Below are 72,089 nucleotides of genomic sequence, written 5' to 3'. Positions count from 1 at the left end.
ATTCCGATGCCTCACGTCAGGTTTACTGTATCCCTCAGACCTTCTTATTGACGATGAAACACAGCAATTGCATCGGAATGAAGCACAAAACGCACAATGCCAACTTAAATACAAGTAAACTGACTCTTCTTACGGTCCATGTTTTGAACCATTCCTGTGACACTAGTTATAGATTCCGATGCTTCACTTCAGGTTTACTGTATCCCTCTGACATTCTTATTGACGATGAAACACAGAAATTGCATAGGAATTAAATACAAAGGGCACAATGCAGACTTAAGTACAAGCAAACTGACTCTTCTTACTGTGTATGTTTTGAACCATTCCTGTGACACTAGTTATAGTTTCCGATGCTTCACTTCAGGTTTACTCTATCCCTCTGACCTTCTTCTTGACTATGACACACAGAAATTGCACCGGAATTAAATACAAAAGGCGCAATGCCGACTTAAGTACTAGAAAACTGACTCTTGTTACTTTCTATGCTTTTAACCATTCCTGTGTCACTAGTTATCGATTCCGATGCTTTACTTCAGGTTTACTCTATCCCTCTGACCTTCTTATTGACGATGAAACACAGAAATTGCAACGGAATTAAATACAAAAGGCACAATGCCGACTTAAGTACAAGAAAACTGATGCTTCTTACTGTCTATGTTTTGAACCATTCTTGTGACACTAGTTATAGATTCCGATGCTTCACTTCAGTTTTGCTGTATCACTCTGACCGTCTTATTGACGATGAAACACAGAAATTGCATCGGAATTAAATACAAAAGGCACAATGCCGACTTAATTATAAGAAAACTGACTCTTCTTACTGTCTATGCTTTGAACCATTCCTGTGACACTAGCTATAGATTCCGATGCTTCACTTCAGGTTTACTGTATCCCTCTGACCTTCTTATTGACGATGAAACACAGAATTTGCATCGGAATTAAATACGAAAGGCACAATGCAGACTTAAGTACAAGAAGACTGACTCTGCTTACTGTCTATGCTTTGAACCATTCCTGTGACACTAGTTATAGATTCCGATGCTTCACTTCAGGTTTACTGAATCCCTCTGACCTTCGTATTGACGATGAAACACACAAATTGCATCGGAATTAAATACAAAAGGCATAATGCCGACTTAAGTACAAGAAAATTAACTCTTCTTACTGTCTATGCTTTGAACCATTCCTTTGACACTAGTTATAGATTCCGATGCCTCACGTCAGGTTTACTGTATCCCTCAGACCTTCTTATTGACGTTGAAACACAGAAATTGCATCGGAATGTAGCACAAAACGCACAATGCCAACTTAAATACAAGTAAACTGACTCTTCTTACGGTCCATGTTTTGAACCATTCCTGTGACACTAGTTATAGATTCCGATGCTTCACTACAGGTTTACTGTATCCCTCTGACCTTCTTATATACGATGAAACACAGAAATTGCATCGGAATTGTATACAAAACGCACAATGCCAACTTAAGTACAAGAAAACTGACTCTTCTTACTGTCTATGTTTTGAACCACTACTGTGACACTAGTTAGAGATTCCGATGCTTCACTTCGGGTTTACTGTATCCCTCTGAACTTCTTATTGACGACGACACACAGAAATTGCATCGGAATTAAATACAAAAGTCGCAATGCCGACTTAAGTACAAGAAATCTGACTCTTGTTACTCTCTATGTTTTTAACCATTCCTGTGTCACTAGTTATAGATTCCGATGCTTCACTTCTGGTTTACTGTATCCCTCTGACATTCTTTTTGACGATGAAACACCGAAATTACAACGGAATTAAATACAAAAGCCACAATGCCAACTTAAGTACAAGTAAACTGACTCTTCTTACGGTCCATGTTTTGAACCATTCCTGTGACACTAGTTATAGATTCCGATGCTTCACTACAGGTTTACCGTATCCCTCTGACCTTCTTATTGACGATGAAACACAGAAATTGCATCGGAATTGTATACAAAAGGCACAATGCCGAATTAAGTACAAGTAAACTAACTCTACTTACTGTCTATGTTTTGAACTATTGCTGTGCCACTAGTTATGGATTCCGATGCTTCACTTCTGGTTTACTGTTTCCCTCTGAACATCCTATTGACGATGAAAAACAGAAAATGCATCGGAATTAAATACAAAAGGCACAATGCCGACTTAAGTACAAGAAAACTGACTCTTCTTACTGTCTATGTTTTGAACCATTCGTGTGACACTAGTTATAGATTCCGATGCATCACTTCAGGTTAACTGTATCCGTCTGACCTTCTTATTGACGATGAAACACAGAAATTTCATCGGCATTAAATACAAAAGGCACAATGCCGACTTAAGTACAAGAAAACTGACTCTTCTTACTGTCTATGTTATGAATAATTACTGTGACACTAGTTAGAGATTCCGATGCTTCTCTTCAGGTTTACTGTATCCCTCTGACCTTCTTATTGACGATGAAACACAGAAATTGCATCGGAATTAAATACAAAAGGCACAATGCCGACTTAAGTACAATTAAACCGACTCTTCTTACTGTCTATGTTTTGAACCATTCCTGTGACACTAGTAATAGATTCCGATGCTTCACTTCGGGTTAACTGTATCTCTCTGACATTCTTATTGGCGATGACACACAGAACTTGCATCGGAATTAAATACAAAAGGCGCAATGCCGACTTAAGTACAAGAAAACTGACTCTTGTTACTCTCTATGTTTTTAACCATTCCTGTGACACTAGTTATGGATTCCGAAGCTTCACTTCAGGTTCACTGTATCCCTCTGACCTTTCGTATTGACGATGAAACACAGAAATTGCATCGGAATTGAATTCTAAAAGGCACAATGCCGACTTAAGTACAAGAAAACTGACGCTTCTTACTGTTTATGTTTTGAACCTCTCCTGTGACACTAGTTATAGATTCCGATGCTTCACTTCAGGTTTACTGTATTCCTGTGACCTTCTTATTGACGATGAAACAGAAAAATTGCATCGGAATTAAATACAAAATGCACAATGCCGACTTAAGTACAAGAAAACTAACTCTTCTTACTGTCTATGTTTTGAACCATTCCTGTGACACTAGTTATAGGTTCCGATGCTTCACTTCGGGTTTACTGTATCCCTCTGACCTCCTTATTGACGATGAAACACAGAAATTGCATCGGAATTAAATACAAAAGGCACAATGCCGATTCAAGTACAAGAAATACTGGCTCTTCTTACTGTCTATGTTTTGAACCTTTCCTGTGAGACCGGTTTTAGATTCCGATGCTTCACTTCAGGTTTACTGTATCGGTTTGCCCTTCTTATTGACGATGGAACACAGAAAGTGCATCGGAATTAAACAGAAAAGTCACAACGCCGAATAAAGTACAAGAAAACTTGATCTTCTTACTGTCTATGTTTTGAACCATTCCTGTGACACTGGTTATAGATTCCTATGCTTCACTTCAGGTTTGCTGTATCCCTCTGACCGTCTTATTGACAATGAAACACAGAAATTGCATCGGAATTAAAAACAAAAGGCACAATGCCGACTCAAGTACAAGAAGACAGTCTCTTCTTACTGTCTATGTTTTGAACCTTTCCTGTGAGACCGTTTTTAGATTCCGATGCTTCACTTCAGGTTTACTGTATCCCTTGGACCTTCTTATTGACGACGAAACACAGAATTTGCACCGGAATAAAACACAAACCGCACAATGCCAACTTAAGTACAAGTAAAGTGACTCTTCTTACAGTCCATGTTTTGAACCATTCCTGTGACACTAGTTATAGGTTCCGATGCTTCACTACAGGTTTACTGTATCCCTCTGACCTTCTTATTGACGATGAAACACAGAAATTGCATAGGAATTAAATACAAAAGGCACAATGCAGACTTAAGTACAAGTAAACTGACTCTTCTTACTGTGTATGTTTTGAACCATTCCTGTGACACTAGTTATAGTTTCCGATGCTTCACTTCAGGTTTACTCTATCCCTCTGACCTTCTTCTTGACGATGACACACAGAAATTGCACCGGAATTAAATACAAAAGGCGCAATGCCGACTTAAGTACTAGAAAACTGACTCTTGTTACTCTCTATGTTTTTAACCATTCCTGTGTCACAAGTTATCGATTCCGATGCTTTACTTCAGGTTTACTCTATCCCTCTGACCTTCTTATTGACGATGAAACACAGAAATTGCAACGGAATTAAATACAAAAGGCACAATGCCAACTTAAGTACAAGAAAACTGACTCTTCTTACTGTCTATGCTTTGAACCATTCCTGTGACACTAGTTATAGATTCCGATGCTTCACTTCAGGTTTACTGTATCCCTCTGACCTTCTTATTAACGATGAAACACAGAATTTACATCGGAATTAAATACGAAAGGCACAATGCAGACTTAAGTACAAGAAGACTGACTCTGCTTACTGTCTATGCTTTGAACCATTCCTGTGACACTAGTTATAGATTCCGATGCTTCACTTCAGGTTTACTGAATCCCTCTGACCTTCGTATTGACGATGAAACACACAAATTGCATCGGAATTAAATACAAAAGGCATAATGCCGACTTAAATACAAGAAAATTAACTCTTCTTACTGTCTATGCTTTGAACCATTCCTTTGACACTAGTTATAGATTCCGATGCCTCACGTCAGGTTTACTGTATCCCTCAGACCTTCTTATTGACGATGAAACACAGCAATTGCATCGGAATGAAGCACAAAACGCACAATGCCAACTTAAATACAAGTAAACTGACTCTTCTTACGGTCCATGTTTTGAACCATTCCTGTGACACTAGTTATAGATTCCGATGCTTCACTACAGGTTTACTGTATCCCTCTGACCTTCTTATTGACGATGAAACACAGAAATTGCATCGGAATTGTATACAAAACGCACAATGCCAACTTAAGTACAAGAAAACTGACTCTTCTTACTGTCTATGTTTTGAACCACTACTGTAACACTAGTTAGAGATTCCGATGCTTCACTTCGGGTTTACTGTATCCCTCTGACCTTCTTATTGACGATGACACACAGAAATTGCATCGGAATTAAATACAAAAGGCACAATGCCGACTTAAGTACAAGAAAACTGACTCTTCTTACTGTCTATGTTGTGAATAATTACTGTGACACTAGTTAGAGATTCCGATGCTTCACTTCAGGTTTACTGTATCGGTTGCCCCTTCTTATTGACGATGGAACACAGAAAGTGCATCGGAATTAAATAGAAAAGTCACAACGCCGACTAAAGTACAAGAAAACTTGATCTTCTTACTGTCTATGTTTTGAACCATTGCTGTGACACTAGTTATAGATTCCTATGCTTCACTTCAGGTTTGCTGTATCCCTCTGACCGTCTTATTGACAATGAAACACAGAAATTGCATCGGAATTAAAAACAAAAGGCACAATGCCGACTCAAGTACAAGAAGACAGTCTCTTCTTACTGTCTATGTTTTGAACCTTTCCTGTGAGACCGTTCTTAGATTCCGATGCTTCACTTCAGGTTTACTGTATCCCTTGGACCTTCTTATTGACGACGAAACACAGAATTTGCACCGGAATAAAACACAAACCGCACAATGCCAACTTAAGTGCAAGTAAAGTGACTCTTCTTACTGTCTACGTTTGAACCATTCCTGTGAGACTAGTTATAGATTCCGATGCTTCACTTCATGTTTACTGTATCCCTCTGACCGTCTTATTGACGATGACACACAGAAATTGCATCGAAATTAAATACAAAAGGCACAATGCCGACTTAAGTACAAGAAAAGTGACTCTTCTTACTGTGTGTGATTTGAAACATTCCTGTGACACTAGTTATAGATTCCGATGCTTCACATCAGGTTTACTGTATCCCTGTGACCTTCTTATTGACGATGAAACACAGAAATTGCATCGGAATTAATTACAAAAGGCCTAATGCCGCCTCAAGTACAAGAAGACTGGTTCTCCTTTCTGTCTATGTTTTGAACCATTCCTGTGACACTAGTTATAGATTCCTATGCTTCACTTCAGGTTTACTATATCCCTCTGACCTTCTTATTGACGATGAAACACATAAATTGCATCGGAATTAAACACAAAAGGCACAATGCCGACTCAAGTACAAGAAGACTGGCTCTTCTTACTGTCTATGTTTTGAACCTTTCCTGTGAGACCGGTTTTAGATTCCTATGCTTCACTTCAGGTTTACTGTATCCTTTGCCCTTCTTATTGACGACGAAACACAGAAATTGAATCGGAATTAAATAGAAAAGGCACAATGCCGACTTAAGAACAAGAAAACTGATTCTTCTTACTGTCTATGTTTTGAACCATTGCTGTGACACTAGTTATAGATTCCTATGCTTCACTTCAGGTTTGCTGTATCCCTCTGACCGTCTTATTGACGATGAAACACAGAAATTGCATCGGAATTCAAAACAAAATGCACAATGCCGACTCAAGTACAAGAAGACAGTCTCTTCTTATTGTCTATGTTTTGAACCTTTCCTGTGAGACCGTTTTTAGATTCCGATGCTTCATTTCAGGTTTACTGTATCCCTCTGACCCTCTTATTGACGATGAAACATAGAAATTGCATCGCATTTAAATACAAAAGGCACAATGCCCACTTAAGTACAAGTAAACTGACTCTTCTTACTGTCTATGTTTTGAACCATTCCTGTGACACTAGTTATAGATTCCGATGCTTCACTTCAGGTTTACTATATCCCTCTGACCTTCTTATTGACGATGAAACACATAAATTGCATCGGAATTAAACACAAAAGGCACAATGCCGACTCAAGTACAAGAAGACTGGCTCTTCTTACTGTCTATGTTTTGAACCTTTCCTGTGAGACCGGTATTAGATTCCGATGCTTCACTTCAGGTTTACTGTATCCCTCTCACCTTCTTATTGACGATGAAACACATAAATTGCATCGGAATTAAATACAAAAACCACAATGCCGACTTAATTATAAGAAAACTGACTCCTCTTACTGTCTATGCTTTGAATCATTCCTGTGACACTAGTTATAGATTCCGATGCTTCACTTCAGGTTTACTGTATCCCTCTGACCTTCTTATTGATGATGAAACACAGAAACTGCATCGGAATTAAATACAAAAGGCACAATAACGACTCAAGTACAAGAAGACTGGCTCTTCTTACTGTCTATGTTTTGAACCTTTCCTGTGAGACCAGATTTAGATTCCGTTGCTTGACTTCTGGTTTACTGTATCCCTTGGACCTTCTTATTGACGATGGAACACGTAAATTGCATAGGAATTAAATACAAAAGGCACTATGCCGACTTAAGTACAAGAAAACTTACTCTTCTTACTGTCTCTGTTTTGAACCACTCCTGTGACACGAGTTATAGATTCCGATGCTTCACTTCAGGTTTACTGTATCCCTCCAACATTCTTATTGACGATGGAACACAGAAATTGCATCGGAATTAAATAGAAGAGGCACAATGCCGACTTAAGTACAAGAAAACTGACTCTTCTTACTGTCTATGGTTTTAACCATTCCTGTGACACTAGTTATAGATTCCGATGCTTCACTTCAGGTTTGCTGTATCCCTCTGACCTTCGTATTGACGATGAAACACAGAAATTGCATCGGAATTAATTACAAAAGGCACAATGCCAACTTGAGTACAAGAAAACTGTCTCTTCTTACTGTCTACGTTTTGAACCATTCCTGTGACATTAGTTATAGATTCCGATGCTTCACTTCAGGTTTACTGTATCCCTCTGACCTTCTTATTGACGATGAAACACAGAAATTGCATCGGAATTAAATACAAAAGGCACAATGCCGACTTAAGTACAAGAAAACTAACTCCTCTTACTGTCTATCTTTGGACCATTGGTGTGACACTAGTTATAGGTTCCGATGCTTCACTTCAGGTTTACTGTATCCCTCTGGCCTTCTTATTGACGATGAAACACAGAAATTGCGTCGGAATTCAATACAAAAGGCACAATGCCGACTCAAGTACAAGAAGACTGGCACTTCTTACTCTCTATGTTTTGAACCTTTCCTGTGACACTAGTTATAGATTCCGAAGCTTCACTTCAGGTTTACTGTATCCCTCTGACCTTCTTATTGACGATGAAACACAGAAATTGCATCGGAATTAAATACAAAAGGCATAATGCCGACTCAAGTACCAGAAGACTGGTTCTCCTTTCTGTCTATGCTTTGAACCATTCCTGTGATACCGGTTTTAGATTCCGATGCTTCACTTCAGGTTTACTGTATCCCTTGGCCCTTCTTATTGACGAGGAAACACAGAAAGTGCATCGGAATTAAATAGAAAAGGCACAATGCCGACTTAAGTACAAGAAAACTGACTCTTCTTACTGTCTATGTTTTGAACCATTCCTTTGACACTAGTTATAGATTCCGATGCTTCACTTCAGGTTTGCTGTATCCCTCTGACCGTCTTACTGACGATGAAACACAGAAATTGCATCGGAATTAAAAACAAAAGGCACAATGCCGATTCAAGTACAAGAGGACTGGCTCCTTTTACTGTCTATGTTTTGAACCTTTCCTGGTAGACCGGTTTTAGATTCCGATGCTTCACTTCAGGTATACTGTATCCCTTGGACCTTCTTATTGACGACGAAACACAGAAATTGCATCGGAATTAAATAGAAAAGGCACAATGCAGACTTAAGCAGACGGAAACTGTCTCTTCTTACTGCCCATGTTTTGAACCATTGCTGTGACACTAGTTATATATTCCGATGCTTCACTTCAGGTTTACTGTATCCCTCTGACCTTCCTATTGACGATGAAACACAGAAATTGCATAGGAATTAAAAACAAAAGGCACAATGCCGACTCTACTACAAGAAGACTGGCTCTTCTTACTGTCTATATTTTGAACCTTTCCTGTCAGACCGGTATTAGATTCCCATGCTTCGCTTCAGGTTTACTGTATCCCTAGGACCTTCTTATTGACGACGAATCACAGAAATTTCATCGGAATTAAGTAGAAAAGGTACAATGCCTACTTAAGTACAAGAAAACTGACTCTTCTTACTGTCTATGATTGAACCATTCCTGTGACACTAGTTATAGATTCCGATGCTTCACTTCATGTTTACTGTATTCCTCTGACCGTCTTATTGACGATGAAACACAGAAACTGCACCGAAATTAAATACAAAAGGCACAATGCCGACTCAAGTACTTGAAGACTGGCTCTTCTTACTGTCTATGTTTTGAACCTTTCCTGTGAGACCGGTTTTAGATTCCGATGCTTCACTTCAGGTTTACTGTATCCTTTGGACCTTCTTATTGACGACGACACACAGATTTTGCATCGGAATTAAATAGAAAAGGCACAATGCCGACATAAGTACAAGAAAACTGACTCTTCTTACTGTCTATGTTTTGAACCATTGTTGTGACACTAGTTATAGATTCCGATGCTTCGCTTCAGGTTTACTGTATCCCTCTCACCTTCTTATTGACGATGAAACACAGAACTTGCATCGGAATTAAATACAAAAAGCACAATACCGACTTAATTATAAGAAAACTGACTCTTCTTACTGTCTATGCTTTGAACCATTCCTATGACACTAGTTATAGATTCCGATGCTTCACTTCAGGTTTACTGTATCCCTCTGACCTTCTTATTGACGATGAAACACAGAAATTGCATCGGAATTAAATACAAAAGGCACAATAACGACTCAAGTACAAGAAGACTGGCTCTTCTTACTGTCTATGTTTTGAACCTTTCCTGTGAGACCAGGTTTAGATTCCGTTGCTTGACTTCAGGTTTACTGTATCCCTCTGACCTTCTTATTGACGATGGAACACGTAAATTGCATAGGAGTTAAATACAAAAGGCTCTATGCCGACTTAAGTACAAGCAAACTTACTCTTCTTACTGTCTATGTTTTGAACCATTCCCGTGACACGAGTTATAGATTCCGATGCTTCACTTCAGGTTTACTGTATCCCTCCAACCTTCTTATTGACGATGGAACACAGAAATTGCATCGGAATTAAATAGAAGAGGCACAATGCCGACTTAAGTACAAGAAAACTGACTCTTCTTACTGTCTATGGTTTTAACCATTCCTGTGCCACTAGTCATAGATTCCGATGCTTCACTTCAGGTTTACTGTATCCCTCTGACCTTCGTATTGACGATGAAACACAGAAATTGCATCGGAATTAATTACAAAAGGCACAATGCCGACTTGAGTACAAGAAAACTGTCTCTTCTTACTGTCTATCTTTTGAACCATTCCTGTGACATTAGTTATCGATTCCGATGCTTCACTTCAGGTTTACTGTATCCCTCTGACCTTCTTATTGACGATGAAACACAGAAATTGCATCGGAATTAAATACAAGCGGCACAATGCCGACTTAAGTACAAGAAAACTAACTCTTCTTACTGTCTATGATTTGGACCATTGGTGTGACACTAGTTATAGATTCCGATGCTTCACTTCAGGTTTACTGTATCCCTCTGACCTTCTTATTGACGATGAAACACAGAAATTGCATCGGAATTAAATACAAAAGGCCCAATGCCGACTCAAGTACAAGAAGACTGGCACTTCTAACTCTCTATGTTTTGAACCTTTCCTGTGAGACCGGTTTTAGATGCCGATGCTTCACTTCAGGTTTACTGTATCCCTTGGCTCTTCTTATTGACGACGAAACACAGAAATTGCATCGGAATTATATAGAAAAGGCACAATGCCGACTTAAGTACAAAAATCTGACTCTTCTTATTGTCTATGTTTTGATCCATTCTTGTGACACTAGTTATAGATTCCGATGTTTCACTTCAGGTTTGCTGTATCACTCAGACCGTCTTATTGACGACGAAACACAGAAATTGCATCGGAATTTAATACAAAAGGCACAATGCCGGCTTAAGTACAAGAAAATTAACTCTTCTTACTGTGTATGATTTGAACCATTCCTGTGACACTAGTAATAGATTCCGATGCCTCACGTCAGGTTTACTGTATCCCTCTGACCTTCTTATTGACGATGAAAAACAGAATTTGCACCGGAATGAAACACAAAACGCACAATGCCAACTTAAGTACAAGTAATGTGACTCTTCTTATTGTCCATGTTTTGAACCACTCTTCTGACACTAGTTATTGATTCCGATGCTTCACTTCATGTTTACTGTATCCCTCTGACATTCTTAATAACGATGAAACACAGAAATAGCATCGGAATTAAATACAAAAGGCACAATGCCGACTTAAGTACAAGTAAACTGACTCTTCTTACTGTCTACGTTTTGAACCATTCCTGTGAGACTAGTTATAGATTCCGATGCTTCACTACAGGTTTACTGTATCCCTCTGACCGTCTTATTGGCGATGAAACACAGAAATTGCATCGGAATTAAATACAAAATGCACAATGCCGACTTGAGTACAAGAAAACCGACTCTTCTTACAGTCTGTGATTTGAAACATTCCTGTGACACTAGTTATAGATTGCGATGCTTCACTTCAGGTTTACTGTATCCCTCTGACCGTCTTATTGACGATGAAACACAGAAACTGCACCGGAATTAAATACAAAAGGCACAATGCCGACTCTAGTACAAGAAGACTGGCTCTTCTTACTGTCTATATTTTGAACCTTTCCTGTCAGACCGGTTTTAGATTCCCATACTTCGCTTCAGGTTTACTGTATCCCTTGGACCATCTTATTGACGACGAAACACAGAAATAGCATCGGAATTAAATAGAAAAGGCACAATGCCTACTTAAGTACAAGAAAACTGAATCTTCTTACTGTCTATGTTTGAACCATTCCTGTGACACTAGTTATAGATTGCGATGCTTCACTTCCGGTTTACTGTATCCCTCTGACCGTCTTATTGACGATGAAACACAGAAACTGCACCGGAATTAAATACAAAAGGCACAATGCCGACTCAAGTACAAGTAGACTGGCTCTTCTTACTGTCTATGATTTGAACCCTTCCTGTGAGACCGGTTTTAGATTCCGATGCTTCACTTCAGGTTTACTGTATCCTTTGGACCTTCTTATTGACGACGAAACACAGATTTTTCATCGGAATTAAATAGAAATGGCACCATGCCGACTTAAGTACAAGAAAACTGACTCTTCTTACTGTCTATTTTTTGAACAATTCCTGTGATACTAGTTACAGATTCCGATGCTTCACTTCAGGTTTACTGTATCCATCTCACCTTCTTATTGACGATGAAACACAGAAATTGCATCGGAATTAAATACAAAAAGCACAATGCCGACTTAAATATAAGAAAACTGACTCTTCTTACTGTCTATGCTTTGAACCATTCCTGTGACACTAGTTATAGATTCCGATGCTTCACTTCAGGTTTACTGTATCTCTCTGACCTTCTTATTGATGAAACACAGAAATTGCATCGAAGTTAAATACAAAAGGCACAATAACGACTCAAGTACAAGAAGACTGGCTCTTCTTACTGTCTATGTTTTGAACCTTTCCTGTGAGTCCAGGTTTAGATTCCGATGCTTGACTTCAGGTTTACTGTATCCCTTGGTCCTTCTTATTGACGATGGAACACGTAAATTACATCGGAATTAAATACAAAAGGCACTATGCCGACTTAAGTACAAGAAAACTTACTCTTCTTACTGTCTATGTTTTGAACCATTCCTGTGACACTAGTTATAGATCCCGATGCTTCACTTCAGGTTTACTGTATCCCTCCAACCTTCTTATTGACGATGGAACACAGAAATTGCATCGGAATTAAATAGAAGAGGCACAATGCCGACTTAAGTACAAGAAAACTGACTCTTCTTACTGTCTATGGTTTTAACCATTCCTGTGACACTAGTTATAGATTTCGATGCTTCACTTCAGGTTTACTGTATCCCTCTGACCTTCTTATTGACGATGAAACACAGAAATCTCATCGGAATTAATTACAAAAGGCACAATGCCGACTTGAGTACAAGAAAACTGTCTCTTCTTACTGTCTATGTTTTGGACCATTGGTGTGACACTAGTTATAGATTCCAATGCTTCACTTCACGTTTACTGTATCCCTCTGACCTTCTTATTGACGATGAAACACAGAAATTGCATCGGAATTAAATTCAAAAGGCACAATGCCGACTCAAGTACAAGAAGACTGGCACTTCTTACTCTCTATGTTTTGAACCTTTCCTGTGAGACCGGTTTTAGATTCCGATGCTTCACTTCAGGTTTACTGTATCCTTTAGCCCTTCTTATTGACGACGAAAAACAGAAATTGCATCGGAATTATATAGCAAAGGCACAATGCCGACTTAAGTACAAGAAATCTGACTCTTCTTATTGTCCATGTTTTGATCCATTTTGTGACACTAATTATAGATTCCGATGCTTCACTTCAGGTTTGCTGTATCACTCTGACCGTCTTATTGACGATGAAACACAGAAATAGCATCGGAATTAAATACAAAGGGCACAATGCCGACTTAAATACAAGAAAATTAACTCTTCTTACTGTCTATGATTTGAACCATTCCTGTGACACTAGTTATAGATTCCGATGCTTCACTTCAGGTTTACTGTATCCCTCTGACGAAGACACACAGAAATTGCATCGGAATTAAATACAAAAGGCACAATGCCGACTGAAGTTGAATTAAACTGACTCTTCTTACTGTCTATGTTTGAACCATTCCTGTGACACTAGTTATAGATTCCGATGCTTCACTTCAGGTTTACTGTATCCTTTGGACCTTCTTATTGACGACGAAACACAGATTTTGCATCGGAATTAAATAGAAAAGGCACAATGCAGACTTAAGTACAAGAAAACTGACTCTTCTTACTGTCTATGTTTTGAACCATTCCTGTGACACTAGTTATAGATTCCGATACTTCACTTCAGGTTTACTGTATCCCTCTCACCTTCTTAATGACGATGAAACACAGAAATTGCATCGGAATTAAATACAAAAAGCACAATGCCGACTTAATTATAAGAAAACTGACTCTTCTTACTGTCTATGCTTTGAACCATTCCTGTGACACTAGTTATAGATTCCGATGCTTCACTTCAGGTTTACTGTATCCCTCTGACCTTATTAGTGACGATGAAACACAGAAATTGCATCGGAATTAATTACAAAAGGCACAATGCCGACTTGAGTACAAGAAAACTGTCTCTTCTTACTGTGTATGTTTTGAACCATTCCTGTGACATTAGTTATAGATTCCGATGCTTCCTTCAGGTTTACTGTATCCCTCTGACCTTCTTATTGACGATGAAACACAGAAATTGCATCGGAATTAAATACATAAGGCACAATGACGACTTAAGTACAAGAAAACTAACTCTTTTTACTGTCTATGTTTTGGACCATTGGTGTGACACTAGTTATAGATTCCGATGCTTCACTTCAGGTTTACTGTATCCCTCTGACTTTCTTATTGACGATGAAACACAGAAATTGCATCGGAATTAATTGCAAAAGGCACAATGCTGACTCAAGTACAAGAAGACTGGCAGTTCTTACTCTCTACGTTTGGAACCTTTCCTGAGACCGGTTTTAGATTCCGATGCTTCACTTCAGGTTTACTGTATCCCTTGGCCCTTCTTATTGACGACGAAACACAGTAATTGCAATGGAATTATATAGAAAAGGCACAATACCGACTTAAGTACAAGAAATCTGACTCTTCTGATTGTCTATGTTTTGATCCATTCTTGTGACACTAGTTATAGATTCCGATGCTTCACTTCAGGTTTGCTGTATCACTCAGACCGTCTTATTGACGATGAAACACAGAAATTGCAACGGAATTAAATACAAAAGGCACAATACCGACATAAGTACAAGAAAATTAACTCTTCTTACTGTTTATGATTTAAACCATTCCTGTGACACTAGTTATAGATTCCGATGCCTCACGTCAGGTTTACTGTATCCCTCTAACCTTCTTATTGACGATGAAACACAGAAATTGCATCGGAATGAAACACAAAACGCACAATGCCAACTTAAGTACAAGTAAACTGACTCTTCTTACTGACCATGTTTTGAACCATTCCTGTGACACTAGTTATAGATTCCGATGCTTCACTACAGGTTTACTGTATCCCTCAGACCTTCTTATTGACGACGAAACACAGAAATTGCATCGGAATTATATAGAAAAGGCACAATGCCGACTTAAGTAAAAGAAAACTGACACTTCTTACTGTCTATGTTTGAACTATTTTGTGGCACCAGTTATAGATTCCGATGCCTCACGTCAGGTTTACTGTATCCCTCTGCCCTTCTTATTGACGATGAAACACAGAATTTGCATCGGAATTATATACAAAAGGCACAATGGCGAATTAGGTACAAGAAGACTGGCTCTTCTTACTGTCCATGTTTTGAACCTTTCCTGTGAGACCGGTTTTAGATTCCGATGCTTCACTTCAGGTTTACTGTATCCCTCTCACCTTCTTATTGACGATGAAACACATAAATTGTATCGGAATTAAATACAAAAAGCACAATACCGACTTAATTATAAGAAAACTGACTCTTCTTACTGTCTATGCTTTGAACCATTGTTGTGACACTAGTTATAGATTCTGATGCTTCGCTTCAGGTTTACTGTATCCCTCTCACCTTCTTATTGACGATGAAACACAGAACTTGCATCGGAATTAAATACAAAAAGCACAATACCGACTTAATTATAAGAAAACTGACTCTTCTTACTGTCTATGCTTTGAACCATTCCTATGACACTAGTTATAGATTCCGATGCTTCACTTCAGGTTTACTGTATCCCTCTGACCTTCTTATTGACGATGAAACACAGAAATTGCATCGGAATTAAATACAAAAGGCACAATAACGACTCAAGTACAAGAAGACTGGCTCTTCTTACTGTCTATGTTTTGAACCTTTCCTGTGAGACCAGGTTTAGATTCCGTTGCTTGACTTCAGGTTTACTGTATCCCTCTGACCTTCTTATTGACGATGGAACACGTAAATTGCATAGGAGTTAAATACAAAAGGCTCTATGCCGACTTAAGTACAAGCAAACTTACTCTTCTTACTGTCTATGTTTTGAACCATTCCTGTGACACGAGTTATAGATTCCGATGCTTCACTTCAGGTTTACTGTATCCCTCCAACCTTCTTATTGACGATGGAACACAGAAATTGCATCGGAATTAAATAGAAGAGGCACAATGCCGACTTAAGTACAAGAAAACTGACTCTTCTTACTGTCTATGGTTTTAACCATTCCTGTGCCACTAGTCATAGATTCCGATGCTTCACTTCAGGTTTACTGTATCCCTCTGACCTTCGTATTGACGATGAAACACAGAAATTGCATCGGAATTAATTACAAAAGGCACAATGCCGACTTGAGTACAAGAAAACTGTCTCTTCTTACTGTCTATCTTTTGAACCATTCCTGTGACATTAGTTATCGATTCCGATGCTTCACTTCAGGTTTACTGTATCCCTCTGACCTTCTTATTGACGATGAAACACAGAAATTGCATCGGAATTAAATACAAGCGGCACAATGCCGACTTAAGTACAAGAAAACTAACTCTTCTTACTGTCTATGATTTGGACCATTGGTGTGACACTAGTTATAGATTCCGATGCTTCACTTCAGGTTTACTGTATCCCTCTGACCTTCTTATTGACGATGAAACACAGAAATTGCATCGGAATTAAATACAAAAGGCCCAATGCCGACTCAAGTACAAGAAGACTGGCACTTCTAACTCTCTATGTTTTGAACCTTTCCTGTGAGACCGGTTTTAGATGCCGATGCTTCACTTCAGGTTTACTGTATCCCTTGGCTCTTCTTATTGACGACGAAACACAGAAATTGCATCGGAATTATATAGAAAAGGCACAATGCCGACTTAAGTACAAAAATCTGACTCTTCTTATTGTCTATGTTTTGATCCATTCTTGTGACACTAGTTATAGATTCCGATGTTTCACTTCAGGTTTGCTGTATCACTCAGACCGTCTTATTGACGACGAAACACAGAAATTGCATCGGAATTTAATACAAAAGGCACAATGCCGGCTTAAGTACAAGAAAATTAACTCTTCTTACTGTGTATGATTTGAACCATTCCTGTGACACTAGTTATAGATTCCGATGCCTCACGTCAGGTTTACTGTATCCCTCTGACCTTCTTATTGACGATGAAAAACAGAATTTGCACCGGAATGAAACACAAAACGCACAATGCCAACTTAAGTACAAGTAATGTGACTCTTCTTATTGTCCATGTTTTGAACCACTCTTCTGACACTAGTTATTGATTCCGATGCTTCACTTCATGTTTACTGTATCCCTCTGACATTCTTATTAACGATGAAACACAGAAATAGCATCGGAATTAAATACAAAAGGCACAATGCCGACTTAAGTACAAGTAAACTGACTCCTCTTACTGTTTCGTTTTGAACCATTCCTGTGAGACTAGTTATAGATTCCGATGCTTCACTTCAGGTTTACTGTATCCCTCTGACCGTCTTATTGACGATGACACACAGAAATTGCACCGGAATTAAATACGAAAAGCGCAATGCCGACATAAGTACAAGAAAACTGACTCTTGTTACTCTCTATGATTTTAACCATTCCTGTGTCACTAGTTATAGATTCCGATGCTTCACTTCAGATTTACTGTATCTCTCTGACCTTCTTATTGACGATGAAACACAGAAATTGCAACGGTATTAAATACAAAGGGCACAGTGCCAACTTAAGTACAAGAAAACTTACTCTTCTTACTCTCTAAGTTTTGTACCATCCCTGTGACACGTGTTATGGATTCCGATGCTTCACTTCAGATTTACTGTATCCCTCTGACCTTCTTATTAACGATGAAGTACAGAAATTGCATCGGAATAAAATACAAAAGGCACAATGCCGACTTAAGTACAAGTAAACTGACTCTTCTTACTGTCTACGTTTTGAACCATTCCTGTGAGACTAGTTATAGATTCCGATGCTTCACTACAGGTTTACTGTATCCCTCTGACCGTCTTATTGGCGATGAAACACAGAAATTGCATCGGAATTAAATACAAAATGCACAATGCCGACTTGAGTACAAGAAAACCGACTCTTCTTACAGTCTGTGATTTGAAACATTCCTGTGACACTAGTTATAGATTGCGATGCTTCACTTCAGGTTTACTGTATCCCTCTGACCGTCTTATTGACGATGAAACACAGAAACTGCACCGGAATTAAATACAAAAGGCACAATGCCGACTCTAGTACAAGAAGACTGGCTCTTCTTACTGTCTATATTTTGAACCTTTCCTGTCAGACCGGTTTTAGATTCCCATACTTCGCTTCAGGTTTACTGTATCCCTTGGACCATCTTATTGACGACGAAACACAGAAATAGCATCGGAATTAAATAGAAAAGGCACAATGCCTACTTAAGTACAAGAAAACTGAATCTTCTTACTGTCTATGTTTGAACCATTCCTGTGACACTAGTTATAGATTGCGATGCTTCACTTCCGGTTTACTGTATCCCTCTGACCGTTTTATTGACGATGAAACACAGAAACTGCACCGGAATTAAATACAAAAGGCACAATGCCGACTCAAGTACAAGAAGACTGGCTCTTCTTACTGTCTATGATTTGAACCCTTCCTGTGAGACCGGTTTTAGATTCCGATGCTTCACTTCAGGTTTACTGTATCCTTTGGACCTTCTTATTGACGACGAAACACAGATTTTTCATCGGAATTAAATAGAAATGGCACCATGCCGACTTAAGTACAAGAAAACTGACTCTTCTTACTGTCTATTTTTTGAACAATTCCTGTGATACTAGTTACAGATTCCGATGCTTCACTTCAGGTTTACTGTATCCATCTCACCTTCTTATTGACGATGAAACACAGAAATTGCATCGGAATTAAATACAAAAAGCACAATGCCGACTTAAAAATAAGAAAACTGACTCTTCTTACTGTCTATGCTTTGAACCATTCCTGTGACACTAGTTATAGATTCCGATGCTTCACTTCAGGTTTACTGTATCTCTCTGACCTTCTTATTGATGAAACACAGAAATTGCATCGAAATTAAATACAACAGGCACAATAACGACTCAAGTACAAGAAGACTGGCTCTTCTTACTGTCTATGTTTTGAACCTTTCCTGTGAGTCCAGGTTTAGATTCCGATGCTTGACTTCAGGTTTACTGTATCCCTTGGTCCTTCTTATTGACGATGGAACACGTAAATTACATCGGAATTAAATACAAAAGGCACTATGCCGACTTAAGTACAAGAAAACTTACTCTTCTTACTGTCTATGTTTTGAACCATTCCTGTGACACTAGTTATAGATCCCGATGCTTCACTTCAGGTTTACTGTATCCCTCCAACCTTCTTATTGACGATGGAACACAGAAATTGCATCGGAATTAAATAGAAGAGGCACAATGCCGACTTAAGTACAAGAAAACTGACTCTTCTTACTGTCTATGGTTTTAACCATTCCTGTGACACTAGTTATAGATTTCGATGCTTCACTTCAGGTTTACTGTATCCCTCTGACCTTCTTATTGACGATGAAACACAGAAATCTCTTCGGAATTAATTACAAAAGGCACAATGCCGACTTGAGTACAAGAAAACTGTCTCTTCTTACTGTCTATGTTTTGGACCATTGGTGTGACACTAGTTATAGATTCCAATGCTTCACTTCACGTTTACTGTATCCCTCTGACCTTCTTATTGACGATGAAACACAGAAATTGCATCGGAATTAAATACAAAAGGCACAATGCCGACTCAAGTACAAGAAGACTGGCACTTCTTACTCTCTATGTTTTGAACCTTTCCTGTGAGACCGGTTTTAGATTCCGATGCTTCACTTCAGGTTTACTGTATCCCTTAGCCCTTCTTATTGACGACGAAAAACAGAAATTGCATCGGAATTATATAGCAAAGGCACAATGCCGACTTAAGTACAAGAAATCTGACTCTTCTTATTGTCCATGTTTTGATCCATTTTGTGACACTAATTATAGATTCCGATGCTTCACTTCAGGTTTGCTGTATCACTCTGACCGTCTTATTGACGATGAAACACAGAAATAGCATCGGAATTAAATACAAAGGGCACAATGCCGACTTAAGTACAAGAAAATTAACTCTTCTTACTGTCTATGATTTGAACCATTCCTGTGACACTAGTTATAGATTCCGATGCTTCACTTCAGGTTTACTGTATCCCTCTGACGAAGACACACAGAAATTGCATCGGAATTAAATACAAAAGGCACAATGCCGACTGAAGTTGAATTAAACTGACTCTTCTTACTGTCTATGTTTGAACCATTCCTGTGACACTAGTTATAGATTCCGATGCTTCACTTCAGGTTTACTGTATCCTTTGGACCTTCTTATTGACGACGAAACACAGATTTTGCATCGGAATTAAATAGAAAAGGCACAATGCAGACTTAAGTACAAGAAAACTAACTCTTCTTACTGTCTATGCTTTGAACCATTCCTGTGACACTAGTTATAGATTCCGATACTTCACTTCAGGTTTACTGTATCCCTCTCACCTTCTTAATGACGATGAAACACAGAAATTGCATCGGAATTAAATACAAAAAGCACAATGCCGACTTAATTATAAGAAAACTGACTCTTCTTACTGTCTATGCTTTGAACCATTCCTGTGACACTAGTTATAGATTCCGATGCTTCACTTCAGGTTTACTGTATCCCTCTGACCTTATTAGTGACGATGAAACACAGAAATTGCATCGGAATGAAACACAAAACGCACAATGCCAACTTAAGTACAAGTAAACTGACTCTTCTTACTGACCATGTTTTGAACCATTCCTGTGACACTAGTTATAGATTCCGATGCTTCACTACAGGTTTACTGTATCCCTCAGACCTTCTTATTGACGACGAAACACAGAAATTGCATCGGAATTATATAGAAAAGGCACAATGCCGACTTAAGTAAAAGAAAACTGACACTTCTTACTGTCTATGTTTGAACTATTCTGTGGCACCAGTTATAGATTCCGATGCCTCACGTCAGGTTTACTGTATCCCTCTGCCCTTCTTATTGACGATGAAACACAGAATTTGCATCGGAATTATATACAAAAGGCACAATGGCGAATTAAGTACAAGAAGACTGGCTCTTCTTACTGTCCATGTTTTGAACCTTTCCTGTGAGACCGGATTTAGATTCCGATGCTTCACTTCAGGTTTACTGTATCCCTCTCACCTTCTTATTGACGATGAAACACATAAATTGTATCGGAATTAAATACAAAAACCACAATGCCGACTTAATTATAAGAAAACTGACTCTTCATACTGTCTATGTTTTGAACCATTCCTGTGACACTAGTTATAGATTCCTATACTTCACTTCAGGTTTACTGTATCCCTTGGCCCTTCTTATTGACGAGGAAACACAGAAAGTGCATCGGAATTAAATAGAAAAGGCACAATGCCGACTTAAGTACAATAAACTGACTCTTCTTACTGTCTATGTTTTGAACCATTCCTGTGACACTAGTTATAGATTCCGATGCTTCACTTCAGGTTTGCTGTATCCCTCTGACCGTCTTATTGACGGTGAAACACAGAAATTGCATCGGAATTAAAAACAAAAGGCACAATGCCGACTCAAGTACAAGAAGACTGGCTCTTCCTACTGTCTATGTTTTGAACCTTTCCTCTGAGTCCAGGTTTAGATTCCGATGCTTCACTTCAGGTTTACTGTATCCCTCTGACCTTCTTATTGACGATGAAACAGAGAAATCTCATCGGAATTAATTACAAAAGGCACAATGCCGACTTGAGTACAAGAAAACTGTCTCTTCTTACTGTCTATGTTTTGAACCATTCCTGTGACATTAGTTATAGATTCCGATGCTTCACTTCAGGTTTACTGTATCCCTCTGACCTTCTTATTGACGATGAAACACAGAAATTGCATCGGAATTGAATACAAAAGGCACAATGCCGACTTAAGTACAAGAAAACTAACTCTTCTTACTGTCTATGTTTTGGACCATTGGTGTGACACTAGATATAGATTCCAATGCTTCACTTCAGGTTTACTGTATCCCTTTGACCTTCTTATTGACGATGAAACACAGAAATTGCATCGGAATTAAATACAAAAGGCACAATGCCGACTCAAGTACAAGAAGACTGGCACTTCTTACTCTCTATGTTTTGAACCTTTCCTGTGAGACCGGTTTTAGATTCCGATGCTTCACTTCAGGTTTACTGTATACCTTGGCCCTTCTTATTGACGACGAAACACAGAAATTGCATTGGAATTATATAGCAAAGGCACATTGCCGACTTAAGTACAAGAAATCTGACTCTTCTTATTGTCTATGTTTTGACCCATTTTGTGACACTAATTATAAATTCCGATGCTTCACTGCAGGTTTGCTGTATCACTCTGACCGTCTTAACGACGATGAAACACAGAAATTGCATCGGAATTAAATACAAAGGGCACAATGCCGACTTAAGTACAAGAAAATTAACTCTTCTTACTGTCTATGATTTGAACCATTCCTGTGACACTAGTTATAGATTCCGATGCTTCACTTCAGGTTTACTGTATCCCTCTGACGTTCTTATTGACGATGAAACACAGAAATTTCATCGGCATTAAATACAAAATGGCACAATGCCGACTTAAGTACAAGAAAACTGACTCTTCTTACTGTCTATGTTTGAAAAATTACTGTGACACTAGTTATAGATTCCGATGCTTCACTTCAGGTTTACTGTATCCCTCTGACCTTCTTAATGACGAAGAAACACAGAAATTGCATCGGAATTAAATACAAAAGGCACAATGCCGACTGAAGTTCAATTAAACTGACTCTTCTTACTGTCTATGTTTGAACCATTCCTGTAACACTAGTTATAGATTCCGATGCTTCACTTCAGGTTTACTGTATCCCTCTGACCTTCATATTGACGATGACACACAGAAATTGCACCGGAATTAAATACAAAAAGCGCAATGCCGACATAAGAACAAGAAAACTGACTATTGTTACTCTCTACGTTTTTAACCATTCCTGTGTCACTAGTTATAGATTTCCAGCTTCACTTCAGATTTACTGTTTCCCTCTGACCTTCTTATTGACGATGAAACACAGAAATTGCAACGGAATTAAATACAAAGGGCACAATGCCAACTTTTGTACAAGACAACTGACTCTTCTTACTCTCTAAGTTTTGAACCATTCCTGTGACACTAGTTATGGATTCCGATGCTTCACTTCAGGTTTACTGTATCCCTCTGACCTTTCGTATTGACGATGAAACACAGAAATTGCATCGCAATTGAATACAAAAGGCACAATGCCGACTTAAGTACAAGAAAACTGACGCTTCTTAGTGTTTATGTTTTGAACCACTCCTGTGACACTAGTTATAGATTCCGATGCTTCACTTCAGGTTTACTGTATCCCTTGGCCCTTCTTATTGACGAGGAAACACAGAAAGTGCATCGGAATTAAATAGTAAATGCACAATGCCGACTAAAGTACAAGAAAACTGACTCTTCTTACTGTCTATGATTTGAACCATTCCTGTGACACTAGTTATAGATTCCGATGCTTCACTTCCGGTTTGCTGTATCCCTCTGACCGTCTTATTGACGATGAAACACAGAAACTGCACCGGAATTAAATACAAAAGGAACAATGCCGACTCAAGTACAAGAAGCCTTTCTCTTCTTACTGTCTATGATTTGAACCGTTCAGTTGAGACCGGTTTTAGATTCCGATGCTTCACTTCAGGTTTACTGTATCCTTTGGACCTTCTTATTGACGACGAAACACAGATTTTGCATCGGAATTAAATAGAAAAGGCACAATGCCGACTTAAGTACAAGAAAACTGACTCTTCTTACTGTCTATGTTTTGAATCATTCCTGTGACACTAGTTATAGATTCCGATACTTCACTTCAGGTTTACTGTATCCCTCTCACCTTCTTAATGACGATGAAACACAGAAGTTGCATCGGATTTAAATACAAAAAGCACAATGCCGACTTAATTATAAGAAAACTGACTCTTCTTACTGTCTACGCTTTGAACCATTCCTGTGACACTAGTTATAGATTCCGATGCTTCACTTCAGGTTTACTGTATCCCTCTGACCTTATTAGTGACGATGAAACACAGAAATTGCATCGGAATTAATTACAAAAGGCACAATGCCGACTTGAGAACAAGAAAACTGTGTCTTCTTACTGTCTATGTTTTGAACCATTCCTGTGACATTAGTTATAGATTCCGATGCTTCCTTCAGGTTTACTGTATCCCTCTGACCTTCTTATTGACGATGAAACACAGAAATTGCATCGGAATTAAATACAAAAGGCACAATGCCGACTTAAGTACAAGAAAACTAACTCTTTTTACTGTCTATGTTTTGGACCATTGGTGTGACACTACTTATAGATTCCGATGCTTCACTTCAGGTTTACTGTATCCCTCCGACCTTCTTATTGACGATGAAACACAGAAATTGCATTGGAATTAATTGCAAAAGGCACAATGCCGACTCAAGTACAAGAAGACTGGCACTTCTTACTCTCTATGTTTGGAACCTTTCCTGTGAGACCGGTTTTAGATTCCGATGCTTCACTTCAGGTTTACTGTATCCCTTGGCCCTTCTTATTGACGACGATACACAGAAATTGCATCGGAATTATATAGAAAACGCACAATGCCGACTTAAGTACAAGAAATCTGACTCTTCTTATTGTCTATGTTTTGAACCATTCCTGTGACACTAGTTATAGATTCCTATACTTCACTTCAGGTTTACTGTATCCCTTGGCCCTTCTTATTGACGAGGAAACACAGAAAGTGCATCGGAATTAAATAGAAAAGGCACAATGCCGACTTAAGTACAATAAACTGACTCTTCTTACTGTCTATGTTTTGAACCATTCCTGTGACACTAGTTATAGATTCCGATGCTTCACTTCAGGTTTGCTGTATCCCTCTGACCGTCTTATTGACGATGAAACACAGAAATTGCATCGGAATTAAAAACAAAAGGCACAATGCCGACTCAAGTACAAGAAGACTGGCTCTTCCTACTGTCTATGTTTTGAACCTTTCCTCTGAGTCCAGGTTTAGATTCCGATGCTTGACTTCAGGTTTACTGTATCCCTTGGTCCTTCTTATTGACGATGGAACACGTAAATTGCATCGGAATTAAATACAAAAGGCACTATGCCGACTTAAGTACAAGAAAACTTACTCTTCTTACTGTCTATGTTTGAACTATTCCTGTGACACTAGTTATAGATTGCGATGCTTCACTTCAGGTTTACTGTATCCCTCCAACCTTCTTATTGACGATGGAACACAGAAATTGCATCGGAATAAAGTACAAGAAAAACTGACTCTTCTTACTGTCTATGGTTTTAACCATTCCTGTGACACTAGTTATAGATTTCGATGCTTCACTTCAGGTTTACTGTATCCCTCTGACCTTCTTATTGACGATGAAACAGAGAAATCTCATCGGAATTAATTACAAAAGGCACAATGCCGACTTGAGTACAAGAAAACTGTCTCTTCTTACTGTCTATGTTTTGAACCATTCCTGTGACATTAGTTATAGATTCCGATGCTTCACTTCAGGTTTACTGTATCCCTCTGACGTTCTTATTGACGATGAAACACAGAAATTGCATCGGAATTGAATACAAAAGGCACAATGCCGACTTAAGTACAAGAAAACTAACTCTTCTTACTGTCTATGTTTTGGACCATTGGTGTGACACTAGGTATAGATTCCAATGCTTCACTTCAGGTTTACTGTATCCCTTTGACCTTCTTATTGACGATGAAACACAGAAATTGCATCGGAATTAAATACAAAAGGCACAATGCCGACTCAAGTACAAGAAGACTGGCACTTCTTACTCTCTATGTTTTGAACCTTTCCTGTGAGACCGGTTTTAGATTCCGATGCTTCTCTTCAGGTTTACTGTATACCTTGGCCCTTCTTATTGACGACGAAACACAGAAATTGCATTGGAATTATATAGCAAAGGCACAATGCCGACTTAAGTACAAGAAATCTGACTCTTCTTATTGTCTATGTTTTGATCCATTTTGTGACACTAATTATAGATTCCGATGCTTCACTTCAGGTTTGCTGTATCCCTCTGACCGTCTTATTGACGATGAAACACAGAAATTGCATCGGAATTAAAAACAAAAGGCACAATGCCGACTCAAGTACAAGAAGACTGGCTCTTCCTACTGTCTATGTTTTGAACCTTTCCTCTGAGTCCAGGTTTAGATTCCGATGCTTGACTTCAGGTTTACTGTATCCCTTGGTCCTTCTTATTGACGATGGAACACGTAAATTGCATCGGAATTAAATACAAAAGGCACTATGCCGACTTAAGTACAAGAAAACTTACTCTTCTTACTGTCTATGTTTGAACCATTCATGTGACACTAGTTATAGATTGCGATGCTTCTCTTCAGGTTTACTGTATCCCTCCAACCTTCTTATTGACGATGGAACACAGAAATTGCATCGGAATAAAGTACAAGAAAAACTGACTCTTCTTACTGTCTATGGTTTTAACCATTCCTGTGACACTAGTTATAGATTTCGATGCTTCACTTCAGGTTTACTGTATCCCTCTGACCTTCTTATTGACGATGAAACAGAGAAATCTCATCGGAATTAATTACAAAAGGCACAATGCCGACTTGAGTACAAGAAAACTGTCTCTTCTTACTGTCTATGTTTTGAACCATTCCTGTGACATTAGTTATAGATTCCTATGCTTCACTTCAGGTTTACTGTATCCCTCTGACCTTCTTATTGACGATGAAACACAGAAATTGCATCGGAATTGAATACAAAAGGCACAATGCCGACTTAAGTACAAGAAAACTAACTCTTCTTACTGTCTATGTTTTGGACCATTGGTGTGACACTAGATATAGATTCCAATGCTTCACTTCAGGTTTACTGTATCCCTTTGACCTTCTTATTGACGATGAAACACAGAAATTGCATCGGAATTAAATACAAAAGGCACAATGCCGACTCAAGTACAAGAAGACTGGCACTTCTTACTCTCTATGTTTTGAACCTTTCCTGTGAGACCGGTTTTAGATTCCGATGCTTCACTTCAGGTTTACTGTATACCTTGGCCCTTCTTATTGACGACGAAGCACAGAAATTGCATTGGAATTATATAGCAAAGGCACAATGCCGACTTAAGTACAAGAAATCTGACTCTTCTTATTGTCTATGTTTTGATCCATTTTGTGACACTAATTATAGATTCCGATGCTTCACTGCAGGTTTGCTGTATCACTCTGACCGTCTTAACGACGATGAAACACAGAAATTGCATCGGAATTAAATACAAAGGGCACAATGCCGACTTAAGTACAAGAAAATTAACTCTTCTTACTGTCTATGATTTGAACCATTCCTGTGACACTAGTTATAGATTCCGATGCTTCACTGCAGGTTTACTGTATCCCTCTGACGTTCTTATTGACGATGAAACACAGAAATTTCATCGGCATTAAATACAAAATGGCACAATGCCGACTTAAGTACAAGAAAACTGACTCTTCTTACTGTCTATGTTTGAACCATTACTGTGACACTAGTTATAGATTCCGATGCTTCACTTCAGGTTTACTGTATCCCTCTGACCTTCTTAATGACGAAGAAACACAGAAATTGCATCGGAATTAAATACAAAAGGCACAATGCCGACTGAAGTTCAATTAAACTGACTCTTCTTACTGTCTATGTTTGAACCATTCCTGTAACACTAGTTATAGATTCCGATGCTTCACTTCAGGTTTACTGTATCCCTCTGACCTTATTAGTGACGATGAAACACAGAAATTGCATCGGAATTAATTACAAAAGGCACAATGCCGACTTGAGAACAAGAAAACTGTGTCTTCTTACTGTCTATGTTTTGAACCATTCCTGTGACATTAGTTATAGATTCCGATGCTTCCTTCAGGTTTACTGTATCCCTCTGACCTTCTTATTGACGATGAAACACAGAAATTGCATCGGAATTAAATACAAAAGGCACAATGCCGACTTAAGTACAAGAAAACTAACTCTTTTTACTGTCTATGTTTTGGACCATTGGTGTGACACTACTTATAGATTCCGATGCTTCACTTCAGGTTTACTGTATCCCTCCGACCTTCTTATTGACGATGAAACACAGAAATTGCATTGGAATTAATTGCAAAAGGCACAATGCCGACTCAAGTACAAGAAGACTGGCACTTCTTACTCTCTATGTTTGGAACCTTTCCTGTGAGACCGGTTTTAGATTCCGATGCTTCACTTCAGGTTTACTGTATCCCTTGGCCCTTCTTATTGACGACGATACACAGAAATTGCATCGGAATTATATAGAAAACGCACAATGCCGACTTAAGTACAAGAAATCTGACTCTTCTTATTGTCTATGTTTTGAACCATTCCTGTGACACTAGTTATAGATTCCTATACTTCACTTCAGGTTTACTGTATCCCTTGGCCCTTCTTATTGACGAGGAAACACAGAAAGTGCATCGGAATTAAATAGAAAAGGCACAATGCCGACTTAAGTACAATAAACTGACTCTTCTTACTGTCTATGTTTTGAACCATTCCTGTGACACTAGTTATAGATTCCGATGCTTCACTTCAGGTTTGCTGTATCCCTCTGAACGTCTTATTGACGATGAAACACAGAAATTGCATCGGAATTAAAAACAAAAGGCACAATGCCGACTCAAGTACAAGAAGACTGGCTCTTCCTACTGTCTATGTTTTGAACCTTTCCTCTGAGTCCAGGTTTAGATTCCGATGCTTGACTTCAGGTTTACTGTATCCCTTGGTCCTTCTTATTGACGATGGAACACGTAAATTGCATCAGAATTAAATACAAAAGGCACTATGCCGACTTAAGTACAAGAAAACTTACTCTTCTTACTGTCTATGTTTGAACCATTCCTGTGACACTAGTTATAGATTGCGATGCTTCACTTCAGGTTTACTGTATCCCTCCAACCTTCTTATTGACGATGGAACACAGAAATTGCTTCGGAATAAAGTACAAGAAAAACTGACTCTTCTTACTGTCTATGGTTTTAACCATTCCTGTGACACTAGTTATAGATTTCGATGCTTCACTTCAGGTTTACTGTATCCCTCTGACCTTCTTATTGACGATGAAACAGAGAAATCTCATCGGAATTAATTACAAAAGGCACAATGCCGACTTGAGTACAAGAAAACTGTCTCTTCTTACTGTCTATGTTTTGAACCATTCCTGTGACATTAGTTATAGATTCCGATGCTTCACTTCAGGTTTACTGTATCCCTCTGACCTTCTTATTGACGATGAAACACAGAAATTGCATCGGAATTGAATACAAAAGGCACAATGCCGACTTAAGTACAAGAAAACTAACTCTTCTTAGTGTCTATGTTTTGGACCATTGGTGTGACACTAGGTATAGATTCCAATGCTTCACTTCAGGTTTACTGTATCCCTTTGACCTTCTTATTGACGATGAAACACAGAAATTGCATCGGAATTAAATACAAAAGGCACAATGCCGACTCAAGTACAAGAAGACTGGCACTTCTTACTCTCTATGTTTTGAACCTTTCCTGTGAGACCGGTTTTAGATTCCGATGCTTCACTTCAGGTTTACTGTATACCTTGGCCCTTCTTATTGACGACGAAACACAGAAATTGCATTGGAATTATATAGCAAAGGCACAATGCCGACTTAAGTACAAGAAATCTGACTCTTCTTATTGTCTATGTTTTGATCCATTTTGTGACACTAATTATAGATTCCGATGCTTCACTTCAGGTTTGCTGTATCCCTCTGACCGTCTTATTGACGATGAAACACAGAAATTGCATCGGAATTAAAAACAAAAGGCACAATGCCGACTCAAGTACAAGAAGACTGGCTCTTCCTACTGTCTATGTTTTGAACCTTTCCTCTGAGTCCAGGTTTAGATTCCGATGCTTGACTTCAGGTTTACTGTATCCCTTGGTCCTTCTTATTGACGATGGAACACGTAAATTGCATCGGAATTAAATACAAAAGGCACTATGCCGACTTAAGTACAAGAAAACTTACTCTTCTTACTGTCTATGTTTGAACCATTCCTGTGACACTAGTTATAATTGCGATGCTTCTCTTCAGGTTTACTGTATCCCTCCAACCTTCTTATTGACGATGGAACACAGAAATTGCATCGGAATAAAGTACAAGAAAAACTGACTCTTCTTACTGTCTATGGTTTTAACCATTCCTGTGACACTAGTTATAGATTTCGATGCTTCACTTCAGGTTTACTGTATCCCTCTGACCTTCTTATTGACGATGAAACAGAGAAATCTCATCGGAATTAATTACAAAAGGCACAATGCCGACTTGAGTACAAGAAAACTGTCTCTTCTTACTGTCTATGTTTTGAACCATTCCTGTGACATTAGTTATAGATTCCTATGCTTCACTTCAGGTTTACTGTATCCCTCTGACCTTCTTATTGACGATGAAACACAGAAATTGCATCGGAATTGAATACAAAAGGCACAATGCCGACTTAAGTACAAGAAAACTAACTCTTCTTACTGTCTATGTTTTGGACCATTGGTGTGACACTAGGTATAGATTCCAATGCTTCACTTCAGGTTTACTGTATCCCTTTGACCTTCTTATTGACGATGAAACACAGAAATTGCATCGGAATTAAATACAAAAGGCACAATGCCGACTCAAGTACAAGAAGACTGGCACTTCTTACTCTCTATGTTTTGAACCTTTCCTGTGAGACCGGTTTTAGATTCCGATGCTTCACTTCAGGTTTACTGTATACCTTGGCCCTTCTTATTGACGACGAAAAACAGAAATTGCATTGGAATTATATAGCAAAGGCACAATGCCGACTTAAGTACAAGAAATCTGACTCTTCTTATTGTCTATGTTTTGATCCATTTTGTGACACTAATTATAGATTCCGATGCTTGACTGCAGGTTTGCTGTATCACTCTGACCGTCTTAACGACGATGAAACACAGAAATTGCATCGGAATTAAATACAAAGGGCACAATGCCGACTTAAGTACAAGAAAATTAACTCTTCTTACTGTCTATGATTTGAACCATTCCTGTGACACTAGTTATAGATTCCGATGCTTCACTGCAGGTTTACTGTATCCCTCTGACGTTCTTATTGACGATGAAACACAGAAATTTCATCGGCATTAAATACAAAATGGCACAATGCCGACTTAAGTACAAGAAAACTGACTCTTCTTACTGTCTATGTTTGAACCATTACTGTGAACCTAGTTATAGATTCCGATGCTTCACTTCAGGTTTACTGTATCCCTCTGACCTTCTTAATGACGAAGAAACACAGAAATTGCATCGGAATTAAATACAAAAGGCACAATGCCGACTGAAGTTCAATTAAACTGACTCTTCTTACTGTCTATGTTTGAACCATTCCTGTAACACTAGTTATAGATTCCGATGCTTCACTTCAGGTTTACTGTATCCCTCTGACCTTCATATTGACGATGACACACAGAAATTGCACCGGAATTAAATACAAAAAGCGCAATGCCGACATAAGTACAAGAAAACTGACTCTTGTTACTCTCTACGTTTTTAACCATTCCTGTGTCACTAGTTATAGATTTCCAGCTTCACTTCAGATTTACTGTTTCCCTCTGACCTTCTTATTGACGATGAAACACAGAAATTGCAACGGAATTAAATACAAAGGGCACAATGCCAACTTTTGTACAAGAAAACTGACTCTTCTTACTCTCTAAGTTTTGAACCATTCCTGTGACACTAGTTATGGATTCCGATGCTTCACTTCAGGTTTACTGTATCCCTCTGACCTTTCGTATTGACGATGAAACACAGAAATTGCATCGGAATTGAATACAAAAGGCACAATGCCGACTTAAGTACAAGAAAACTGACGCTTCTTAGTGTTTATGTTTTGAACCACTCCTGTGACACTAGTTATAGATTCCGATGCTTCACTTCAGGTTTACTGTATCCCTGTGACCTTCTTATTGACGATGAAACACATAAATTGCATCGGAATTAAATACAAAAGGCATAATGCCGAATCAAGAACAAGAAGACTGGTTCTCCTTACTGTCTATGTTTTGAACCTTTCCTGTGAGACCGGTTATAGATTCCGATGCTTCACTTCAGGTTTACTGTATCCCTTGGCCCTTCTTATTGACGAGGAAACACAGAAAGTGCATCGGAATTAAATAGTAAATGCACAATGCCGACTAAAGTACAAGAAAACTGACTCTTCTTACTGTCTATGATTTGAACCATTCCTGTGACACTAGTTATAGACTCCGATGCTTCACTTCCGGTTTGCTGTATCCCTCTGACCGTCTTATTGACGATGAAACACACAAACTGCACCGGAATTAAATACAAAAGGCACAATGCCGACTCAAGTACAAGAAGACTGGCTCTTCTTACTGTCTATGATTTGAACCGTTCCTGTGAGACCGGTTTTAGATTCCGATGCTTCACTTCAGGTTTACTGTATCCTTTGGACCTTCTTATTGACGACGAAACACAGATTTTGCATCGGAATTAAATAGAAAAGGCACAATGCCGACTTAAGTACAAGAAAACTGACTCTTCTTACTGTCTATGTTTTGAACCATTCCTGTGACACTAGTTATAGATTCCGATACTTCACTTCAGGTTTACTGTATCCCTCTCACCTTCTTAATGACGATGAAACACAGAAATTGCATCGGATTTAAATACAAAAAGCACAATGCCGACTTAATTATAAGAAAACTGACTCTTCTTACTGTCTACGCTTTGAACCATTCCTGTGACACTAGTTATAGATTCCGATGCTTCACTTCAGGTTTACTGTATCCCTCTGACCTTATTAGTGACGATGAAACACAGAAATTGCATCGGAATTAATTACAAAAGGCACAATGCCGACTTGAGAACAAGAAAACTGTGTCTTCTTACTGTCTATGTTTTGAACCATTCCTGTGACATTAGTTATAGATTCCGATGCTTCCTTCAGGTTTACTGTATCCCTCTTACCTTCTTATTGACGATGAAACACAGAAATTGCATCGGAATTAAATACAAAAGGCACAATGCCGACTTAAGTACAAGGAAACTAACTCTTTTTACTGTCTACGTTTTGGACCATTGGTGTGACACTACTTATAGATTCCGATGCTTCACTTCAGGTTTACTGTATCCCTCCGACCTTCTTATTGACGATGAAACACAGAAATTGCATTGGAATTAATTGCAAAAGGCACAATGCCGACTCAAGTACAAGAAGACTGGCACTTCTTACTCTCTATGTTTGGAACCTTTCCTGTGAGACCGGTTTTAGATTCCGATGCTTCACTTCAGGTTTACTGTATCCCTTGGCCCTTCTTATTGACGACGATACACAGAAATTGCATCGGAATTATATAGAAAACGCACAATGCCGACTTAAGTACAAGAAATCTGACTCTTCTTATTGTCTATGTTTTGATCCATTCTTGTGACACTAGTTATAGATTCCGATGCTTCACTTCCGGTTTGCTGTATCACTCAGACCGTCTTATTGACGATGAAACACAGAAATTGCATCGGAATTAAATACAAAAGGCACAATACCGACATAAGTACAAGAAAATTAACTCTTCTTACTGTTTATGATTTAAACCATTCCTGTGACACTAGTTAAAGATTCCGATGCCTCACGTCAGGTTAACTGTATCCATCTAACCTTCTTATTGACGATGAAACACAGAAATTGCATCGGAATGAAACACAAAACGCACAATGCCAACTTAAGTACAAGTAAACTGACTCTTCTTACTGTCCATGTTTTGAACCATTCCTGTGACACTAGTTATAGATTCCTATGCTTCACTACAGGTTTACTGTATCCCTCTGACCTTCTTACTGACGACGAAACACAGAAATTGCATCGGAATTATATAGAAAAGGCACAATGCCGACTTAAGTAAAAGAAAACTGACACTTCTTACTGTCTATGTTTGAACTATTCTGTGGCACTAGTTATAGAGTCCGATGCCTCACGTCAGGTTTACTGTATCCCTCTGCCCTTCTTATTGACGATGAAACACAGAATTTGCATCGGAATTATATACAAAAGGCACAATGACGAATTAAGTACAAGTAAACTGACTCTTCTTACTGTCTACGTTTTGAACCATTCCTGTGAGACTAGTTATTGATTCCGATGCTTCACTTCAGGTTTACTGTATCCCTCTGACCGTCTTATTGACGATGACACACAGAACTTGCACCGGAATTAAATACAAAACGCGCAATGCCGACATAAGTACACGATAACTGACGCTTGTCACTCTCTATGTTTTTAACCATTCCTGTGTCACTAGTTATAGATTCCGATGCTTCACTTCAGATTTACTGTATCCCTCTGACCTTCTTATTGACGATGAAACACAGAAATTGCAGCGGAATTAAATACAAAGGGCACAATGCCAACTTAAGTACAAGAAAACTTACTCTTCTTACTCTCTAAGTTTTGAACCATCCCTGTGACACTAGTTATGGATTCCGATGCTTCATTTCAGGTTTACTGTATCCCTTGGACCATCTTATTGGCGATGAAACACAAAAATTGCATCGGAATTACATAAATATGCACAATGCCGACTTAAGTAGAAGAAGACACACTCTTCTTACTGCCTATGTTATAAGCCTTTCCTGTGTGACCAGTTTTAGATTCAGATGCTTCACTTCAGGTTTACAGTATCCCTTGGACCTTCTTATTGACGATGAAATACAGAAATTGCATCGGAATCAAATACAAAAGCCACAATGACGACATAAGTACAAGAAGACTGACTCTTCCTACTGCCTATGTTTTGAGCTTTTCCTGTGAGACCAGTTTTAGATTCCGTTTTTTCTCTTCAGGTTTACTGTATCCGTTGGACGTTGTTATTGACGATGAAAGACAGAAATTGCCACGAAATTAAATACAAAAGGAACAATGCCGACTTAAGTACAAGAAGACTGACTCTTCTTACTGTCTATGTTTTAAACCTTTCCTGTGAGACCAGTTTTAGATTCCGATGCTTCACTTCAGGTTTACTGTATCACTTGGACCTTGTTATTGACGATGAAACATAGAAATATCATCGAAATTAAAATTATAAAAGCACAATGCCGTCTTCAGTACAAGAGGACTGACTCTTCTTACTGTCTATGCTTTTTACCTTTCCTGTTAGACCGATTTTAGATTCCGATGCTTCACTTCAGGTTTACTGTATCCCTTGGACCTTCTTATTGACGATGAAACACAGAATTTGCATCGGAATTAATATTATAAAGCCACAATGACGACTTCAGTACAAGAGGACTGACTCTTCTTACATTCTATGATTTGAGCCTTTCCTGTGAGACCAGTTATAGATATCGATGCTTCACTTCACGTTTACTGTATCCCTTGGACCTTCTTATTGACGATGAAACACAGGAATTGCATCGGAATTAAGTACAAAAGGCACAATGCCAACTTAAGCACAAGAGGACTGACTCCTCTTACATTCTTTGATTTGAGCCTTTCCTTTAGGACCAGTTTTAGATAACGATGCTTCACTTCCGGTTTACTGTATCCCTTGGACCTTGTTATTTGCGATGAAACACAGATATTGCATCGGAATTAAATACAAAAGACACAATGCCAAATTAAGTACAAGACACTGACACTTCTTACTATCTGTGTTTTGAACCTTTCCTGTGAGACCAGTTTTAGATTTCGGTGCTTCATTTCAGGTTTACTGTATCCCTTGGACATTCTTATTGTCGATGAAACACAGAAATTGCATCGGAATTAAATACAAAAGGCACAATGCCGACTTGAGTACAAGAAGACTGGTTCTTCTTACTGTCTACGATTTGAACCTTTTCTGTGAGACCAGTTTTAGATTCCGATGCTTCACTTCAGATTTACTGTATCCCTTGGAGCTACTTACTGACGATGAAACACAGACATTGCATCTGAATTAAATACAAAAGCCACTATGACAACATAAGTACATGAGGACTGACTCTTCTTACATTCTATGATTTGAGCCTTTCCTTTACGACCAGTTTTAGATATCGATGTTTCACTTCAGGTTTACTGTATCCCTTGGATATTCTTATTGACAATGAAACTCCGAAATTGCATCGGAATTAAATACAAAAGGCACAATGCCGACTTAGGTACAAGAAGACTGACTCTTCTTACTCTCTATGTTTTGAACCTTTCCTGTGGGACCAGTTTTGGATTCCGATGCTTCACTTTAGGTTTACTGTATCCCTTGGACTTTCTTATGGACTATGAAACACTGAAAATGCATCGGAATTAAATACAAAAGGCAAAATGCCAACTTAAGTACAAGAAGCCTGGCTCTTCTTACTGTCTATGATATGAACCTTTCCTGTGGTAGCAGTTTTAAATTCCGATGCTTCACTTCAGCTTAACTGTATCCCTTGGACCTTCTTATTGACAATGAAACACAGAAATTGCATCGGAATTAAATACAAAATGCACAATGCCGACTTAAGTACAAGAGGACTGACTCTTCCTACATTGTATGATTTGTGCCTTTCCCTTGAGACCAGTTTAAATTCCGATGCTTCATTTCAGGTTTACTGTATCCCTTGGACCTTCTTATTGACGATGAAACACGTAAAATGCATCGTAATTTAATACAAAATGAACAATGCCGACTTAAGTACAACAAGACTGACTCTTCTTACTGTCTATGTTTTGAACCTTTCCTGTGAGACCAGTTTAGGATTCCGATGCTTCACTTGAGGTTTACTGTATCCCTTGCACCTTCTTATTGACGATGAAACACAAAAATTGCATCCGAATTAAATACAATAGGCACAATGCCGACTTAAGTGCATGAAGAATGACTCTTCTTACTAGCTATGATTTGAGCCTCTCCTGTGAGACTAGTTTTAGATTCCGATGCATCACTTCAGGTTTACCGTATCCCTTGGACCTTCTTATTGATGATGAACCACAGAAATTGCATCGGAATTAAATACAAAATTCACAATGCCGACTTAAGTACAAGAAGACTGACTCTTCTTACTGTCTATGTCTTGAACCTTTCCTAGGGGACCAGTTTTGGATACCGATGCTTCACTTCAGGTTTACTGTATGCCTTGGTTCTTCTTATTGACGATGAAACACAGAAACTGCATTGGAAATATATACAAAAGGCACAATTCCGACTTCAGTACAAGAAGACGGACTCTTCTTACTGTCTATGTGTTGAGCCTTTCCTGTAAGACTAGTTTTAGATTCAGCTGCTTCACTTCAGGTTTACTGTATCCCTTGGACCTTCTTATTGACGATGAAACACAGAAATTGCATCGGAATTAAGTACAAAAGGCACATTGCCGACCTAAGCACAAGAGGACTGACTCTTCTTAAATTCTTTGATGTGAGCCTTTCCTTTAGGACCAGTTTTAGATAACGATGCTTCACTTCAGGTTTACTGTATCCCTTGGACCTTGTTATTTGCGATGACACACAGATATTGCATCGGAATTAAATACAAACGGCACAATGCCAAATTAAGTACAAAAGACTGACACTTCTTACTATCTATGCTTTGAACCTTTCCTGTGAGACCAGTTTTAGATTTCGGTGCTTCATTTCAGGTTTACTGTATCCCTTGGACCTTCTTATTGTCGATGAAACACAGAAATTGCATCGGAATTAAATACAAAAGGCACTATGCCGACATGAGTACAAGAAGACTGGTTCTTCTTACTGTCTATGATTTGAACCTTTTCTGTGGGACCAGTTTTAGATTCCGATGCTTCACTTCAGATTTTCTGTATCCCTTGGAGCTACTTACTGACGATGAAACACAGACATTGCATCGGAAATACATACAAACGGCACAATGCCGTCTTAAGTACAAGAAGACTGACTCTTCTTACTGCCTATGTTTTGAGCATTTCTGTGAGACCAGTTTTAGATTCCGATACTTCACTTCAGGTTTACTGTATTCGTTGGACTTTGGTATTGACGATGAAAGACAGAAATTGCATCGAAATTAAATACAAAAGGAACAATGCCGACTTAAGTACAAGAAAACTGAGTCTTCTTACTGTCTATGTTTTAAACCTTTCCTGTTAGACCAGTTTTATATTCCGCTGATTCACTTCAGGTTTACTGTATCCTTTGCACCTACTCCGACTTAAGTACAAGAAGACTGACTCTTCTTACTGTCTATGTTTTGAACCTTTCCTGTGAGACCAGTCTTAGATTCCGATGCTTAACTTCAGGTTTACCGTATCCCCTGGACCTTCTTATAGACGATGAAACACGGAAAATGCATCAGAATTAAATACAAAATTCACAATGCCGACTTAGGTACAAGAAGACTGACTCTTCTTACTGTCTATGTTTTGAACCTTTCCTGTGGGACCAGATTTGGATTCCGATGCTTCACTTCCGGTTTACTGTATGCCTTGGTTCTTCTTATTGATGATGAAACACAGAAACTGCATCGGAATTAAATACAAAAGGCACAATGCCGACTTCAGTACAAGAAGACTGACTCTTCTTACTGTCTATGTGTTAAGCCTTTCCTGTGAGACCAGTTTTAGATTCCGATGCTTCACTTCAGGTTTACTGTATCCCTTGGACCTTCTTATTGACGATGAAACACAGAAATTGCATCAGAATTAAATACAAAAGACACAATGCCAACTTAAGTACAAAACACTGACTCATCTTACTGTCAATGATTTGAGACTTTCCTGTGAAACGTGTTTTAGATTCCGATGCTTCACTTCAGGTTTACTGTATCCCTTGGACCTTCTTGTTCACAACGAAACACAGAAATTGCATCGGAATTAAGTACAAAAGGAAAAACACCGACTTAAGTACAAGAGGACTGACTCTTCTTACATTCTTTGATTTGTGCCTTTCCTGTGAGACCAGTTTTAGATGTCGATGCTTCACCTCAGGTTTACTGTATGCCTTGGACCTTCTTATTGACGATGAAACACAGAAATTGCATTGGAATTAAATACAAAAGGTACAATGCCGACTTAAGTACAAGAAGACTGACTCTTCTTACTGTCTATGTTTCGAACCTAACCTGTCAGATCAGTTTTAGATTCCGATGTTTCACTTCAGGTTTACTATATCCCTTGGACCTTCTTATTGACGACGAAACACAGAAATTGCATCGGAATTAAATAGAAAAGGCAAAATGCCGACTTAAGTACAACAGGACTGACTCTTCTTACCTTCTATGATTTGAGCCTTTCCTGTGAGACCAGATTTAGATTCCGATACTTCACTTCGGGTTTACCGTATCCCTAGGACCTTCTTATTGACGATGAAACACGTAAAATGCATCGGAATTAAATACAAAAGGCACAATGCCGACTTAAGTACAAGAACACTGACTCTTCTTACTGCCTATGTTTTGAACCTTTCCTGTGGGACCAGTTTTGGATTCCGATGCTTCACTTCAGGTTTACTGTATCCCTTCGAATTTCTTATGGACTATGAAACACTGAAAATGCATCGGAATTAAATACAAAAGAACAATGCCAACTTAAGTACTAGAAGACTGACTCTTCTTACTGTCTATGATATGAACCTTTCCTGTGGTAGCAGTTTTAAATTCCGATGCTTCACTTCAGCTTAACTGTATCCCTTGGACCTTCTTATTGACAATGAAACACAGAAATTGCATCGGAATTAAATACAAAATTGCACAATGCCGACTTAAGTACAAGTGGACTGACTCTTCCTAAATTGTATGATTTGTGCCATTCCTGTGAGACCAGTTTAAATTCCGATGTTTCATTTCCGGTTTACTGTATCCCTTGGAACTTCTTATTGACGATGAAACACGTAAAATGCATCGGAATTTAATACAAAATGAACAATGCCGACTTAAGTACAAGAAGACTGACTCTTCTTACTGTCTATGTTTTGAACCTTTCCTGTGAGACCAGTTTTAGATTCCGATGCTTCACTTCAGATTTACCGTATCCCTTGGACCTTCTTATTGACGATTAAACACAGAAATTGCATTGGAATTAACTACAAAAGGCACAATGCGACCTAAGTACAAGAGGAATGTCTCTACTTACTTTCTATGATTTGAACCTTTACTGTGAGACCAGTTTAGGATTCCGATGCTTCACTTGAGGTTTACTGTATCCCTTGCACCTTCTTATTGACGATGAAACACAAAAATTGCATCGGAATTAAATACAAAAGGCACAATGTCGTCTTAAGTGCATGAAGAATGACTCTTCTTACTAGCTATGATTTGAGCCTTTCCTGTGAGACTAGTTTTAGATTCCTATGCTTCACTTCAGGTATACTGTATCCCTTGGACCTTCTTATTGACGATGAAACAAGAAAAATGCATCGGAACTAAATACAAAAGCCACAATGCCGACTTAAGTACAAGAAGGCTGACTCTTCTTACTGTCAATGTTTTGAGCCTTTCCTGTGAACCAGGTTTAGATTCCGATGCCTCACTTCAGTTTTACTGTACCCCTTGGACCTTCTTATTGACGATGAAACACTGAAATTGCATCGAAATTAAATACAAAAGGCACAATGCCGACTTAAGTACAAAAGGCTGACTCTTCTTGCTGTCTATGCTTTGAGCCTTTCCTGTGAGACCAGTTTTCGATTCCGATGTTTCACTTCAGGTTTACTATATCCCTTGGACCTTCTTAATGACGATGAAACACAGAAATTGCATCGGAATTAAGTACAAAAGGAAAAATACCGACTTAAGTACAAGGGGACTGACTCTTCTTACATTCTTTGACTTGTGCCTTTCCTGTGGGACCAGTTTTAGATGTCGTTGCTTCACTTCAGGTTTACTGTATGCCTTGGACCTTCTTATTGACGATGAAACACAGAAATTGCATCGGAATTAAATAGAAAAGGCACAATGCCAACTTCAGTACAAGCGGACTGACTCTTCTTACGTTCTATGATTTGAGCTTTTCCTGTGCGACCACTTTTAGATATCGATGTTACATTTCAGGATTACTGTATCCCTTGGACCTTCTTATTGACGATGAGACACAGAAATTGCATCGGAATTAAATACAAAAGGCACAAATCCGACTTAAGTACAAGAAGACTGACTCTTCTTACTGTCTATGACTTGAACATTTCCTGTGAGACCAGTTTTAGATTCCGATGCTTCCCTTCAGGTTTACTGTATCCCTTGGACCTTCTTATTGACGATGAAACACAGAAATTGCATCGGAATTAAATACAAAAGGCACAATGCCGACTTAAGTCCAAGAGGACTGACTCTTCTGACATTCTATGATTTGAGCCTTTCCTATGGGACCAATTTTAGATTCCGATGCTTCACTTCAGGTTTACTGTATCCCTTGGACCTTCCTATTGACGATGAAACACGGAAAATGCATCGGAGTTAAATACAAAAGGCACAATGCCGACTTAAGTACAAGAACACTGACTCTTCTTACTGCCTATGTTTTCAACGTTTCCTGTGAGACCAGTTTTAGATTCCGATGCTTCACTACAGGTTTACTGTATCCCTTGGACCTTCTTATTGACTATGAAACACAGAAATTGCATCGGAAATAAATACAAAAGGCACAATGCCGACTTAAGTACAAGAGGACTGACTATTGTTACATTCTATGATTTGAGCCTTTCCTGTGAGACCAGTTTTAGATTCCGATACTTCTCTTCAGGTTTACCGTATCCCCTGGACCTTCTTATAGACGATGAAACACGGAAAATGCATCAGAATTAAATACAAAATTCACAATGCCGACTTAGGTACAAGAAGACTGACTCTTCCTACTGTCTATGTTTTGAACCTTTCCTGTGGCACCAGATTTGGATTCCGATGCTTCACTTCAGGTTTACTGTATGCCTTGGTTCTTCTTATTGACGATGAAAGACAGAAACTGCATCGGAATTAAATACAAAAGGCACAATGCCGACTTCAGTACAAGAAGACTGACTCTTCTTACTGTCTATGTGTTAAGCCCTTCCTGTGAGACCAGTTTTAGATTCAGATGCTTTACTTCAGGTTTACTGTATCCCTTGGACCGTCTTATTGACGATGAAACACAGAAATTGAATCGGAATTAAATACAAAAGGCACAATGCCGACTTAAGTATAAGAAGACTGACTCTTCTGAGTGTCTATGTTTTGAACCTTTCCTGTGAGACCAGTTTAAATTCCGATGCTTCATTTCAGGTTTACTGTATCCCTTGGACCTTCTTATTGACGATGAAACATTGAAAATGCTTCGGAATTAAATACAAAAGCCACAATACCGACTTAAGTACAAGAAGGCTGACTCTTCTTACTGTCTATGTTTTGAGCCTTTCCTGTGGACCAGGTTTAGATTCCGATACTTCACTTCAGTTTTACTGTATCCCTTGGACCTTCTTATTGACGATGAAACACTGAAATTGCATCGGAATTAATTCCAAAAGGCACAATGCCGACTTAAGTACAAAAGACTGACTCTTATTACATTCTATGATTTGAGCCATTCCTGTGAGACCAGTTTTAGATATCGATGCTTCACTTCAGGTTTACTGTATCCCTTGGACCTTCTTATTGATGATGAAACACAGACATTGCATCGAAATTAAATACAAAAGGCACAATGCCGACTTAAGTACAAAAGACTGTCTCTTCTTAGTGTCTATGCTTTGAGCCTTTCCTGTGAGACCAGTTTTCGATTCCGATGTTTCACTTCATTTTTACTATATCCCTTGGACCTTCTTAATGACGATGAAACACAGAAATTACATCGGAATTAAATACAAAAGGCACAATGCCGACATAAGTACAAGAACACTGACTCTTCTTACTGCCTATGTTTTCAACCTTTCCTGTGAGACCAGTTTTAGATTCCGATGCTTCACTACAGGTTTACTGTATCCCTTGGACCTTCTTATTGACTATGAAACACAGAAATTGCATCGCAAATAAATACAAAAGGCACAATGCCGATTTAAATACAAGAAGACCGACTCTTCCTACTGTCTATGACTTGAACATTTCCTGTGACACCAGTTTTATATTTCGATGCTTCACTTCAGGTTTACTGTATCCCTTGGAGCTCCTTAATGATGATGAAAGACAGAAATTGCATCGGAATTAAATACAAAAGGCTCAATTCCGACTTAAGTACAAGAAAACAGACTCTTCTTATAAGCTATGATTTGAGCCTTTCCTGTGAGTCCAGTTTTAGATTCCGATGTTTAACTTCAGGTTTACTGTATCCCTTGGACCATCTTATTGTCGATGAAACTCAAAATTTGCATCGGAATTAAATACAAAATTGACAATGCCTACTTAAGTACAAGAGGACTGACTCCTCCTACATTCTATGATTTGTGCCTTTCCTGTGAGACCAGTTTTAGATTCCGATGCTTCATTTCAGGTTTAGTGTATCCCTTGGACCTTCTTACTGACGATGAAACACGAAAAATGCATCGGAATTAAATGACAAAACGCACAATGCCGAATTAAGTACAAGAGGAAAGTCTCTTCTTACTGTCTATGTTTTGAACCTTTACTGTGAGACCAGTTTAAGATTCCGGTGCTTCACTTGAGGTTTACTGTATCCCTTGGAACTTCTTATTGACGATGAAACACAAAAATTGCACTGGAATTATATACAAAAGGCACAATGCCGAATTAAGTGCAAGAAGACTTACTCTTCTTACTAGCTATGATTTGAGCCTTTCCTGTGAGACCAGTTTTAGATTCCGATGCTTTACTTCAGGTTTACAGTATGCCTTGGACCTTCTTATTGACGATGAAACACAGAAATTGCATCGGAATTAAATACAATAGCGACAATGCCCACTTAAGTACGAGAGGACTGACTCCTCTTACATTCTATGAGTTGCGACTTTCCTGTGAGAAAAGTTTGGATATCGATGCTTCACTTCAGGTTTACTGTATCCCTTGGACCTTCTTTTTGACGATGAAACACAAAAATTGCATTGGAATTTAATACAAAAGGCACAATGCCGACTTAAGTACAAGAAGACTTACTCTTCTTACTGTCTATGATTTGAAACTCTCCTGTGAGACCAGTTTTAGATTCCAATGCTTCACTTCAGGATTACTGTATTCCTTGGACCTTCTTATTGACGCTGAAACACAGAAATTGCATCGGAATTAAATAGAAAATGAATAATGTCGACTTAAGTACAAGAAGACTGTCCCTTCTTACTGTCTATGTTTTTAGCCTTTCCTGTGAGACCAGTTATGGATTCCGATGCTTCACTTCAGGTTTACGGTAACCCCTGGACTTTATTATTGACGATGAAACACGGAAAATGCATCGCAATTAAATACAAAAGCCACAATGGCGACTTAAGTACAAGAAGACTGACTCTTCTTACATTCTACGATTTGAGCCATTCCTGTGAGACGAGTTTTAGATATCGATGCTTCACTTCAGGATTACTATATCCCTTGGACCTTCTTATTGACGGTGAAACACTGAAATTGCATCGGAATTAAATACAAAAGCCACAATGCCGACTTACCCTCCGTGACACACCGTTAGTTGGCATGCGGTGTATAAATGTAGAATGAAGTACGAGAAGACCGACTCTTCTTACTGTCTATGATTTGAACCATTCCTGTGAGACCAGTTCTACATTCCAATAGCCTCACTTCAGGTTTACTGTATCCCTTGGACCTTCTTATTGACGACGAAACACAGAAATAGCATCGGAATTAAATGCAAAATGAACAATGCCGACTTAAGTACAAGAAGACTGACTCTTCTTACTGTCTATGATTTGAACCTTTCCTGTGAGACCAGTTTTAGATTCCGATTCTTCACTTCAGCTTTACTGTATCCCTTGGACCTTCTTATTGACCATGAAACACTGAAATTGCATCGGAATTAATTCCAAAAGTCACAATGCCGACTTAGGTACAAAAGACTGACTCTTATTACATTCTACGATTTGAGCCATTCCTGTGAGACCAGTTTTAGATATCGATTCCTGTCACACCAGTTTTAGATTCCGATGCTTAACTTCACGTTTACTGTATCCCTTGGACCATCTTATTGACGATGAAACACAAAATTTGCATCGGAATTAAATACAAAAGTACAAGAGGACTGACTCTTCTTACATTCTATGATTTGAGCCATTCCTGTGAGACCAGTTTTGGATTCCGATGCTTCACTTCAGGTTTACTGTATCCCTTGGACCTTCCTATTGACGATGAAACACGGAAAATGCATCGGAATTAAATACAAAAGGCACAATGCCGACTCAAGTACAAGAACACTGACTCTTGTTACTGCCTATGTTTTCAACCTTTCCTGTGAGACCAGTTTTAGATTCCGATGCATCGCTACAGATTTACTGTATCCCTTGGACCTTCTTATTGACGATGAAACACAGAAATTGCATCGGACATAAATACAAAAGGCACAATGCCGACTTAAGTACAAGAGGACTGACTCTTCTTCCATTCTATGATATGAGCCTTTCCTGTGAGACCAGTTTTAGATTCCGATACTTCAGTTCAGGTTTACCGTATCCCTTGGACCTTATTATTGACGATGAAGCACGGAAAATGCATCAGAATTAAATACAAAAGGCACAATGCCGACTTAGGTACAAGAAGACTGACTCTTCTTACTGTCTATGTTTTGAGCCTTTCCTGTGAGATCAGGTTTAGATTCCGATGCTTCACTTCAGGTTTACTGTATCTCTTGGACCTTCTTATTGACGATGAAACACAGACATTACATCGGAATTAAATACGAAATGCACAATGCCAACTTAAGAACGAGAAGACTGATTCTTCTTACGGTCTATGATTTGAACCTTTCCTGTGAGACCAGTTTTAGATTCCGATGCTACATTTCAGGTTTACTGTATACGTTGGACCTTCTTATTGACGATGAAACACAGAAATTGCTTCGGAATTAAATACAAAAGGCACAATGCCAACTTAAGTACAAGAATACTGACTCCTCTTACTGACTATATTTTGAATCTTTCCTGTGAGACAAGTTTTACATTCCGATGGTTCACTTCAGATTTACTGTATCCCTTGGACCCTCTTATTGACGATGAAACATAGATATTGCATCGGAATTATATTCAAATGGCACAATGCCGACTTAAGAACAAGAAGGCTGACTCTTCTTACTGTCTATGCTTTGAACCTTTCTTGTGAGACCAGTTACAGATTCAGATGCTTCACTTCAGGTTTACTGTATCACTTGGACCTTCTTATTAACGATGAAACACAGAAATTGCATTGAATTAAATACAAAAGGCACATTGCCGACGTAAGTACAAGAAGACTGACTCTTCTTACTGTCTACGTTATTAACCTTTCCTGTGGTACCAGTTGTAGATTCCGATGCTTCACTGCAGGTTTACTGTATCCCTTGGACTTCTTATTGACAATGAAACACAGAAAATGCATCGGAATTAAATACAAAAGCCATAATGCCGACTTAAGTACAAGAGGACTGACTCTTCTTACATTCTATGATTTGAGCCTTACCTGTTAGACCAGTTTTAGATATCGATGCTTCACCTCAGGTTTACTGTATCCCTTGCACCTTCTTATTGTCGATGAAACACAGAAGTTGCATCGGAATTAAATACAAAAGGCACAATGCCGACTTAAGGACAAGAAGACTGACTCTCCTTACTGTCTATGTTTGAACCTTTCCTATGAGACCAGTTTTAGATTCCCATGCTTAACATCAGGTTTACTGTATCCCTTCGACCTTCTTATTGACGTTGAAACACAGAAATTGCATCGGAATTAAACACAAAAGGCACAATGCCAACTTAACTACAAGAAGACTGACTCTTCTTACTGTCAATTCTTTGAGCCTTTCCTATGAGACCAGTTTTAGATTCCGATGCTTCACTTCAGGTTTACTGAATCCCTTGGACCTTATTATTCACGATGAAACACAGAAATTGCATCGGAATTAAATACAAATGGCACAGTGCCGACTTAAGTACAAAAGGACTGACTCTTCTTACATTCTATGATTTGAACCTTTCCTGTGAGACCAGTTTTTAGTTTCGATGTTTCACTTCAGGTTTGCTGTTTCCCTTGGACCATCTTATTGACGATGAAACACAGAAATTGCATCGCAATTAAATACAAAAGGCACAATGCCGACTTAAGGACAAGAAGGCTGACTCTTTTTACTGTCTATGTTTTGAACCTTTCCTGAGGGACCAGTTTTAGATTTACATGCTTCTCTTCAGGTTTACTGTATCCCTTGGACCTTCTTATTGACGATAAAACACAGAAATTGCATCGGAATTAAATACAAAAGGCACAATTCCGACTTAAGGACAAGAAGACTGACTCTTCTTACTGTCTACGTTATTAACCTTTCCTGTGAGACCAGTTTTAGATTCCGATGCTTCACTTCAGGTTTTCTTTACCCTTGGACTTCTTATTGACAATGAAACACAGAAAATGATTCGGAATTAAATACCAAAGGCACAATGCCGACTTAAGTACAAAAGGACTGACTCTTCTTACATTCTATGATTTGAACCTTTCCTGTGAGACCAGTTTTAGATTCCGATGCTTCACCTCTGCTTTACTGTATCCCATGGGCCTTCTTCTTGACGATGAAACACAGAAATTGCATGGGAATGAAATACAAAAGGCACAATGCCGACTTAAGTACAAGAGGACTGACTCTTCTTACATTGTATGATTTGGGCCTTTCCTGTGAGACCCGTTTTAGATATCGATGCTTCACTATAGGTTTACTGTATCCCTTGGACCTTCTTATTGCCGATGAAACACAGAAATTGCATCGGAATTAAGTACAAAATGCACAACGCCAACTTAAGTACAAGAAGACTGTCTCTTGTTACTGTCTATGTGTTGAGCCTTTCCTGTGAGACCAGTTTTAGATTCAGATGCTTCACTTCAGATTTACTGTATCCATTGGACCTTCTTATTGACAGTGAAACACAGAATTTGCATAGGAATTAAATACAAAAGGCACAATGCTAACATAATTACAAAAAGACTGACTCCTCTTACGGTCTATCCTTTGAACCTTTCCTGTGAGACCAGTTTTAGATTCCGATGCTTCACTTCAGGCTTACTGTATCCCTTGAGCCTTCTTATTGACAATGAAACACAGTAATTGCATCGGAATTAAATACAAAAGGCTCAATGCCGACATAAGAACGAACGGACTGACTCTTCTTACTGTCTATGATTTGAGCCTTTCCTGTGGGACCAGTTTTAGATATCGATGCTTCACTTCAGGTTTACTATATCCCTTGACCCTTCTTATTGACGATGAAACACAAACATTGCATGGGAATTAAATACAAAAGGCACAATGCCGACGTAAGTACGAGAAGACTGACTCTTCTTACTGCCTAAGTTTTGAACCTTTCCTGTGAGGCAAGTTTTGGATTCCGATGCCTCATTTCAGGATTACTGTATCCCTTGATCTTCTTATTGACGATGTAACACAGAAATTGCATCGGAATTAAATACAAAAGGTACAATGCCGACTTAAGTACAAAAGGACTGACTCTTCTTACATTCTATGATTTCAACCTTTCCTGTGAGACCAGTTTTAGATTCCCATGCTTCACTTCAGCTTTACTGTATCCCATGGACCTTCTTATTGACGATGAAGCACAGAAATTGCATAGGAATTAAATACAAAAGGCACAATGCCGATTTCAGTACAAGAGGACTGACTCTTCTTACATTGTATGATTTGAGTCTTTCCTGTGAGACCAGTTTTAGATATCGATGCTTCACTTCAGGTTTACTGTATCCCTTGGACCTTCTTATTAACCATGAAATACAGAAATGGCATCGGAATGAAATACAAAGACACAATACCGACCTAAGTACAAGAAGACTGACTCTTCTTACTGTCTACGTTTTGAGCCTTTCCAGTGAGACCAGGTTTACATTCCGATGCTTCGCTTCAGGTTTACTGTATCCCTTGGACCTTCTTATTGACGATGAAACACAAACATTGCATGGGAATTAAATACAAAAGGCACAATGCCGACTTAAGTACGAGAAGACTGATTCATCTTACTGTCTATGTTTTGAACCTTTCCTGTGAGACCAGTTTTAGATTCCGATGCTACATTTCAGGTTTACTATATACCTTAGACCTTCTTATTGTCGACGAAACACAGAAATTGCATTGGAATTAAATACAAAAGGGACAATGCCAACTTAAGTACAAGAAGACTGACTCTTCTTACTGACTATATTTTGAACCTTTCCTGTGAGACCAGATTTAGTTTCCGATGCTACACTTCAGGTTTACTGTATCCCTTGGACCTTCTTATTGACGATGAAACACAGATATTGCATCGGAATTAAATTCAAAAGGCACAATGCCGACTTAAGAACAAGAAGGCTGACTCTTCTGACTGTCTATGTTTTGAACCTTTCTTGTGAGACCAGTTTTAGATTCCGATGGTTCACTTCAGGTTTACTGTATCCCTTGGACCTTGTTATTGACGATGAAACACGGAAAATGCATCGGAAATAAATACAAAAGCACAATGCCGACTTAAGTACAAGAAGACTGACTCTTCTTACTGTCTATGTTTTGAACCTTTCCTGTGAGACCACTATTAGATTCCGATGCGTCACTTCGTGTTTACTGTATCCCTTGGACATTCTTGTTGACGATGAAACACAGAAATTGCATCGGAATTAAATACAAAATCTCAATGCCAACTTAAGTACAAGAAGACTGACTCTTCTTGCTGTCTATGTTTTGAACCTTTCCTGTGAGACCAGTAATAGATTCCGATTCTTCACTTCATGTTTACTGTATCCCGTGGACCATCTTATTGACGATGAAACACAGAAATTGCAACAGAATTAAATACAAAAGCTCATTGGCAACTTATGTTCAAGTGGACTGACTCTTCTTACATTCTATGATTTGAGCTGTTCCTGTGAGACCAGTTTAAGATATCTATGCTTCACTTCAGGTTTTCTGTATCCCATGGACCTCCTTGTTGACATCGAACCACAGAAATTGCATCGGAATTAAATACAAAAGGCACAATGTCGATTTAAGTACTAGAAGACTGACTCTTCTTACTGTCTATGTATGAATCTTTCCCGTGAGACCAGTTTTAGATACCTATGCTTCACTTCAGGTTTTCTGTAGCCCTTGGACCTTCTTATTGACGAGGAAACACGGAAATTGCATCGGAATTAAATACAAAAGGCACAATGCCGACAGAAGTACAAGAAGACTGACTCTTCTTACTGTCTATGTTTTGATCCATTCCTGTGAGACCAGTTTTAGATTCCGGTGCTTCACTTCAGGTTTCTTGTATCCCTTGGACCTTCTTATTGACAATGGAACACAGATATTGCATCGGAATTAAATACAAAAATCACAATGCTGACTTAAGTACAAGAAGACTGACTCTTCTTACTATGTATGTGTTGAGCCTTTCCTGTGAGACCAGTTTTAGATTCTGATGCTTCACTTCAGGTTTACTGTATCCCTTGGACCTTCTTATTGACGATGAAAGACAGAAATTGCATCGGAATAAAATACAAAATTCACAATGCCGACTTAAGTACAAGAAGACCGACTATTCTTACTGTCTATGTCTTGAGCCTTTCGTGTGAGACCAGTTTTAGATTCTGATGCTTCACTTCAGGTTTACTGTATCCCTTGTACCTTCTTATTGAAGATGAAATACAGAAATTGCATCGGAATTAAATACAAAAGACACAATGCCAACTTAAGTACAAGAAGACTGACTCTTCTTACTGTCTATGTTTAGAACCTTTCCTGTAAGAGCAGTTTTGTATTCCTATGCCTCACTTCAGGTTTACTGTATCCCTTGGACCTCCTTACTGACGATGACACACAGAGATTGCATCGAAATTAAATACAAAATTCACAATGCCGACTTAAGTACAAGAAGACTGACTCTTACTACTGTCTATGTGGTGAGCCGTTTCTATGAGACCAGTTTTATATTATAAAGCTTCACTTCAGGTTTACTCTATCCCTTGGACCTTCTTATTGACGATGAAACACACAAATTGCATCGGAATTAAATACAAAAATCACAATGCCGACTTCAGTACAAGAAGACTGACTCTTCTAACTGTCTATGTTTTGAACCTTTCCTTTGAGACCAGTTTTAGATTCCGATGCTTCACTTCATTTTTACTGTATCCCTTGGACCTTCTTATTGACGATGAAACACAGAAATTGCATCGAAATTAAATACAAAAGGCGCAATGCCGACTTAAGTACAAGAGGCCTGACTCTTCTTATATTCCACAATGTGAGCCTTTCCTGTGGGACCAGTTATAGATATCGATGCTTCACTTCAGATTTACTGTATCCATTGGACCTTCTTATTGACGGTGAAACACAGAATTTGCATCGGAATTGAATACAAAAGGCACAATGCTAACATAATTACAAAAAGACTGACTCCTCTTACGGTCTATCCTTTGAACCTTTCCTGTGAGACCAGTTTTAGATTCCGATGCTTCACTTCAGGCTTACTGTATCCCTTGAGCCTTCTTATTGACAATGAAACACAGTAATTGCATCGGAATTAAATACAAAAGGCTCAATGCCGACATAAGAACGAACGGACTGACTCTTCTTACTGTCTATGATTTGAGCCTTTCCTGAGGGACCAGTTTTAGATATCGATGCTTCACTTCAGGTTTACTATATCCCTTGACCCTTCTTATTGACGATGAAACACAAACATTGCATGGGAATTAAATACAAAAGGCACAATGCCGACTTAAGTACGAGAAGACTGACTCTTCTTACTGCCTAAGTTTTGAACCTTTCCTGTGAGACAAGTTTTGGATTCCGATGCCTCATTTCAGAATTACTGTATCCCTTGACCTTCTTATTGACGATGTAACACAGAAATTGCATCGGAATTAAATACAAAAGGCACAATGCCGACTTAAGTACAAAAGGACTGACTCTTCTTACATTCTATGATTTCAACCTTTCCTGTGAGACCAGTTTTAGATTCCCATGCTTCACTTCAGCTTTACTGTATCCCATGGACCTTCTTATTGACGATGAAACACAGAAATTGCATAGGAATTAAATACAAAAGGCACAATGCCGAATTTAGTACAAGAGGACTGACTCTTCTTACATTGTATGATTTGAGTCTTTCCTGTGAGACCAGTTTTAGATATCGATGCTTCACTTCAGGTTTACTGTATCCCTTGGACCTTCTTATTAACCATGAAATACAGAAATGGCATCGGAATGAAATACAAAGACACAATACCGACCTAAGTACAAGAAGACTGACTCTTCTTACTGTCTACGTTTTGAGCCTTTCCAGTGAGACCAGGTTTACATTCCGATGCTACACTTCAGGTTTACTGTATCCCTTGGACCTTCTTATTGACGATGAAACACAGATATTGCATCGGAATTAAATTCAAAAGGCACAATGCCGACTTAAGAACAAGAAGGCTGACTCTTCTGACTGTCTATGTTTTGAACCTTTCTTGTGAGACCACTTTTAGATTCCGATGGTTCACTTCAGGTTTACTGTATCCCTTGGACCTTGTTATTGACGATGAAACACGGAAAATGCATCGGAAATAAATACAAAAGCACAATGCCGACTTAAGTACAAGAAGACTGACTCTTCTTACTGTCTATGTTTTGAACCTTTCCTGTGAGACCACTATTAGATTCCGATGCGTCACTTCATGTTTACTGTATCCCTTGGACATTCTTGTTGACGATGAAACACAGAAATTGCATCGGAATTAAATACAAAATCTCAATGCCAACTTAAGTACAAGAAGACTGACTCTTCTTGCTGTCTATGTTTTGAACCTTTCCTGTGAGACCAGTAATAGATTCCGATTCTTCACTTCATGTTTACTGTATCCCGTGGACCATCTTATTGACGATGATACACAGAAATTGCAACAGAATTAAATACAAAAGCTCATTGCCAACTTACGTGCAAGTGGACTGACTCTTCTTACATTCTATGATTTGAGCTGTTCCTGTGAGACCAGTTTAAGATATCTATGCTTCACTTCAGGTTTTCTGTATCCCATGGACCTCCTTGTTGACATCGAACCACAGAAATTGCATCGGAATTAAATACAAAAGGCACAATGTCGATTTAAGTACTAGAAGACTGACTCTTCTTACTGTCTATGTATGAATCTTTCCCGTGAGACCAGTTTTAGATACCGATGCTTCACTTCAGGTTTTCTGTAGCCCTTGGACCTTCTTATTGACGAGGAAACACGGAAATTGCATCGGAATTAAATACAAAAGTCACAATGCCGACAGAAGTACAAGAAGACTGACTCTTCTTACTGTCTATGATTTGATCCATTCCTGTGAGACCAGTTTTAGATTCCGGTGCTTCACTTCAGGTTTCCTGTATCCCTTGGACCTTCTTATTGACAATGGAACACAGATATTGCATCGGAATTAAATACAAAAATCACAATGCTGACTTAAGTACAAGAAGACTGACTCTTCTTACTATGTATGTGTTGAGCCTTTCCTGTGAGACCAGTTTTAGATTCTGATGCTTCACTTCAGGTTTACTGTATCCCTTGGACCTTCTTATTGACGATGAAAGACAGAAATTGCATCGGAATAAAATACAAAATTCACAATGCCGACTTAAGTACAAGAAGACCGACTATTCTTACTGTCTATGTCTTGAGCCTTTCGTGTGAGACCAGTTTTAGATTCTGATGCTTCACTTCAGGTTTACTGTATCCCTTGTACCTTCTTATTGAAGATGAAATACAGAAATTGCATCGGAATTAAATACAAAAGACACAATGCCGACTTAAGTACAAGAAGACTGACTCTTCTTACTGTCTATGTTTAGAACCTTTCCTGTAAGAGCAGTTATGTATTCCTATGCCTCACTTCAGGTTTACTGTATCCCTTGGACCTCCTTACTGACGATGACACACAGAGATTGCATCGAAATTAAATACAAAATTCACAATGCCGACTTAAGTACAAGAAGACTGACTCTTACTACTGTCTATGTGGTGAGCCGTTTCTATGAGACCAGTTTTATATTCTAAAGCTTCACTTCAGGTTTACTCTATCCCTTGGACCTTCTTATTGAAGATGAAACACTCAAATTGCATCGGAATTAAATACAAAAATCACAATGCCGACTTCAGTACAAGAAGACTGACTCTTCTAACTGTCTATGTTTTGAACCTTTCCTTTGAGACCAGTTTTAGATTCCGATGCTTCACTTCATTTTTACTGTATCCCTTGGACCTTCTTATTGACGATGAAACACAGAAATTGCATCGAAATTAAATACAAAAGGCGCAATGCCGACTTAAGTACAAGAGGCCTGACTCTTCTTATATTCCACAATGTGAGCCTTTCCTGTGAGACCAGTTATAGATATCGATGCTTCACTTCAGATTTACTGTATCCATTGGACCTTCTTATTGACGGTGAAACACAGAATTTGCATCGGAATTAAATACAAAAGGCACAATGCTAACATAATTACAAAAAGACTGACTCCTCTTACGGTCTATCCTTTGAACCTTTCCTGTGAGACCAGTTTTAGATTCCGATGCCTCACTTCAGGCTTACTGTATCATTTGAGCCTTCTTATTGACAATGAAACACAGTAATTGCATCGGAATTAAATACAAAAGGCTCAATGCCGACATAAGAACGAACGGACTGACTCTTCTTACTGTCTATGATTTGAGCCTTTCCTGTGGGACCAGTTTTAGATATCGATGCTTCACTTCAGGTTTACTATATCCCTTGACCCTTCTTATTGACGATGAAATACAAACATTGCATGGGAATTAAATACAAAAGGCACAATGCCGACTTAAGTACGAGAAGACTGACTCTTCTTACTGCCTAAGTTTTGAACCTTTCCTGTGAGACAAGTTTTGGATTCCGATGCCTCATTTCAGAATTACTGTATCCCTTGACCTTCTTATTGACGATGTAACACAGAAATTGCATCGGAATTAAATACAAAAGGCACAATGCCGACTTAAGTACAAAAGGACTGACTCTTCTTACATTCTATGATTTCAACCTTTCCTGTGAGACCAGTTTTAGATTCCCATGCTTCACTTCAGCTTTACTGTATCCCATGGACCTTCTTATTGACGATGAAACACAGAAATTGCATAGGAATTAAATACAAAAGGCACAATGCCGAATTTAGTACAAGAGGACTGACTCTTCTTACATTGTATGATTTGAGTCTTTCCTGTGAGACCAGTTTTAGATATCGATGCTTCACTTCAGGTTTACTGTATCCCTTGGATCTTCTTGTTAACCATGAAATACAGAAATGGCATCGGAATGAAATACAAAGACACAATACCGACCTAAGTACAAGAAGACTGACTCTTCTTACTGTCTACGTTTTGAGCCTTTCCAGTGAGACCAGGTTTACATTCCGATGCTTCGCTTCAGGTTTACTGTATCCCTTGGACCTTCTTATTGACGATGAAACACAAACATTGCATGGGAATTAAATACAAAAGGCACAATGCCGACTTAAGTACGAGAAGACTGATTCATCTTACTGTCTATGTTTTGAACCTTTCCTGTGAGACCAGTTTTAGATTCCGATGCTACATTTCAGGTTTACTATATACCTTGGACCTTCTTATTGTCGACGAAACACAGAAATTGCATTGGAATGAAATACAAAAGGGACAGTGCCAACTTAAGTACAAGAAGACTGACTCTTCTTACTGACTATATTTTGAACCTTTCCTGTGAGACCAGATTTAGTTTCCGATGCTACACTTCAGGTTTACTGTATCCCTTGGACCTTCTTATTGACGATGAAACACAGATATTGCATCGGAATTAAATTCAAAAGGCACAATGCCGACTTAAGAACAAGAAGGCTGACTCTTCTGACTGTCTATGTTTTGAACCTTTCTTGTGAGACCAGTTTTAGATTCCGATGGTTCACTTCAGGTTTACTGTATCCCTTGGACCTTGTTATTGACGATGAAACACGGAAAATGCATCGGAATTAAATACAAAAGACACAATGCCGACTTAAGTACAAGAAGACTGACTCTTCTTACTGGCTATGTTCTGAGCCTTTCCTGTGAGACCAGGTTTAGATTCCGATGCTGCCCTTCAGGTTTACTGTATCCCTTGGACTATCTTATTGACGATGAAACACAGAAATTGCATCGGAATGAAATACAAAAGAAACAATGCCTACTTAAGTACAAGAGGACTGACTCTTCTTACATTCTATAATGTGACCCTTTCCTGTGAGACCAGTTATGGATATCGATGTTTCACTTCAGGTTTACTGGATCCCTTGGACTTTCTTATTGTCGATGAAACACAGACATTGCATCGGAATTAAATACAAAAGGCACAATGCCGACATAAATACAAGAAGACTGACTCTCCTTACTGTCTATGCTTTGAACCTTTCCTGTGAGACCAGTTTTAGATTCCGATGCTTCACTTCATTTTTGCTGTATCCCTTGGACCTTCTTACTGACGATGAAACACAGAAATTGCATCGGAAATAAATACAAAAGCACAATGCCGACTTAAGTACAAGAAGTCTGACTCTTCTTACTGTCTATGTTTTGAACCTTTCCTGTGAGACCACTATTAGATTCCGATGCGTCACTTCATGTTTACTGTATCCCTTGGACATTCTTGTTGACGATGAAACACAGAAATTGCATCGGAATTAAATACAAAATCTCAATGCCAACTTAAGTACAAGAAGACTGACTCTTCTTGCTGTCTATGTTTTGAACCTTTCCTGTGAGACCAGTAATAGATTCCGATTCTTCACTTCATGTTTACTGTATCCCGTGGACCATCTTATTGACGATGAAACACAGAAATTGCAACAGAATTAAATACAAAAGCTCATTGCCAACTTACGTGCAAGTGGACTGACTCTTCTTACATTCTATGATTTGAGCTGTTCCTGTGAGACCAGTTTAAGATATCTATGCTTCACTTCAGGTTTTCTGTATCCCATGGACCTCCTTGTTGACATCGAACCACAGAAATTGCATCGGAATTAAATACAAAAGGCACAATGTCGATTTAAGTACTAGAAGACTGACTCTTCTTACTGTCTATGTATGAATCTTTCCCGTGAGACCAGTTTTAGATACCGATGCTTCACTTCAGGTTTTCTGTAGCCCTTGGACCTTCTTATTGACGAGGAAACACGGAAATTGCATCGGAATTAAATACAAAAGGCACAATGCCGACAGAAGTACAAGAAGACTGACTCTTCTTACTGTCTATGTTTTGATCCATTCCTGTGAGACCAGTTTTAGATTCCGGTGCTTCACTTCAGGTTTCCTGTATCCCTTGGACCTTCTTATTGACAATGGAACACAGATATTGCATCGGAATTAAATACAAAAATCACAATGCTGACTTAAGTACAAGAAGACTGACTCTTCTTACTATGTATGTGTTGAGCCTTTCCTGTGAGACCAGTTTTAGATTCTGATGCTTCACTTCAGGTTTACTGTATCCCTTGGAACTTCTTATTGACGATGAAAGACAGAAATTGCATCGGAATAAAATACAAAATTCACAATGCCGACTTAAGTACAAGAAGACCGACTATTCTTACTGTCTATGTCTTGAGCCTTTCGTGTGAGACCAGTTTTAGATTCTGATGCTTCACTTCAGGTTTACTGTATCCCTTGGACCTCCTTACTGACGATGACACACAGAGATTGCATCGAAATTAAATACAAAATTCACAATGCCGACTTAAGTACAAGAAGACTGACTCTTACTACTGTCTATGTGGTGAGCCGTTTCTATGAGACCAGTTTTATATTCTAAAGCTTCACTTCAGGTTTACTCTATCCCTTGGACCTTCTTATTGACGATGAAACACACAAATTGCATCGGAATTAAATACAAAAATCACAATGCCGACTTCAGTACAAGAAGACTGACTCTTCTAACTGTCTATGTTTTGAACCTTTCCTGTGAGACCAGTTTTAGATTCCGATGCTTCACTTCATTTTTACTGTATCCCTTGGACCTTCTTATTGACGATGAAACACAGAAATTGCATCGAAATTAAATACAAAAGGCGCAATGCCGACTTAAGTACAAGAGGCCTGACTCTTCTTATATTCCACAATGTGAGCCTTTCCTGTGAGACCAGTTATAGATATCGATGTTTCACTTCAGGTTTACTGTATCACTTGGACCTTCTTATTGACGTTTAAACACAGAAATTGCATCGGAATTACATACAAAAGGCACAATGCCGACTTAAGTACAAGACGACTGATTCTTCTTACTGCCTATGTTTTGAACCTTTCCTGTGAGACCAGTTTTAGATATCGATGCTACACTTCAGGTTTGCTGTATCCCTTGGACCTTCTTATTGAGAATGAAACACAGAAATTTCATCGGAATTAAATACAAAAGGCACATTGCCGAATTAAGTACAAGAGGACTGACTCTTCTTACATTCTATGATTTGAGCATTTGTTGTGGGACCAGTTTTAGATTCCGATGCTTCACTTCAGGTTTACTGTATCCATTGGACATTCTTATTGACGATGAAACAGAAATTGCATCGGAATTAAATACAAGAGGCACAATGCCGACTTAAGTACAAGAAGTCTGACTCTTCTTACTGTCTACGTTTTGAAGCTTTCCTGTGAGACCAGTTTTAGATTCTGATGCTTCACTTCAAGTTTACTGTATCCTTTGGACCTTCTTATTGACGATGAAACACAGAAATTGCATCGGAATTAAATACAAAAGGCACAATGCCGACTTAAGGACATGAGGAATGACTCTTCTTACTGTCTATGATTTCAACCTTTCCTGTGAGACCAGTTTTAAATTCCGATGCTTCACTTCTAGTTTACTGTATCGCTTGGACCTTCTTATTAACGATGAATCACGGAAAATGCATCGGAAGTAAAGACAAAAGGCACTGTGCTGACTTAAGATACAAGAAGACTGACTCTTCTTACTGTCAATGTTTTGAACCTTTCCCGTGAGACCAGGTTTTGACTCCGATGCTTCACTTCAGGTTTACTGTATCCCTTGGACCTTCATATTGACGATGAAACCCAGAAATCGCAACGGAATTAAATACAAAAGGCGCAATGCCGACTTAAGTACAAGAGGACTGACTCTTCTTACATTCTATGATTTGAGCCTTTCCTGTAGGACCAGTTTTAGATTCCGACGCTTCACTTCAGGTTTACTGTATCCCTTGGACCTTCTTATTGACGATGAAGCACAGAAATTGCGTCGGAATTAAATACAAAAGGGACAATGCCGACTAAAGTACAACAGGACTGAATCCTCTTGTATTCTATGATTTGAGCCTTTCCTGTGAAACCACTTTTAGATATCGATGCATCACTTCAGGTTTATTGTATCCCTTGGACCTTTTTATTGACGATGAAACACAGACGTTGCATCCGAATTAAATACAAAAGGCACAATGCCGACTTAAGTACAAGAAGACTGACTCTTCTTAGTGTCTGTTTTCAACCTTTCCTTTGAGACCAGATCTAGATTCCGATGCTCACTTCAGGTTTACTGTATCCTAAGACCTACTTATTGACGATGAAACATAGATATTGCATCGGAATTAAATACAAAAGGCTCAATGCCGACTTAAGTACAAGAGGACTGACTCTTCTTACATTGTATGATTTGAGCCTTTGCTGTGAGACCAGTTTTTAATATCGATGCCTCACGTCAGGTTTACTGTATTCCTTGGACCTTCTTATTGACGATGAAACACAGAAATTGCATCGTAATTAAATACAAATGGAACAATGCCGACTTCGGTACAAGAAGACTGACTCTTCTTACTGTCTATGTTTTGAGCCTTTCCTGTGAGACCCATTTTAGATTCCGATGCTTCACATCAGGTTTACTGTATCCCTTAGACCATCTTAATGACGACGACACACAGAAATTGCATCGGAATTTTATACAAAAGGCACAATGCCGACTTAAATACAAGAAGACTGTCTCTTCTTACTGCCTATGCTTTAAACCTGTATTGTGAGACTAGTTTTGGATTCCGATTCTTTACTTCAGGTTTACTGTATCCCTTGGACGTTCTTATTGACGATGAAACACAGAAATTGCATCAGATTTCATGCAAAAGGCACAATGCCCACTTAAGGACAAGAAGACTGAATCTTCTTACTGTGTATGTTTTGAACCTTCATTGTGAGACCAGTTTTAGATTCCGATGCTTCACTTCAGGTTTACTGTATCCCTTGGATCTTCTTATTGACGAAGAAACACAGAAATAGCATCGGAAATAAATACAAAAGGCACAATGCCGACTTAAGTACAAGAAGACTTACTCTGGTTACTGTCTATGTTTTAACCTTTCCTGTGAGACCAGGTTTTGATTCCGATTCTTCACTTCATGTTTACTGTATCCCGTGGACCATCTTATTGACGATGAAACACAGAAATTGCAACAGAATTAAATACAAAAGCTCATTGCCAACTTACGTGCAAGTGGACTGACTCTTCTTACATTCTACACTCCTGGAAATTGAAATAAGAACACCGTGAATTCATTGTCCCAGGAAGGGGAAACTTTATTGACACATTCCTGGGGTCAGATACATCACATGATCACACTGACAGAACCACAGGCACATAGACACAGGCAACAGAGCATGCATAATGTCGGCACTAGTACAGTGTATATCCACCTTTCGCAGCAATGCAGGCTGCTATTCTCCCATGGGGACGATCGTAGAGATGCTGGATGTAGTCCTGTGGAACGGCTTGCCATGCCATTTCCACCTGGCGCCTCAGTTGGACCAGCGTTCGTGCTGGACGTGCAGACCGCGTGAGACGACGCTTCATCCAGTCCCAAACATGCTCAATGGGGGACAGATCCGGAGATCTTGCTGGCCAGGGTAGTTCACTTACACCTTCTAGAGCACGTTGGGTGGCACGGGATACATGCGGACGTGCATTGTCCTGTTGGAACAGCAAGTTCCCTTGCCGGTCTTGGAATGGTAGAACGATGGGTTCGATGACGGTTTGGATGTACCGTGCACTATTCAGTATCCCCTCGACGATCACCAGTGGTGTACGGCCAGTGTAGGAGATCGCTCCCCACACCATGATGCCGGGTGTTGGCCCTGTGTGCCTCGGTCGTATGCAGTCCTGATTGTGGCGCTCACCTGCACGGCGCCAAACACGCATACGACCATCATTGGCACCAAGGCAGAAGCGACTCTCATCGCTGAAGACGACACGTCTCCATTCGTCCCTCCATTCACGCCTGTCGCGACACCACTGGAGGCGGGCTGCACGATGTTGGGGCGTGAGCGGAAGACGGCCTAACGGTGTGCGGGACCGTAGCCCAGCTTCATGGAGACGGTTGCGAATCGTCCTCGCCGGTACCCCAGGAGCAACAGTGTCCCTAATTTGCTGGGAAGTGGCGGTGCGGTCCCCTACGGCACTGCGTAGGAGCCTACGGTCTTGGCGTGCATCCGTGCGTCGCTGCGGTCCGGTCCCAGGTCGACGGGCACGTGCACCTTCCGCCGACCACTGGCGACAACATCGATGTACTGTGGAGACCTCACGCCCCACGTGTTGAGCAATTCGGCGGTGCGTCCACCCGGCCTCCCGCATGCCCACTATACGCCCTCGCTCAAAAGTCCGTCAACTGCACATACGGTTCACGTCCACGCTGTCGCGGCATGCTACCAGTGTTAAAGACTGCGATGGAGCTCCGTATGCCACGGCAAACTGGCTGACACTGACGGCGGCGGTGCACAAATGCTGCGCAGCTAGCGCCATTCGACGGCCAACACTGCGGTTCCTGGTGTGTCCGCTGTGCCGTGCGTGTGATCATTGCTTGTACAGCCCTCTCGCAGTGTCCGGAGCAAGTATGGTGGGTCTGACACACCGGTGTCAATGTGTTCTTTTTTCCATTTCCAGGAGTGTATGATTTGAGCTGTTCCTGTGAGACCAGTTTAAGATATCTATGCTTCACTTCAGGTTTTCTGTATCCCATGGACCTCCTTGTTGACATCGAACCACAGAAATTGCATCGGAATTAAATACAAAAGGCACAATGTCGATTTAAGTACTAGAAGACTGACTCTTCTTACTGTCTATGTATGAATCTTTCCCGTGAGACCAGTTTTAGATACCGATGCTTCACTTCAGGTTTTCTGTAGCCCTTGGACCTTCTTATTGACGAGGAAACACGGAAATTGCATCGGAATTAAATACAAAAGGCACAATGCCGACAGAAGTACAAGAAGACTGACTCTTCTTACTGTCTATGTTTTGATCCATTCCTGTGAGACCAGTTTTAGATTCCGGTGCTTCACTTCAGGTTTCCTGTATCCCTTGGACCTTCTTATTGACAATGGAACACAGATATTGCATCGGAATTAAATACAAAAATCACAATGCTGACTTAAGTACAAGAAGACTGACTCTTCTTACTATGTATGTGTTGAGCCTTTCCTGTGAGACCAGTTTTAGATTCTGATGCTTCACTTCAGGTTTACTGTATCCCTTGGACCTTCTTATTGACGATGAAAGACAGAAATTGCATCGGAATAAAATACAAAATTCACAATGCCGACTTAAGTACAAGAAGACCGACTATTCTTACTGTCTATGTCTTGAGCCTTTCGTGTGAGACCAGTTTTAGATTCTGATGCTTCACTTCAGGTTTACTGTATCCCTTGTACCTTCTTATTGAAGATGAAATACAGAAATTGCATCGGAATTAAATACAAAAGGCACAATGCCGACTTAAGTACAAGAAGACTGACTCTTCTTACTGTCTATGTTTAGAACCTTTCCTGTAAGAGCAGTTTTGTATTCCTATGCCTCACTTCAGGTTTACTGTATCCCTTGGACCTCCTTACTGACGATGACACACAGAGATTGCATCGAAATTAAATACAAAATTCACAATGCCTACTTAAGTACAAGAAGACTGACTCTTACTACTGTCTATGTGGTGAGCCGTTTCTATGAGACCAGTTTTATATTCGAAAGCTTCACTTCAGGTTTACTCTATCCCTTGGACCTTCTTATTGACGATGAAACACACAAATTGCATCGGAATTAAATACAAAAATCACAATGCCGACTTCAGTACAAGAAGACTGACTCTTCTAACTGTCTATGTTTTGAACCTTTCCTGTGAGACCAGTTTTAGATTCCGATGCTTCACTTTATTTTTACTGTATCCCTTGGACCTTCTTATTGACGATGAAACACAGAAATTGCATCGAAATTAAATACAAAAGGCGCAATGCCGACTTAAGTACAAGAGGCCTGACTCTTCTTATATTCCACAATGTGAGCCTTTCCTGTGAGACCAGTTATAGATATCGATGTTTCACTTCAGGTTTACTGTATCACTTGGACCTTCTTATTGACGTTTAAACACAGAAATTGCATCGGAATTACATACAAAAGGCACAATGCCGACTTAAGTACAAGACGACTGATTCTTCTTACTGCCTATGTTTTGAACCTTTCCTGTGAGACCAGTTTTAGATATCGATGCTACACTTCAGGTTTACTGTATCCCTTGGACCTTCTTATTGAGAATGAAACACAGAAATTTCATCGGAATTAAATACAAAAGGCACATTGCCGAATTAAGTACAAGAGGACTGACTCTTCTTACATTCTATGATTTGAGCATTTCTTGTGGGACCAGTTTTAGATTCCGATGTTTCACTTCAGGTTTACTGTATCCCTTGGAGCTACTTATTGACGATGAAACACAGAAATTGCATCGGAATTACATACAAAATACACAATGCCGACTTAAGTACAAGAAGACTGACTGTTCTTACTGCCTATGTTTTGAACCTTTCCCGTGAGACCAGGTTTTGACTCCGATGCTTCACTTCAGGTTTACTGTATCCCTTGGACCTTCATATTGACGATGAAACCCAGAAATCGCAACGGAATTAAATACAAAAGGCGCAATGCCGACTTAAGTACAAGAGGACTGACTCTTCTTACATTCTATGATTTGAGCCTTTCCTGTAGGACCAGTTTTAGATTCCGACGCTTCACTTCAGGTTTACTGTATCCCTTGGACCTTCTTATTGACGATGAGGCACAGAAATTGCGTCGGAATTAAATACAAAAGGGACAATGCCGACTAAACTACAAGAGGACTGAATCTTCTTGTATTCTATGATTTGAGCCTTTCCTGTGAGACCACTTTTAGATATCGATGCAACACTTCAGGTTTATTGTATCCCTTGGACCTTTTTATTGACGATGAAACATAGATATTGCATCGGAATTAAATACAAAAGGCTCAATGCCGACTTAAGTACAAGAGGACTGACTCTTCTTACATTGTATGATTTGAGCCTTTCCTGTGAGACCAGTTTTTAATATCGATGCCTCACGTCAGGTTTACTGTATTCCTTGGACCTTCTTATTGACGATGAAACACAGAAATTGCATCGTAATTAAATACAAATGGAACAATGCCGACTTCGGTACAAGAAGACTGATTCTTCTTACTGTCTATGTTTTGAGCCTTTCCTGTGAGACCCATTTTAGATTCCGATGCTTCACATCAGGTTTACTGTATCCCTTAGACCATCTTAATGACGACGACACACAGAAATTGCATCGGAATTTTATACAAAAGGCACAATGCCGACTTAAATACAAGAAGACTGTCTCTTCTTACTGCCTATGCTTTAAACCTGTATTGTGAGACTAGTTTTGGATTCCGATTCTTTACTTCAGGTTTACTGTATCCCTTGGACCTTCTTATTGACGATGAAACACAGTCATTGCATCGGAAATAAATACAAAGGGCACAATGCCGACTTAAGTACAAGAAGACAGACTCTTCTTACTGTCTATGTTTTGAACCTTTCCTGTGAGACCAGATATAGATTCCAATGCTTCACTTCTGGTTTACTGTATCCCTTGGACCTTCTTATTGACGATGAAACACAGAAATTGCATCGGAATGAAATACAAAAAGCTCAATGGCGGCTTACGTACAAGAGGACTGACTCTTCTTGCGTTGTATGATTTGCGCCTTTCCTGTGAGACCAGTTTTAGATATCGATGCTTCACTTCAGGTTTACTGTATCCCTTGGACCTTCATATTGACGATGAAACACAGAAATTGCATCGGAATTAAATACAAAAGGCACAATGCTGACTTAAGTACAAGAAGACTGACTCTTCTTACTGTCTATGCTTTGAGCCTTTCCTGTGAGACCAGTTTTAGATTCTGTAATATCCCTTTATATTCTATGAATTATTCTGATACAATTCTACCCTTGAATGACGTTTACAAATGTTCTATCTTCATACTCGCAGAATCCACGCGCAAAATAGTTTCATACAATAGCTATGCCATGAACGCATAGGTATTCTTTGTAGTACTCTCTCTGGTGGTTGTTAGAAAAAAAAAGAAAGGGAGCTTCCGAGATGGTCTTCGTGCCGATTAGCCTGAGCTTGGTTTGGAAGAACTGTAATCTGATTATTGAGATTTATGACAGAAGATAACTGATACGAACTGTACGATTAAAAGGAAATATATATAGACTGCTCCTTCAAAAAAAAAAAAGGTGTGTATTTTAAATATGAGAATTAATGATATTTATCGATATATTGCGTAGTTGTTAATCAGAAGGGAACTTCCGAAAGACTGGATACGAACCTGCATTTAATAATCCAAGAGCTCCATTACTTCTTCGGAAGGTTAAACTTCATCAATGCCAAATATCCGCTTGATATGAGGTTTCCCGACTGATTATACAACGCTCCCAAAATCACGAGGCATTTTATTTGTACAGATTAGCAGACTGCCGCAAAGCACGAGCCTGCAGAGAAGAAGAATCATCGCCTGATTTCATTCTAACAAGTAAAATTTCAGAATCATTTTGAGTGACTGAGCTATGACTGTATTTCCTATCATGAATGATTGATTGCTCGAACGAATTGAGAGCTACAGAATTACGTAGAATAGAAAGAAAGAAGGAAAAAATTACAGTGGCGCCAGTGTGACAGGACTCTCTTGGATTGTTATATAATATATGTATTTTTTGTTTCATGAAAACCAACGAGAACGAGAGGTAACTAATCTGAAGAGAGATTCGGTGCCCATAGTAAAAGATTGCTGATACCAAGAAACGATTTCAACTATTGGACAACACCGAGACTACAGAACAAGGCCAGAGAAATCTAATTTTTTTTATCCTGTAGTAAAAATAGTTTGAAATCAATTTAGAAAGAACTTTTTTCCAGATAGTAGTTAGATTGTAGAACTGTATATTGTGTGATTTTCGTATCTGAACATTGAACTTTATACCATCTGTGAAGTAATTTGAAAGTGAAGTGTGTCTACGACAGTAAATTTGAAACTGTATTTAGTGACTGGAACCTGATATTGACAGTTATTTAATGGTATTGACTAGAGCGGCATTTAAAATGTCATTGAATCAGCAATGAGACGTGCAACAGCCTTCAGCTGTTTGCGCAGGAGCAGAGGCCACGGATAACAATTCTGAGACTGTTGTGGCTAGCGGTAGCAATATAAATAATCCCACTGGTTCAGAAAACATGCATACAACAGCTGATCAGGCTGTTGTTGACACATTTGTTGTTATTATGCAACAGCTGTCTCTATTAGCCGAAGGCCAAGCAGAGGTAAAACGAGACTTATCCGTTATACAAAATGAACTCCAAAATCAATTAGCCGAAAATCAAACAGAATTACAAAATCAGTTAAGAGCAACCTTTACCGAATTAGATCAGAGATTGAATACCCAGACACAGGAAATAAAAGAACAGGCAGAAAGGACCGAACAGAATCTTGTTGCTCAAATTGAGCAGGTCCGCCTACAATTCCAAGAAAACAATAGTAAATTAAAAGCGGAACTAACCGAATATGTATCCGTCAAAATTGACACGACACAAAAACAAGTAGAACGGTTTCCTCAAGTAATACAAGCTCAAGAGGACATACAGTGTTCCGTAGCTATGATACCAGAAATTACAGAATCCCAGGAAAATCTAAAGAAGCAATTTGACGAAGTGAAGGAAAAACAGGAGACAGTCGAACATAGAATGAATGTACTTGCGGGAAAGTTTTCAGAAATGACATTAGAGCGGCAAAATTCTCCTTCGTAAACGATAGAAGAAACTGTGAAAGTGGCTTTACAGTCAATTTCAGAGAGTTCCGAGGATAATTTTTTTAACAAAGGGTTAAAGGAAGTTCGAGAACAACTTGGCGAAGAATTCTCGCGTTGGAAAGAAAATATCGAAAGATCACTAAATCTCTCGCAGCAGGATTTAGAAACAGCGAGAAGTAGGAAACAAAACTCTCAATCTGCGCGTGACATTCCGTCCACGTCAAGATCCGATGTAGATAGAACTGGAACATCACAAGTTAGATTGGATATAACGGAGAGCCACAGGGAAAAGTACGAACAGGATGATTTTTGGAATCGTAGTACCGTTGAGGAGAAGATGATTAAACAGAGACAATTTCAAATCTTTAACCCTGACAAAAAGAATGTTCATCCTGTAGTCTTTATTCGAAGTTTCAGAGGTCTATTTCCACGATCTTGGACAGAATGGCAAAAGATTAGTTTTGTATCTGGATATATACAAGGAACAGGAGAATTGTGGGCATCCGAACAAACATCTTCTTGTAAATGTTACAAAGAATTTGAGCAGGCTTTTCTAGCAAAATATTGGTCTGCTGGAATACAAGAAAGACTTAGGCAGGAAGTATTATATCCTGAGCCTTTCTCATTTTCTAGAGGATCTCTAAAGAGATATTTTGAGAAATACATTAATAAATCTTTGTATTGGGATGTACCGATTCCTTTTGCGGATATACTTAGAATACTCAAGTCCAGACTACCCACCATTATAAGGAATCAGCTGTTATATATAAATGGTAAGGATATAGACTCATTTATGACTACGCTTGATCATATTGATATAATTGAGGAGGACAATAAAAGGGCAAGAGAAATGTCATATCAAAGAAGAGCAACAGAAGTGAATCCGAGCTGCAACTCGAGTGGGAATGGCAGTAATGGTAGCAGTAACAATAATCATAACCAACTACACTCTCTGAGGAGACTTAGAAATGGACAAGATGCAAACAATAATTATTACCATAATGGAAACTTTAGTAATGGTGCAGCGAGGGGCTATTTTAGGAACAATAGGAATTTTAATCGGTATAATCCAATGTATGGCAACACAGGACAGTTCTACCAACACCAGCAAAACAACAACAATAATTACACGAATCAAGCAAGGCAATATAGTCAGAATTCACCACAACAACTGATAATCACTGAAGTAGCTGAAGAGACAAATACCAATCAGACCAATAATCAGTCAAACTAAACATGACCGCATCGTGCCCCGGAGGAGCGGTCAGGGGATCTGTTAGGGGCGAAACAGTAAAATTACAATTGTTAAGATATAATGATGGTGAGCTGTTGACTGAAGAGTTAACAAAGGATTTAATAACGTGTCATAATGACAGATCGAGTGTTCCGGTATCGGAAGTATGTGTTGAAATAGAGGAAGTTCCAACGAATGTGATATTGGACACCGCCGCTTCCGCCAATGTCATCTCAGGCGCTCTTTTTCGGAGAATTATTAGGAAGAAGAAAGTACCAATTTTGCCAGTACAGAACTGCAAAATCATCGGAGCTGTTGGAGCACGCTCTCCCAATGTCAAAATACAAACACAATTAGAGATGAAAATGGGAAATGTAGCAATAAAATGCACGTTCCTTGTAGTGGAGAAGTTATTAGTGGACTGTATTCTTGGTATTGGGAGTATGCAGGAGTACGATTGTCAGATAGATTTTTTGGAAGGAATAGTTAAATTTAGGTTAAATGGAGAAGAGATAGCACTGGATTTAAGTAGAAAGGAAACTGTGCATGAGAAATATTGTCACGGTGCCATAATTCAATTAATTGACACTACAAACGGTCGTTGGAAGGAGTTTTCAAAGGATTTGATACAACAGGAGGACTTTAACCAAACAACAATGATAAAAGCTAGTGAATCAAATCACCTTACCGGAGAACAAAGGCAGCAGCTTCATTATTTGTTAGAGGCATATGAAGAGATTTTTGATGAGAAACCAGGAATTATTAAAGGGTATATTTGTCACCTACAAGTGAAGCCACATCAGACTTACTGTTACACGCACTATCCGATCCCCTGGCGTTTAAAACAATCTGTTCAAAGGGAGATAAATAGAATGTTAGAATGGAACTTGATTGGGCCATCAACTAGTCCATATTGTTCTCCGCTCTAAGTCGTTCCAAAACCTGGAGGCAACGTAAGAAAGGTATGAAGACCAGAATTTAAAATGGGAGGAAAAGATTCGACTCGCACTTGTCAATTTAACTAAAAAGGCAATACAACGGAAATTGACATATGAAAAACGTATTCACCGGATTCAGACGTTTCATCTTGGAGAAAAGGTTTTATTGAGGCGACACATCCATTCCTCGAAACTGATGAAGAACATAAAGAAATGGAATATTATTTATACCGGACCATATGTTATTGTAAATATACCAAATCCTGGATCATACTTGTTCGTATATCCCGAATTGAAAAGAATAAAGGGATTGTTCCCGCATAATGATATTAAGAAATTTTTTGAAGGATCGTAGATCTGTGATACCAAATATGGAGAAGAATTTAGAGTGGAATTCGATTATGAGTCGAATGTGTATATAAATATCAAGAAGTTTATGTTGTCTAGAGGTTAAGAGACAGTGAGATTACTCCTGTGATAGGTTAAGAGGCAGTGAGATTACTCCTGTGATAGGTTAAGAGACAGTGAGATTGCTCCTGTGATAGGTTAAGAGACAGTGAGATTACTCCTGTGATAGGTTAAGAGACAGTGAGATTGCTCCTGTGATAGGTTAAGAGACAGTGAGATTACTCCTGTGATAGGTTAAGACAGTAACATTACTCCTGTGATAGTTTAGCACAAAATTTTTCAGATAGGTAGAAGATTTTGTTAATTACTAGTGTTTGTAAGTGTGGACTATGAGCAGAAGCCACAGTGATATACAATGAAAGTGCATCTACATTTCCTCAAGACACGGCACTTATGTGAGAATTGCGTGTGAAACTTGAACAGTGTGGGATATGTAGGTAAATACGCTGTGTGTATGATGTGCGCTGTTCGCGCAAGAAAACAAATGAACTGTTAAATGAAGCAACAGTCGATAATGTCACTGTTGCAAACAATTGATGAAACTCTCTGGTTGCGCGAGAGAAAATTATTATAATTTTTAGATTTTTCATTATGCCTTCTTTACCAGGAGAATTAATTTAAGAATTTTAACTAACATTTTAAGAATAGCAGTTTGTGTGTTTCATATTATGGACATAACTGTTGAAATATATTTCCATAAATGTTCATGAGAGGATGAAGAAGATTCTGTGATTGGATGATTTGTTAAATGAACATACGTCATCATTAATGATATTTATTTGCAAGTGGATCTATAAATCAATTAATAATAAGAATAATAAAAAAATTTCAAATTATTCCTTTTGTGGAGTCAGTGTCATATGCCTATGTTTAAAATTTTTCATTAGGTGTAAACTTAAATTTTATTCATAATTTCGTAATTGAAAGCAAACCTCGGACAGTTTCAATGCTATACTTCCACCTGCACTATAACAAAACGAAGATTAGATTAAAATTTTTTTGAGAGGGATACATTCGATAAGAGCTACAACAAAATTTAAATGCCCACAGTCTATTTGGCAATGTTTTGGACCATCAGCAGTTGTAATGCAAAACAACTTTGGTATTGAGGACTACAAAAAATTTCGTGATTGTCAGGACTGATGGATGTTCCAGTCTAGTACAGATGGAAGAATATAAAAATCCACTCCAATTTTGAGTTCAACGATGAAATATGGACTTCGTTGCCTTAATCCACTCTCTTCCAGGGATTTATTCAGTCAGAACCTTTTCTTATTCCACTTTAAAACTGTTTCATGTTCACGTCCCGGACCATCTGTTCCTGAGATCATCTTCCTGTTTCTACGGCACATTACCAGCTTCTATCCTGTACCATAAGCCATCGCCTGTCCTCCGTGCCGCATCCACCAAACGCTGTACGTCGCCTACCCGGTGTCCGTACCCAGTGTTCCTGTTCCATCGACTTCACAACGAGATCGCCGGCTACATCGTCGAAAGAAGAATTAAAAAAAAAAATTTTTTGAGCAATATTGTAAAATTTTTTTTTGACTATGAGGCACTTTTCCGTCGATCTAATCTATAGAGTAATTTCAAAATTACTGGATTTAGGCTTTCCTATCTTCTTTAGTACCTGAGCTGGGGTCTATTCTTCCGGGTTTTCCAGGATTTCCCTGTGAAGGCCAGTTCCCAAATGGGTAGACCTTTTTCGTAATTACACCAATCTACATCTTCCCTGGTTATGTACTCGGGATCCGGGTATACCCTGGTACATGTAAAAGCTACAGCTTAGGTATTCTTGTAACTTATTGTCTTAACATGTTACCCATACTCTCTATAGTAAAATTCTGCTAATTCAAAATATTCCTCTTTTGAATAAACAACCCAACAATTTTTTTCTGTTAGCTCGCAAAGTGTATTATCATTAACTTTGCTCGCTGCGAGGGGCAATTGTAGTATCTCTTTATATTCTATGAATTATTCTGATACAATTCTACCCTTGAATGACGTTTACAAATTTTCTATCTTCATACTCGCAGAATCCATGCGCAAAATA

The sequence above is a fragment of the Schistocerca serialis genome, chromosome 9, assembly GCF_023864345.2.
Source record: "Schistocerca serialis cubense isolate TAMUIC-IGC-003099 chromosome 9, iqSchSeri2.2, whole genome shotgun sequence".
NCBI lineage: Eukaryota > Metazoa > Arthropoda > Insecta > Orthoptera > Acrididae > Schistocerca > Schistocerca serialis.
Note: the sequence above shows the minus strand (reverse complement) of the source record.